This window comes from Pygocentrus nattereri, chromosome 11, assembly GCF_015220715.1.
Source record: "Pygocentrus nattereri isolate fPygNat1 chromosome 11, fPygNat1.pri, whole genome shotgun sequence".
In the NCBI taxonomy this organism is placed as follows: domain Eukaryota; kingdom Metazoa; phylum Chordata; class Actinopteri; order Characiformes; family Serrasalmidae; genus Pygocentrus; species Pygocentrus nattereri.
Genome location: NC_051221.1, coordinates 35,733,661 through 35,805,101, shown reverse-complemented (window position 1 = coordinate 35,805,101; position 71,441 = coordinate 35,733,661). Strand labels below are relative to the sequence as shown.

The 71,441-nt window shown below is 40.7% G+C and overlaps 4 protein-coding genes and 1 non-coding gene across 7 annotated transcripts; 1 reads left to right on the top strand and 4 right to left on the bottom strand.

Annotated features, from left to right (window-relative positions):
- Window positions 1-21,109: 21,109 nt before the first annotated feature.
- On the bottom strand, window positions 21,110-24,140 carry rpl18a (ribosomal protein L18a). The gene is made up of 5 exons (XM_017715716.2): window positions 24,013-24,140; window positions 22,879-23,058; window positions 22,245-22,374; window positions 21,648-21,757; window positions 21,110-21,256 (listed from the first exon to the last, which is right to left on the bottom strand). Exons 1-5 carry the CDS (start codon window positions 24,028-24,030, stop codon window positions 21,164-21,166), a joined length of 531 nt encoding a protein of 176 aa, XP_017571205.1. The 5' UTR covers window positions 24,031-24,140; the 3' UTR covers window positions 21,110-21,163.
- Window positions 21,980-22,115, bottom strand: LOC119264504. Its single transcript, XR_005131076.1, has one exon. It is a non-coding gene; the product is annotated as a small nucleolar RNA SNORA68 (small nucleolar RNA).
- A 3,507-nt stretch (window positions 24,141-27,647) lies between the features above and the next one.
- commd9 (COMM domain containing 9) lies at window positions 27,648-32,699 on the top strand. 2 transcript variants are annotated; one of them, XM_017715715.2, is made up of 7 exons: window positions 27,648-27,798; window positions 28,548-28,673; window positions 28,769-28,908; window positions 29,020-29,054; window positions 29,169-29,272; window positions 29,402-29,544; window positions 31,925-32,699. In XM_017715715.2, exons 1-6 carry the CDS (start codon window positions 27,748-27,750, stop codon window positions 29,537-29,539), a joined length of 594 nt encoding a protein of 197 aa, XP_017571204.1. In that variant the 5' UTR covers window positions 27,648-27,747; the 3' UTR covers window positions 29,540-29,544; window positions 31,925-32,699. The 2 variants fall into 2 exon arrangements, with proteins under 2 accessions (XP_017571204.1, XP_017571203.1); XM_017715714.2 differs by lacking the exon at window positions 31,925-32,699 and having other exon boundaries at window positions 29,402-30,093.
- Window positions 30,641-45,709, bottom strand: fcsk (fucose kinase). Of its 2 annotated transcripts, XM_017715713.2 has the most exons (23): window positions 45,490-45,709; window positions 43,296-43,447; window positions 43,014-43,064; window positions 42,765-42,890; window positions 42,583-42,655; window positions 42,398-42,495; window positions 42,197-42,277; window positions 40,808-40,927; window positions 40,532-40,703; window positions 40,330-40,436; window positions 40,079-40,180; window positions 38,755-38,928; window positions 38,349-38,422; window positions 37,854-38,212; window positions 36,884-37,100; window positions 36,638-36,804; window positions 36,137-36,364; window positions 34,910-35,053; window positions 34,549-34,668; window positions 33,377-33,564; window positions 33,139-33,238; window positions 32,186-32,409; window positions 30,641-31,981 (listed from the first exon to the last, which is right to left on the bottom strand). In XM_017715713.2, exons 1-23 carry the CDS (start codon window positions 45,569-45,571, stop codon window positions 31,895-31,897), a joined length of 3,246 nt encoding a protein of 1,081 aa, XP_017571202.1. In that variant the 5' UTR covers window positions 45,572-45,709; the 3' UTR covers window positions 30,641-31,894. The 2 variants fall into 2 exon arrangements, with proteins under 2 accessions (XP_017571202.1, XP_037398639.1); XM_037542742.1 differs by lacking the exon at window positions 43,296-43,447.
- A 455-nt stretch (window positions 45,710-46,164) lies between these two features.
- On the bottom strand, window positions 46,165-66,291 carry ptdss2 (phosphatidylserine synthase 2). Its single transcript, XM_017715717.2, has 12 exons — window positions 65,684-66,291; window positions 64,229-64,330; window positions 62,604-62,686; window positions 61,078-61,145; window positions 60,059-60,193; window positions 59,920-59,970; window positions 57,066-57,179; window positions 56,268-56,386; window positions 53,505-53,619; window positions 52,553-52,698; window positions 51,904-52,089; window positions 46,165-49,644 (listed from the first exon to the last, which is right to left on the bottom strand). Exons 1-12 carry the CDS (start codon window positions 65,881-65,883, stop codon window positions 49,485-49,487), a joined length of 1,479 nt encoding a protein of 492 aa, XP_017571206.1. The 5' UTR covers window positions 65,884-66,291; the 3' UTR covers window positions 46,165-49,484.
- Between the last annotated feature and the right edge of the window lie 5,150 nt (window positions 66,292-71,441).

Below are 71,441 nucleotides of genomic sequence, written 5' to 3'. Positions count from 1 at the left end.
ACCTTTGCTATATTGCTCCTCTGAAGCGCTTCTCTGAGATCAGATGTTTTTTTAACAGTAAGTCTGTATGATTTTAACCTTAGATGTAAATGTCTTCTTTACGTTTGCATTGCAGCTGTCAGGCTAATGTTAACAAACAAGGGAAACTTAAACCTTATGAATTCTTAGCATTATGCAAACTGCCCAAATCATCACTTCCTTTCCCCTTTGAGGTGTCAAGTCATTTTTAATAGACTTGTTTAGATGGTTTCTAACACTGTCTGATATACTTTTATACTACAGTCTTAAACGGGGTTCTTTAGTAAAGAAAATGGTTCTATATAGAACCATGAACCCTTTGCATGATTAAACGGTCCTTTGCATTGGGAAAGGGTTCTTCACAATGTGCTGTATATTGTTCTGTGTAGAACCTTTTTGAAAAAGGTTCGATATAGCACCAATAAGGGTTCTTCTGTTGTCATGATGTCAAGCTTGTAACAGTAGAATAACTATATGAAGCCCTTTTTAAACAGGTTCTATGTAGAACCATCAACAGCACATACTCTATCAGTCTGAAGAAGCCTTTCACAATGCAAAGAATCCTTTCATCATGGAAATCAAGGAAAGGGTCTTTTGAGAGTTCATGGTTCTGTATAGAACAATTATTTTACTAAAGAACCCTTGAAGAACCATTATTTTTAAATGTAAGGGTTAAAGTGACCTATCCATGATGAGCTGGTCTTTGTTGTTGTACCTCATGCAACATCAAGCAGTTTTGCAAGGTCATTTCTATTGTTCCCACCTGTCCAGGGTGTATCCTGCCTTCCGCCCGATGACCGCTGGGATAGGCTCCAGCACCCCCCACCGTGACCCTGAGGGAGAAGCGGCTTAGAAAATGGATGGAATGGATTTCTATGTTCCCAATTTCCAGGGTCCTTTATTTTCTAATTTAAATTTCTAGGAAACAGCTCTATATTCTTATGGCCTCATGTTTTAGTCCCATGTTGCCTTAATCATGTTTCCACAACAAGAAAATTAAGACTTATGTCTGTACCTCTGATATAAATATAGACTTCAGCAGTACTTGCAGAGAAGTCGTGGCTATTTGATGCAACGTCCCTTTAGTTTATTATTTAATATGTCACAACTATGATATTTGATTTGCTACACCTTAGTAAATTACTCCATCTTTTATACATGTCTGCTGATGCATGTGTCTTGACAATACTTTAGAGTGAGCACAGAACCATCACCATGACCTTAAAAACCCCTTCAGAGGGTTTTTAATGTATTGTATTCAGGTATGATCTGTCATATGAAGAGGTGAGCTGGGAATATTGTTACATTTCTGTACATGGGTATTGCTTCTAAGCTATCAATAGCACACACACAGCTGCTTATACCTCTGAAAGGCAGGATACACCCTGGACAGGTTGCCAGTCCACCACAGGGAAGCTGTCAATAGCATGATTACAAAAAAAAAATCTACACCCAATCTATTAATCATGGCCAAATCTAGCATCTCAGGCCATCACAAGATGCCACCAAACCAGGAGGGTAAATGCTGGCACGTGCATTCTCCAAGATATATGAAGCTAGTCAACAAATGGGGCAGTCATGGGCAGGAGGTTAGGGAACCAGCCTCGTGACCAGAAGGTCACTGGTTCGATCCCCAGAGCTGACAGCACATGACTGAGGTATCCTTGAGCAAGACACCTAATCCCCAATTGCTCCCCGGGCGCTGTGGATTGGGCTGCCCACCGCTCTGGGCAAGTGTGCTCACTAGAGTGTATGTGGTGTTTCACTTCACGGATGGGTTTAATGTGGAGGTGAAATTTCCCCGTTGTGGGACTAATAAGGGTCTCTTAATCTAAAATATTTTTCATGGTCCTGCTATTGCTATATTCAGCTCAACGTGCTTGGAGGAGAATGCTAACTGCCAATTCTATGACGACAGCAGCTAACACATGGACATATTGGCAAACATCATGCTGAGTACGACGGTAGGGGCACTGTTGGGGGCTCTGCTGGCTATGCCATCTTCAAAGATCTGACGGCTGATCACTGACACTCATACTTGCTATTAGATGTTCTGTAAAACTTGTAACAGTTGCTATGAACACATGGGGCAGAGCTTGAATAAGTTAAACGTAAACATTTGATTTTTTGCTAAACTATCTCTTAAAGAGTTAACCTGGAGCCTGTAGATCAGCGCTACTGTTTAACAGCTTGAATGCTAAGGGAGTCAGATCTGTATGAAACGGCCTCTCTGCTTCTTCCTGTGCTCAGCTATCAGATTATAACTTGCATGATCTACACACTCTGTTCTCAAACTCGAGTGTCCTCCAGCATGAGCTTTCACGCTGTGATTTAAAACTTAGGTGTAAAACTCCCAGCGAGGCAACCATGAGGTGGAGTGGCAGAGAGGGAGCAGAGCTAGGCTGAGAAACATGCTGCAGGGCCGGGTGACGTGTTGTGCTCTGTGGGTGGTAGCTGCTGGAGATGGAGGTGGGCGGGGCCCAAGGAACAGAGGCCTCCATTCAGCCAGGGGCATTTCCACTGCTGCTCGCGGGCCTTAGAGGGGCTTAGCCCTGGAAAGGAGGGAAGCAGTTAGTCAAACGCCGAGTTCCCTTCGATGACAGTCCCGGTGGTTCTCCAGCATGCGGTTGCCTTGTCACCCTCTCAGGTTGCGCTGAAAAGTCCCAGCATGCCGTTGGACTGAGACCTCCGTCAGGCTTTGGCTCGGTGGCTTCCTGACTGAAAGAAATGGAAGTAGAAAAACAACCACATTTGTTTCACTCGTAAATTCAATGGACTTTTTTGTGCAGGCTCAGTTACATTCTGTTACCACTTTTCATATCCATGCATTACACCTCACTTGGATGTTATTATTGTATACCAATTGCTTCACATAAGCCTTATAAGAAGAAAAATAGCTAGGAAATCAGACTTGGATGCTCTTGTGTTGAAATGGCCTCTGCATTGCCGAGACCAGACAGGTTGCCCCACCTACACTAAATCTCAAAATGGCAACAAAAACATACTATTTCAGTAGGTACACTAAGAAAACGAATGATAATAACTATAACCACAAAATAAACATATAATGTCATGCATGAAGGAATAAATTCATTGATGAGTCTTATATGCCCACCATTCCCACGATCCTGAATTTTGGTTGGGAGGGATTTGCCAGAGCAGGAAAAGTGGATCTAAAGAAAAGTTCTTTGTAACATTATATGTAATCACTGTCAGTATAGGCTTTACAAAACGGATGAGGATGATGAAGATTTTAGGCGTGTGCTGTACTAGTGCCTGGCTCACTAAAACAAATTCCCTAAATATTCCCGTGCTCCCGAGATGAGAATGCTCTCAAAACTTTCTTAATCATAATCTAAGCAGGGGCCTTAAAGTGCAGCCCAGAATAGTGCTTGTAGAATGTAATGGTTAGGCAATCTTGGACCTTTGTAAAAAACAGTGGTAAACCAAGGACTAAACAACTTTAGAAGTTTAATATGAATAAAAATAACCTCCAACTGCAGATCTTTTTCTTTATTTTTCAGACATTTCTTTGCTTTCTTTGAAAACAGCTTTTCTGGATGTGTAGGAAAATGAGTTTGATGGATGCATGTTTCAGGAAGTACAAATTACTGCTTACACTGATAATGAAAGTTTCTTGCTTGCTTATGCTTTGTGCAAGTCTTCTTGTGCGAGTATCTCACAGTTTCATCCTACAGTTACAGACTTAGAGAAAAGGTGATGTAGAGTGGTGATGCGGTAATGCACAGTGCGCTCTCAGAAAAAAAGGTACGACTGTCACTGGGGCAGTACCCTTCTTGTCACTGTGGTGGCACCCTCAGGGGTACATCTCAGCACCTTTACTCATGGAACATAACTGTACCATAGTCCACTGAAGTAATATTTTCCAAGATGTATCGACTCCACACACCCAGTCTCATCGCCAGGCTTTTTATTAAATTCCTCCATACAGAACCTCTCCAGATCCTTCAGATTCTTAGGTCCACACTGTGGACTCTCCTTATCAGCTCATCCCATACATTTTCTATGGGGTTTAGGTCAGGGGACTGGAGTGGCCATGGCAAAACCTTAACTGTCACTGTCCTGCTGGAAGATCCAAACTATGACCTATATACTTGATGGAGTCTGATGGAGTCTGATGACCTATATACTTGATGGAACCTGTGATACCATGTATTTGAATTAAGAACAACAGTCCCACAACATTGCAGGTCTGTCAACATACATTACAGCAGGGATGAGGTACTTTTTTTTGCAAGTCTGTCTTTGTAAGTGTTTGATTTTATTAGTGCTTGTGAGGCTTTCTTCTGGCAACCCCCCAAAACAACTTGTGGTTATATAGGTGGTGTTTGATTGTAGTTTGGGAGACGATCTGTCTCCAAGACCTAACTAATGTATGCAATTCCCAATCTGTGATCCTGAGATTCTTTGGCCTGTGTTTCATCTCATATATATTCCCCAGTTAGAATGTGCTGTTTGTTAAGAATAACTCAAGTCTGTCAGTTCTTGACATCCTCTATTGAATCACTCCTAACAGAGTAGCAAACATCAGCACAATAACTGTGAGTTTATTAAGCTTCATGAAATGGGCTTTAACCCATTGCACTCTTGCGCACATATCTTGCACATAAGACCACTACACACTATGCCAAGCATCAAGTGGTGTAAAGCCATTAGACTCTAGAACAGTGTAAAAGTGTCGCATAGAGTGATGAATCAGGTTTTATTATCTGATGGATGGGTGATTCTGGGTTTGGTGGATGTCAGGAGAACACTGCCTACTTAAATGCACTGTGCCAACAGTAAAGTTTGGTGGAGGAGGGATAATGGTCTGGGGCTGTTTTTCAGGGTTTGTGCTCAATCCCTTAGTTCCAGTGAAGAGTAATGTTAATGCTACAGCATACAAAGACATTTAGACATTTACATGCTTGCAGCCTTGTGGAAACAGTTTGGGGAAGCCCTTTACTCTTCCAGCACGATTGTGACCCTGTGCACAAAGTAAGGTCCACAAATACATGGTTTGACAAGTCTGGTGTGGAGTAACTCCAGTGGCCTGGACAGAGCCCTGACCTCAACCCCAATGAACACCACTGGGATGAATTGAAAGCTGATTAATTGATTGTGAGCTAGGACTTCTTGTTTACAAGAACATTGCAGATGCTCTTAACCAGAGTGACGTAAAAGAAGTGCTTTGTCTATCTAGAGGAGGTATTTTTGCTAGTTACCAATAGATTAGAGAGAAAGACAGTCCTGAGCACAGGTACTGCTAGAAACATACTGCTAGAAGTCATTGTTGATACCCAGAAAAAAGGAACAGAGTTGAACACAATACAATGCAATACAATGCAATACAATACAATACAATACAATACAATACAGTAAACTACAATACACAGTGCAATACAATAAAATATAATATATAAGTGCAGCACAATATATTGCAAGCAATACTTAATTCAATGCTCATTTAAGTGCTGTGTATAGAGATGTGTCTTCTGTCTGCATTTTGAAGACAGCAAGAGACTCAACCAGTGGGAGTTCATTCCACCACTTGGGTGCCAGTACGGAGAACATTCTCGACGCTTGTCTTCCTCATGCCTTGAAGGATGGAGAGTAAAGCCGAGCTGTACTCGAAGCTCAAAGGGTGGTACAGTTCGAGACATGAGTGCCTGATATCACAAATTCTCCTTAGACTGAACGGGCACAAATTTAAAGATGAAACATTTGTTTCAACATTTTAAGGAAGAATTTTAGAATGAATGAAAGAGCACTATGTAAAAATTTGGGCACCCCTGGAGATTTGAGCTCTTTTACCAAGTCTCAGACCTTAATTAGCTCGTTAGGGCTATGGTTTGTTCACAGTAATTTTAGCAAAGGCCAAGTGATGCCAGGTTCTTAAATGTCTTTCTTTTTTCTCTGATTGCTCAAACCTAGCCATTGGATCCTCTAAATTAAAATAACTAATGCCCACAAAGCAGGAGAACATTACAAAAAGATAGCAAAGGGCTTTTAGGTAGCTGTTTCATCAAGTTCGTAATGTAATTAAGAAGTAGCACTTAAAAAGACCGGTGGAGGACAAGTTGAGGCCTGAAAGACCAAGAAAACATGCTGAGGGACCTGCTCATAGGATTGCAAGAAAGCCAAATCAAAACCCCCATCTCACTGCAAAAGACCTTCAGGAAGATTAAGCAGACTCTGGAGCAGAGTTCTGTTCTACATACTGTTCTACTTGCGCAAATGCAACCTTCATGGAAGAGTCTTCAGAAGATAATCTTTCCTGCATCATCACCACATTTTGGAGAGATAGGTCCTGTGGACTGATGAAGTGAAAATAAAACTTTTTGGTATGTTTGGAGAAAAAAGGTGCAAAATGTCATGGAAAAACACCCCTTCAACTGCTAAGCACAGGGGTGAGGGCTTGGGCTTATGTTGCACAAGAAACATTTCAGTGATAGAAAGAATGGATTCAATGAAATACCAGCAAATTCTGAAAGGAAACATTGCACCATTTGTAAAAAAGCTGAGAATGAAAATAGTATGGCTTTTATAACAGGATAGTGATCCTAAACACACCTCAAAATTCAAAATGGACTACCTCAAGAGGCGCAAGCTGAAGTTTTTGCCATGGCCCTCACATAATCAACCTAAATATCATCAAAAATCTGTGGATAGACCTTAAAAGTAGTGCAGGATGGCCCATATATCTCACAGAACTAGAAGCGGGAGGGGGGGTGGGGTGTGGTTGGTGGCACGCTCCAGGATGTAAAAGGAAGCCCACAGTCCCCATGGAGGCAAAGGTCAAGAGCCCACCTCAGGCAGCCTCCAAGGAGCTTAAACAGCTTAAACCCATAACTTCCCTACAAACCACAGCACTGTAGGTAAAACCAGAGTGACAGCCATCAACGCTATTACTGATTACTGTCTCTCTGTTATTCTCTCTCTCTCTCTCTCTCTCTCCCTCTCTCTCTCTCTCTCTCTCTCTCTCTCTTTTCTATGCAGTAATTTTTAAATGAAAACACTGAGGACACTGAGTTCATTCTACACTCTTGCCTTGTTCCAATGTACTGATCCAACAAAAACTTTGGTTTGGTTTAAACTCTTAACGAAATCTTACATGACATTTATAAAATATGCAAATGAATATACATAACCATGCAAATGCATGCACATATACATAATGTTGTCATATAAGAAAATGAGAGAAAATAATTTGTTTAGTTCATTTTGTATAAGCGTCAAATTTCTGAAATTCACAACATATAGCATTTCTGCTTTTTTATTTAGAAAAATATTCTTGTGTATATATTTGTAAACTTATATTTTCCAGTTTTTTTTTGCCAGCTTATCACTGAAACCTTAAACACACAACTTTCGCTGGGTTTTGCTTATTTTAGTTTTTGTTTTACCAAACTGTAAAACGTACTTTACGGACTGCAAAATGTTCCAGTCCACTCTGGATGTTTTGTGTTTTCCTGCTCTACAGCAGGTCCACTTGCTGTTATAGTAACAGAGTTATTAGATGAGTGCAGAGTCAATTAGGCTCTAACTCAGGAAGAGAGGCCATGCTATTTCCAGTGGAAGTGCAGTGTTATGAGTGCAAATGTGAACGGTTTCCACCACTTCTCTCTTATTCCTCATTAATATCAGCCTGGGTAAAGTATAAACTGCTGTTCAGGGAGATGTGAGTTTAACAGGGTGCAAAGCTTTAAACACACACCATTTCACACTGTATTTTTTGTATGATTTAACCAGGCTTCATTTATACAACTTAAGAGGGAACTGTGGATTCCTTTTGGGAGAACTTTTCCCCTGATTGTCTAGTTTATTTTTGCTTTGCCTGTTTCTGCTCCTCAAATTAGAATTCAAAACGAGGTCATGTCTCTCTCTCTTCTCCACAGGAAATGTCCTCCACAAATTAGCTATCCAAACATCATTCTCAAAATGGACAAATTGAATAATTTTCCCCAATTCCCTAGGCAAACACACACTTTCACGCATGCTGATAGGATTAACAGCCTGCACTGAGGTGTGGGTAGATTTTTCAAGCCAAGATTTTAAGATCTTTAAGCCAACATCCTGGTTTTCCGGCTGGCCGTCCATGCCACTATGATTAACTCATAACCACCACATTATGGCCACCTACCCCTCTGAGTCCAAGCACCTCCACCACACAGCATGAGAGAGAGAGAGAGAGAGAGAGAGAGAGAGAGAGAGGAAGGAACCCTGGAGAACCCTTGTTTCTAATGTCATGAAAAAGATTTCCTTAAATAATTTATTCTCTTTTGGACACTAAACATGCAGTTGCCATTACACTGACTAAATCCTCCTGTCCTAATAGGTCAATAGCTCTTTCAATGTGGTCAATTAGAAACCCACATGATAAACAGGCTTAAAATAACCGTCTTCTTATCTTATCCCTTTCACTTTTACATACTCAGATATTGCTGCACGTTAACTCTGCCCTAGATGTCAGTCTGTCCCACAGAGAGTGTCATTTGTGCCTGAGGCCATCAGGTTCATCAGTAATCATTCACATTGAGCTATGAGCTTTTTCTTTAGTTGTCTGTAGAGGTCGCTATGTTATATGTTTGTGTGATGTGTTTATATGCTCAGTTATAAAATTGCTCCCAGGGGACAAATAAAATGTATTCAATTCAATTAAAGAGATCATTATGCACTGATATACTGAGGTTGTTTTTTGTGATTTAGGACACTACTCTGCATGTTTATGGAGGGATGTCCATTTTAATAACACCTGATCTAAAATAGTGGTGCAAATTATACAACAGTTAGTTTTGGTTGAGAAGCGTTCTACCTGTGCTGTTATTCATAATTACAGTATGTTTGTTCCACAATAACTGTATCATTGTGCTGAGCACCAGTCGCAAGTAAATGATTAAATGATTCGCTTTATGTTGCAGCTGACCATTACTAATTTCTTCAGCACATTCAATAACAGAAAATGGATACATTAGGTAACACCTGTAAGATAGGCTGCAGGTCATATACTGTTTGTTCACATTCTGAAGAAGTGAGACAGCAGACCTACATCAACCTGTCGACAGCCCCCAAGCAAGATTTTCGACAGCTATGACTGAACAACTGAACAAACTGGAATTAACTAGACATGAACAGGATATGATGTTCAGTTTCATCTGGCAAGTATAAAAAAACTGAGCTGAACCTGATATTGCCCCAATCTGTGATGCAAAAGGCTTCTACTCTTATGCAGAAAGACACATTTGATTCAATGTTCAGGGCTGTAATGATTCACCATAACTGAATCACAGCCATGGTGTTGTTTGTTGATTAATTAAATCACAAAGAACAACTATTTCTGTTTATTTGCTGAGTTAAACATACTGGAAAAAAATATATAAAATGTGTCATATTTGCAGAGGCCACACTGAATGTTTTATTATTTTGAATATGTGAAATTCAGCAAATAATTAGTAATTGTGCATTAAAATGTGCAGACATGTGTTCACTACAGAGGACATGTAACACTTATTTAGAAAATCATTAAAACCTGTCATTTAACTGGGATGCCCAAACCTTTGCACAGGACTATAACAGTTATGAAATTTGGTTGTTTTTCATTGCACGATTTGCACATTTCAGAATGTACAGAATGTATGCAAATCTGAAATTACTTTGATCACCACTGTGGATCATTTTCTAAAGAGAATGCAGTAAAACCAGATGGTCATGTGCATTTTGCTCCAAAACTTGCAGAGTGTCTTTTAATGATTTTGCACTTCCACCTTCATTTTGCACTTCACTTCATCATTTGTGCACTGAACATCCAGATTTTCGGCACACAGCTGAGAAATGTGAAAAACAAACTATGGTGTGTGTAGGTGGTCCTCATAAGGGTGTTTTTTCCTCAAAATGCAGATTTTGCTTGAAAAAAAAAAAATTCAGTCATTATTAGTTAAAGATGAGGGCTGAGATTGGCTGTAGAGGTACAGCACTTTCATTTGAAGGTCAGTGGGAAAACTCTGACAATGCATGTGCGATGTGTGTGGGTGGTCAGCACTGATACTGATGGTCAGTGTCCAGTGCATTCCTGTGCTGCCGACCTGTGCTGTGTCCTGTCTCTCCTTAAAGTTGCCAGAGCACCTAGGTAGACGTCCGCTTGGATCACGGCCCCCAGTAACACAATACAGCACTAACTTTAATCGCATATGCAGGAATTGCTTGCTTCATTCTGCAGGCTCTGGAGTTCATGCTGTATAAAGAGATTTTGTGCTTTCATGGCGTAGACTTTTCAAGTACGTTTTTTAGGTCATGATTGCCTTTTAACTTCAGGTTAAAATATTATACCTGAAGCCATTTATCTGGGCAGTAAACCATTATTTGTCTGGACTCATTACAATAACTACAAGTAACGTTAATACGGCGCAGAGTTTTTATGTGTGTGATTTTGTTAGCTTAACAGCTTCCCAAGCTCGCCTCAAGGAAGTCCAGTATTTAAGGTTACCATCCAATACCTGCTACAGCTAATCAATCCTTCATTAAATTAAATCAGGTGTGCTGCTGATGGAATTAAACCGTCCGTGCGATGACTAGAGTGGCAATGTGCTACTTTATTATTGTATTAATGTTCATTTGGATTTATTCGAATGTTACATAGTGGTTTTACATGCAGAAGCATACTTGCTGCCAGGATAAGATAAATAGTTATAAATCATTTTCTTGACATACATTAGGAACATTGTGTTGCAGTACTGATCTGGGAAGAAAAAGGGACTCATGTGGTCTTGCTGTTGGTGAAAAGCTCAGAGAGGGACCATAAGTATTCTGATCTATTATCTGACCATGCAGATTCCTGTGCTTCAGCACATGGAAGACAGTACTGTTTTTTTCTCTTTATGCACATCACCATGGTATTTATTTTTGCCTGACAAGAAGCCAGAGGTTGGTAGAGCAGCCTAAAAGCATCCTCAAATAAAAGTACTCTTACTTCAGTAAAGTAAAAGTTACCGTGCAAAATACTGACCCTTTAGTAAGAGTGATAAAGTATCCCTCAGCCAATGAGTGCTCTATGAATCTATGAGTACAAGAAATGAAGCTTGTTTTGAGCTATTTTTCATAATTAGTGATTCCTTTGGTTTAAAGTAAAATGCTAAAGTTCTAAAATAATAGATGTGAGCAACAGCAAATGTGCTCAGTAGATGAACATTTACATTTACATTTACAGCATTTAGCAGGCGCTCTTATCCAGAGCGACTTACAAGAAGTGCTTTGTCTATCTAGAGAAAGTATCTTTGCTAGTTACCAATAGCTTAGAGAAAAACACAGTCCTGAGCTCAGATACTGCTAGAAACAAAAAGTCACAGTAGATACAGAGAGAAAAAGGAACAGAGTTTAACACAGAACTCTTTGCCATTCAATGCAATGCAATACAATAAAATACAATACAATATACTACAATACACAGTGCAATTCAATAAAATAAGTGCAGCTTATAGTTCAATGCTCATTTAAGTGCTGTGTAAAGAGATGAGTCTTCAGTCTGCGTTTGAAGACAGCAAGAGACTCTGCTGTTCGGACGGCCAGTGGGAGTTCATTCCACCACCTGGGTGCCAGTACAGAGAACATTCTCGACGCTTGTCTTCCACGCGCCTTGAAGGATGGCGGGTCAAGCCGAGGTAAGTTCGAAGTCAAGTACTCGAAGTTCGAAGGGCTCACGATTTCACCATTGCCATCAAGTAGGAACCTACAGAACAGAATTAAACCCAAACAGGGAACTTGAATATATATGACTGAAATGGAGCCGAGTAAATGTTGCCCACAAATGTACTTGAACATTTAAATGCATCATTTCTGGCAAACAAAAAAAAAAGCAATAATCTATCCAAAATTGACTTAAAACGGCATTCCGTCCCAAAACTAGCATTTAATGTAGTTTGTCATGTTAGAACAGCGTTACACCCCTCAGCCTCATGCAGCCTCAGCATCATGATAGAATTTAGGATTTTGTAACATTTTCATGTTTCATCCATCATTGATCTCTCACTACAATTCCCAGCATGCAATATGCAAATACAATCACAATTACTGGGAATTCCTATGGTGCTAAGCAAATCCTGTAAGCAAAGCTTACAGTAACCGATCTACACACAAATAGATACATATACTGGCAGCATTAATGACACAGCACTAACCTCAACTGGTCATCAAATGTTTTGTTTTTTTTAGTGTTAATGGGATAATTCAGCTAGCTAACAAAAACTATTTTAACAGCATCCACCTGAAAGTAGTTCTAATCTTTCAGAAATTACTTCAACCTTGAAGACGCATCATCAGAAGAGTGTTTTCATAGACTTCAAACCAGGAAATCTTACTTTAGAGACCACTGTAGGGTGGGAGATGCCATGTTTACAGCAGGTGTAGCAATTTTTACATTGTCCATTTGGCCAGAGTGTCCCTATAAGTACAAGTCCCTATTTGGAACGGATTAAATGTGAACCAAGTGAACCAACCTCTAAAAGTGAGCAACATTTTCATTGATCTTTTGATCTTTCGCTGGTCTTGTTGGTTCAGTGAATGTTCTAGAATTTACATTATATGTTGGGGTCTGCGTGTAGCTGGTTATTTGTTTGCATTGTATTATGTATAGACAGTGTGTCAATGTCCATACACGGCTCACTAAGATACTCCTCATGCTTTCGCACTATGGAAAATGAAATAAAACAGCATTATTAGTTTTAAAAAGTCATGCAGAGGGGTTTTCATCAAACCATACATCTATATTTCACCAGGTCTGCTTTTCTTTCTCTACTGTTATTAAGGAAAATGAAAGCTTAAGCAATTAATCAATTTCATTGTTTTGTTTTTTTTTTCAGTTAATTGCAAAAGTGTAGAAAATGAGAAATTGAAACCATTTCAGTGCATCAGTCATTTCAAACTTTGAGGTAACGTGGTTAAAAAAGAGTGTGAAAATGTGTAGTAATTAAAACAATGAATAGTGAAGTGATTAAACCTCAGTTAACATATTTCCGTTGTGTGACACCTCTGGTTTTATAGCATTTGCTGATAGTCCAGAGATGTGCGCTAGCAAAAAAATGTTCTGAAAACGCTTGCCTTGCACTTTCGACATCTAGAACATTAAAATAAGCTACAGTGTGCTCTGTTGCGCTTTCTTTCCCTCCCGCTTGTCTGTGGAAATCAGGAGGCAGATATATTTTAGCTGCGCTTTGGCGCAAGGATCCGGAGAGGCTGACTTTCCCTCTGTTCATCCTGTGGTCGCCCTTGGCAACACATCCCAGAATTCCCCTGCTGTCAACCTGAAAGGCAGGGCCTCCTTTCTCTCCTCTTTTTTTTTTTCTTAATGGATCAAAAATCCATTTGTGGAAAGACTGCTGGATCTTTGGAGGAAAAAAGGGTCAATTTGAACTCAATGAACATACAGAAACTACTGTATTCAGCTCCCTCACCACCCAGTAGGCCGAGAGCTAGGCTCCTGATAATGGTTGCTTTATTTGAGAGTGTAAGGGGGGGGGGTTTGGCCAGAAACTTGCAGAGAGTCCCTTTTATGCACTCTCCAACACTGGAACGAAATGAGACATTTTAAGGACACATGAGCATTGGTAATAAATGTGGCTATGGTAAAATACTCGCCCATTATCACATACTGTTGGCGCCCAAGTGCCTGTGTTCATGCTGAAAATGCATGCCAGTGTTATAGCGCACTGACCTTAACCCAGAGTTAGACTGGAGAAAGAGTACTAATGAAGGAGAGAAAGGAATGGGCCGTGGTAGACCTTGTGCTAAAAATAGGAATATGTTCTAACTGTATTTTCCTCTCTTACCTATAATCATTCTTCTCATGTTCATCCAAAACCACTGAGCATCACAGTGCTAAACTCAAGCCATGTCAAGTGCAACAAACACTGATAGAGTCCCAGAGGATAAATGTATTGCTCAAATGTTGATGGCTCAGGGGACTATTCCCCTAAAATTAAGACAAAAACGAGACCTGAGATACTGGAGAGATAGAAGGGGAGATGAGCGTTTAATTGAAGGCGAAGGTTGATTTTCTTGACTCAGGATCACTTACTCTGAAGTAAAGTGTTAAGTAAAGTATTGACGGATTCTCACAAAGGAACAGAATCTACTTTTTCACTATTTGTATCCATTTCCTAATTACTTTTTAAATTTATTTTCATTCTGTTCTGTCAGTTCGTTAACTAGACTGCTTTGTTCACGTCGCTGTCTTTTGAGCTTTAACATTTAATTACAGGTTTAAAATTATTTTTGGTATTTTAGCTTTTACAGTGAGTGACTTTTTTGAGATCGCTACAGAAAGTCAAGGGGGACATTTCAGATTACTGGGGTCTTTTGCGCAAGAGAAATATATAAGCAGCAGAAGACTTGAGCGCAAGCCTCCTTCGTATTCCATCTGATTTCATTTTTGGAGAAAATAGGAGAAACTATGTTATTATGTTAATATCCTTTTTTCATTTTTGCTTTCCATGGTGTGTAGTATTACTGACCAAATGGACTTCACAATCCCTCAAATCCTTCACAATCCCATCAAAATGCCTTGAATTTTTATGGGGACTGTTGATGATGATAAAACTTTTGATTATCTTTCAGGTGAAAACTTTATCTCAAAACTCCTGCAAAACAATGGCTCAAGTAGCAGGCAGTGTATTCCTAACCACTTCATGTAATATCTTTTTTTTTAGACTCAACATTTTACATTTTAATGATTCGATTAATCGGTAGAGTGCCCCTTTATGCTAGGCTTATTTTGAGCTAGCATGTATTCCAGCAGGCCTCTCTTTCCATAAAATATCACATGAATGCCCAAAAGTTGTGGTAGCCTAATGCTTAATAGAAATAGAAATATACTATATGCTATAGTCAGAGGTGGGTTGAAACTTGTTAATTATGCATGCTCAGTTTTGCACACGCAAGTGTGAATAGATTATTATTAAAGGAAGAACCTACTTTCTTTTACTTTTCGTTTTACTGCAGTCCATGTTAGACCATAAGTATCTAAAATAACATGCTAGATGTTTACTTGAAGTAAAAATTCATCTATGGCTCCATCTCTGCAGTTCTTTTCTAATCCAGCACTAAAACCACTAACAAGGTGCAATATGCCATTCCATTAGAATAGCATTGAATCAGCACTGAATGTTTATTGCTTTTAGTGCAGTTTTATTCTTTGAAAGCTCTTTTGTCCCACTGATCTTTTGAAGAGGCCTTGAAGAAGTCCCCAGTGAAAGTCTAGCACTCCATTCCACCGTTGCAAATTAGTTGTAAGTTTCTGGAAATGGATGGCATGAACAATTTTCAAGATTTACCCAACCCAAGTTAAACAGGTAACAGTCTACTTACAGAAATCTGTGAAGAGTTTGGCTATTTTAAGGCCCCTTGGTCTTTACATACCAGCTTTTACTTTCCCATGTTGATTTTCTCTCTCTGGTCTTGGATTGGTGTGAGATATTGGCTCCAGTGCAGTGATTCATGGGAGGTTTTTAAGTAAAAGGCCTAAAAACAGCAAAGTTAGGCAAAGTGTTTGCTTGGAACACGTGTTAAACAAATACCACAGTGAGAGTCCTAAGACTAAGGCCTGTGCTTTTTTTTTTCATTCTGCGAGACACACTCCTGAAAACTGGGCAACTTAAAATCCAATCAATCAAATTGGCTGCCGTGGGCCGAAAGCCGCTGGCTAAGCAGGATCTTACTCAGGTAGTGTGTGGGAAAGACGCTTGGCGCTGCCATGCTGCTGATAGTTCCATTTGCTCTTGGCCTGGGTGCTTTCCGCTGACCAAGACGGACATTTTTGTGTCAAAATAAAGTCGTTTTTTATATTTCAGATTCTCTGAAAATGCTTTCTGGATTGGTTACAGCAGAAAGAGGTCACAAAAGTTTCAAACATGTTTCTCAAAGTCAACTGTATGATTACAGACCCAGTACCTCTGAACCCTGGGGTCTCTTTGAATCTTCATTCCAATCTTTCTTCAGCATATCATGTTACAGGATGCCAAGGTGACATGCCACTCAGGCAGATACTTATGCCTTCTGCTAGGTGCCATATTTTCTACGTCCACAGAAGAGATACCAGCCTTCCTTGCCCAAGCAGCTGATCATTTACGGCATATGGCTGACGCTCTTATCCAGAGCGACTTACAATTGGATCATTTTACACAGGTAGGCCAAGGTGGTGTTAGGAGTCTTGCCCAAGGACTCTTATTGGTATAGTGTAGGGTGTTTGCCCAGGTGGGGATTGAACCCTAGTCTACAAGGCAGAGGTGTTAACCACTACACTATACCAACCAGTAACATCAGTAAGAGCTAATCCACTAATCCACAAATTCTATCTTCTTCCAATTACAGTGTCTAAATTATAAACTGGCCCCATCATAATCTATTACACAATAGACACTATTCACCCTCCTTGGTCCCCTGTGGTGCATAGACCATCAAATACCTCTTCCTACATTTCCTTTATGATCTCTCATTTGTAGCTGATTAATATGGCAGAGAGATTCTATCAGAGCTTTCTACACTTTCGTTCAGTAAGTAGATTTAAAAAAATATTTTCAGAATAGATTAATCTTTGTGCGCACATCCTTTGAATCTGTTGTGATATTTTTGTGGTCAAACTGGAAAAGTTAAACGGCCAGACTTGGACCTGTTCACACAGAATGTGAACTGAATGTCAAAGTAACTCATGATGTAATCTATGTAAGTAAAGGGGGATTTCACCTTTCTTCAAAGATTTTGCATAAATACATAATAAAGTCGACATTTGAAGCATTTAATGCCTCTAAAAGCTCCAAAAAGTTATTACATGAAGTGGGTGTTAGCATGCTGCCTGACGCCTGAAACCCCAATAGGTTTTTTAAATACATTTATGGTAAAGAAAAATAGTACTAATAGTTACCACTATTTTAACATCATCAACATTACATATGAAACACAGACGTGTAGCTTCACTGATCAATTTGAGTAGTGAATTAATTTGTGTTGTAGACATCGGTTGTGAACAATTCTGACTCAGTTTCACTAGAATGGCACATTTCACATTAAACCGCCTTCACCGATTTCGTTTGTCTCGCCTGTTGAATTATACAGGATTTTTTAAAAATTGGTGAGAATTACCCTTGAATTATGTAATTATGTTATGGCACATAGAAAATTATCCAAGATAAATGGAATTTAAAGCAAAACTACAATAATAGCTCCCCTCTTATGCCTTTAAAAGGCAAGAATAACAATAATAACTCCTTCTAAAGTCCTAAAATCTTTCTCTATATCATGTAGCATCTGATGTTCAGTGCCCTGTTTTCTGTCCACTCTGGTCCCCAGTGCGTAGGACTTGATTACCTGCTCCTTACCCCAACCATCACCCAATAAACACACACCAAATCAAACAGCCATCATGCTCCGCTCTTCCAGCCAGCCAGCTATCTAAACTAAGAGCCTTTATGTGCTGTGGATTCTGTGGCTTTGGGGCTCAGGCTCGTGCCCCATGCCCTGCGAAGATTCCTGGAAAGCACGGTGCCCACAGGGTTTTCACACACACACACACTGCACCCCACTGGTGCCCACAAAGAAACCTGCCACCCACCCTGACCAGACAGTGGTCAGAAAGAGCTCATACTCCCCAGCAATTACAAACCAAACCTTCAACCTGCAGCGCTGCTGGGGACCAACTTAACATACTTACTTAAATAGACTTAACAAGTTGTTTCGCTCCTCTAATTATTATTGTTCCAAGTCTAGAGCTACTAACTCGGTGCGGACTGAAGGCGCCTTCAGCAGACAATCTGTTTAAGGAAAGACGCGATTTCTGAGTCTCTGAGGCCAAAAGTTTAAAGTGATGGTTTGGCCAGTATCAGATTATCGGTTTTCCTCTTCCCTCAAATGTAATCAGTCAGCCAAAACATGACTGGTGTCCACAGACATTGACTACAATTGGGGCAAAGAGAAAATCTGTTTTTGGGCTGAACTATTATTTTAAGAACTGCCAGTTTTACCTCCCAAGGAATGTGTGAACCTAGAACAAGTTTGTCTAAGAAAGTGGAAAGAAAGTGATTGAATGATCTACATAGCTCAATTCCAAAAACGATGGGACAGTTTGAAATGCAAATACGAACAGAAGGTTAGGTATGAATCCACCTTGACCTGGATTTATATGAAAACAACATCATTGTTTTTGTAATATAGCCTTGATGCCAGCAACACGATCCTAAAAAGATGGGATTGGGCAATTTAAGACAAGGACCATTAGGAAATGTTCAAAAACCTTTTAAACAGAAAAGAGAACATTATTATCATTATTATTATTATTATTATTACTAAATGCTGTCATGTCGTTTTTGACTGCTGGATGGTTGGTGGCTGTAAAAGGAGCATCCAGTAAAGATCTAGGATTGTAGAAGCAAGCATAGGTTGTAGAAAAACCTTTGAGAAAAACGTGAGTCAGTGAATATTTCATCAGTTTAAGAACATCAGCAATATCAGATTGAATCTGGAGAAATCTCTGTGCATAAGGAACAAGGCCGAAAACCACAAAAACACAAAATTACTGTGACCTTGAATCTCTTGTGGTCTGACAAGTAAAATTTTAATATTGTTTATGGAAATAATAGACATTGTGTTTTCCAGGCCAAAGAAGAAAAGGACCCCCCCCCCACAGATTGTTACCAGTGTAAGGTCTAAAATCCAGGGTCTGTTATGGAATAGGTGAACTGACACATTTGCAAAGATATATGCAGAGCAATATATGCAGCCTTACCAACATCTTTTTCTGGACATGCATATTTATTTCAACATTCTGCATGGTACAATAGCATGGCTGCATAATCACAGAGTGTGGGTGCTAGACTGGCCTGCCTGCAGGTCTCCCCATTGAAAACGTGGCATATTATGAAACGCAAAAGAAGACGAGAGCCCCATACGGTTGCACAGTTGAAGACTTGGGTGACAGAAGGTTGGCAAAAAAAATCTGCTTTTAAAACTGGACCAGCGTCTTCAGTCTCCTAACAATTACTGGCATTGTTAAAGGACAGGTGATGTAACACGGTAAACATGCTCCTGTCCCAACTTTCTTAGAATGTTTCAGGTATCCCATTTTTTTGATACCTGCATTTCACATACTGTCCTAACATTCTGGAATTCAGGTTTGCATGGTAGTCTTAAGTGTAGGTCCATATTTTCCATCTCAGTGGAATGGTTTATGCTTCTCAATGAAAGACTTCATAAAGCAAGCCCATTTTGATCACTGTCATAAAATGCACTATGAATCAGCAATGTCACAAATATCTGCAGTGAAAGTGCATGCCGTGAGATCTGTCAAAAGTAGCCGATAAAATTTTAGTACCTTCATCCTGTATAGTTAATGTGATCTCTGCCAATCAATAAATGGTGAAAATATTTTCTATAATGACAATGCCAGACTGACATAAAATCACAGTTCTGGATGTACTAGCTTACTATTTTAATAGTCTAGCATCAAATGTAGACGCTTACTTCTATAGTACATTTATCTGTCTGTAATTGCTTGTTTCTCAATTTCTGTGAATGTTCTTTTTTTCCTACTTCTGTGGCTGTAGTGCTCCTGATAAAGGTCACTGCAATGTGAATCACATATGAACTTCACTTGTACACTGTATGTAGGGTGTGTGTAGTGAACTTCCCACAGCACACCAGTGAGCTGAGTGGAGAAAATCTATTTGGACTGAATTACAGAAATATGCTCCTTGGCTGTTCTTTGGTTATTAATTTCTGTAACTGAGACTGTGCTTACAAGGCCTATTGGATCGTTTCACATATATTTCCATGACATTTTTTTTTCACAGAAAGTAGGTATTTTTAAATGAGTTTGTCTAATGTTATATTGTGCTATTTGCCAGAGTTTAGATTGGACGTTCAACATATCCTCCAAGTCATAGGCTAGTTGTTATATGCAGTCAAACACTGCCATCTTGTGGTGCTACTGTATTTTTAAACTAAGAGGACTCATTGAGAATACTTTTCTCCACTGATGTATGGGACTGGTGGAGTGACTTCCGTGCTAAAGGACAGTCTCAGACGGCTCACTTATTAGAGGGTAAAGAATCTTGCACATCATGACTACGGTTAGAAAAGCAGAGACCAGTTTTCATAATCCTATCAAAATATTCTCTACAAACATGAAAGTGAATCACCTTTTAACAACGTATTCAAAAATTGAGAGCACAAAATTTAGATTCCCCATCCACCAATTAACAGAGGTTCCTTTATTTCATTACGTCTGTTCAAAGTCTACTAGACTATTGATTTAAGATACTTTTGTAGACACTTTCACTTCTTAAATTAATTTTCTATTCACTATTTGTTAAGTATTTTAGCAGGCAGGCTATAACAGTAGAAGGCACATTTTAAAGGTGTCATTTATTCCTAGTTTAGCTGAAAATGTTCTCCGTCTGTATTCGACTACTGAAGACCCTATTAATTCACTATGCAGTTAAAGGCCCTTTGTTAGCTGCCGTTATTTATGTGACCTTACAGCATTGCCCTACTTCATACTAAAAGCATTTGGGCTAAATTTTAAATCCCTCAGCCACCGCTTGAATAGGACAAAAGGAATGAGGCACTAAATTTATGTATTGACCCATGTACACAGACCACTTCATCCATGTATGCAGGCTGGCTTTTTATACCAAGTCTGCACCACGAACATAAATGAATTATACTTTTACACTTCAAATTATCCAGTTTGAAGGGAAAAAAATAAAAATACACCATGTAACTCTATACTTAAATCAAGAGAAAGCCACTATTCACACAATGAAATGACCTAGGTCATCATATTGCCTCAGTCTTTAAAACCCTCAAAAGCAGGGAAGTAATATTTATTTTAGAAATAAGTAACTCTACAGTTCTGACAGTTTTTGCATCGTCTTCAGCCTGGCCTATACACAGTCTTAGAAAACTCCTGGAATTTTTGTTTTGTCTAAACACACACACACACACACACACTTGCTTCAGAGCATATACCTGACCCATCAAACGTTCTAACTTTTATGCAAGTTCAACTGACCAAACTTTAAACAAAAACTAAAAAAAAAAAAAGCAGGCAAGACTTTGTGAATTTGTTTTTATTACCCAGAAAACTTTAACAGCATAAACATACAATTTAGAAGAATGTTTTTGGTCTCCTGGTGGTGAAGCGAGGCTTGTGCTGCTGGCGCAGAACCCTGTGGGGCAGGGGGAACCTGATCTTGGAGTCCTGTAGAAAACAGACAAGAGCCATGTTAAACAAAGCGTTATGGTAATCTAAAGGCTACTAATCCTCGTGACAGGATGTTGCCAGTTTTGAAGCCGCCAGATTTGAAGACTGTAAACTTAATCTGGAAGAGGTATCTGGCAGCGTATTCTTGCAGGCTTTTAACCAGAACTGGCCACAGGACCATTCCAGTGAGAGACCTGCTATTTATCTGTACTTAACTCATTCAGACTGTTAAACACTGCCACAAGACTTCACAGCTCAATATCAGGGCCCGGTGTCTACGCAAGTACTAAACATCAGTTTTGTTTTACTTGTTCACTACACACAGGCTCTGCAAAGCAGGACACATGATTAAACTTGAATGAAGTGATTCAAGTTGATTAAAACTTACATGGAACTGCTTGATGGCAGGTCTGCGGCACTTGTTGGCTGCGATCACCTGCACCTTCATGATCTGAATAGCATGAGCGCGTGCACGATGACGAGCTCCCATGTCCCGGTCTGAATACAATCGACAGAAGAGGGGAAGAAAAAAGTTCTTAGATCAGGTAACACCTTGTAGAACCAACAACATTACAGCAAATGAATTCAGAGCAATCACCTACAAGGCTTTTTAATACATTTTAAAAATTTATTTTAATCATTTTGAATGTTGATGTCCCTAAATTAATGATTGCGGTGGAGATTTAACAAGAAACTTGCATGAGCAAACGCAGCAGTTTGCCGTGTTGAACCTTGAATTCACTTCCATTGGCACATAACAGCGTATGAAAGGCGACAAGGTCCTTTGACTTTCCTTTGCGCACACATAGCAAGAACATTATACATTGAAATAATGACCTTTGGGTTTGTGTGCAGATTACTTCGAGAACGCTGTTTTAGACCAGCATTGTTGCGCTGAAATCTTACAACTTCCACCAGTGGCATTTGTTGGATTCCACACCAGAACTAAGGATGTGGCAGTGATGTCATGTGTGCTGGTACTCACAACACTGGGTGACTGCTCCAGAGGTGGTCAGGTCTCTGTACTCGCGGTACATGTTGTGGGTGCCACTGCGGGAGTCATAGCGCAGCCAGATGCCAAAGTTCTTTACCTTCAGGGGAGACTTCTCATGAACCTGGGGACAACGGAAGAAAACTCAGATCTGTGAATCCATGTTTTAGTTTTGACTTCAGAACCAGCTGAAAAATCACAGGACCAACTGCAAGGCAAACTAAAAGCCTTTACATTTCTACAGCAATTTATTAATCCATTCTCATTAGTAAATGGCAGCAATTGCTCTAAGAGCATAAGCTGTCAAAATTGTCTCTTCCACAGTGCCATTTAAACACCTCACACTCAGGTGTGTACCTATTACTGTAGTACAAAGCTATTTATCATCTCAGCTTTCCTAGAGCAAGTCATTAAGCCCACTGACCATTGGTCCAGCCCTAAAGAACCTACAGGTTAATTTTCTTAGTTTATACATCGAAGTCATTCACAACTTTCGCTGTTTACAAAATAAGAACAGTGAAGTATGAAGAAAGGCTGACTTGTTCAATGATCTGGCCCTTCAGATGTACCGTCTGGACATCCCTGACCCACATTTTCACTCTTACCAACACGAAAAATGTGCTCTTACCAGGCCACAGTACACAATCTCTCCAGAAGCCTTTTTCATCTTCCTCAGCTGAGAGACGAAGTACCAGAAGCGAGACTTGGCCACCACATGGTTGGGGGCGAAGATCCTCATGCGATACAGAGGAGGAGCTGGGTTCTTGACAGAGGGCAACAGACGCCCAACAACTTTGTACTCCCTAAGCTAAAAGGAGAAGAAGAAAAAAAACATTAACAGCATTCAATGACTACTACACTTAAAGCAAGTAACAGAGTTATCAAGAACAAGGTGCCAAGAGTTAAGAAGGGTGTGTTAAACACTTTGAAGGTTGAGCTCAGCACGAACCTGCCCTGGCATCAATCTTCCCTTTCTATAGAAATGAACAGATCTTACTGGAGCTCTGCTGCAAAACCAGCAGGCACAAACCTTCAGAGTCTTCAGGACTTCAGCCCTAACAGTACACGACCATAACAGCTGCGATAGGTGTCTGTTTTGTAGAAAGAAGTAATTCACAGGGGGGCGAAAGGACTTCTCAAAGGTTTCTAAAACCGCTCCGTTCAGCCTGACAGGACGGACAGCTGCGCTTTAGCTGAGCAGCTAACGTTACTTTCAGCCTGATGTCGAGACGGCGAGGGGAGCTCACCCACCTCTACACGCTAGAAAATAAGAGCGCTCATCCGTATGAGCTTCTAATCGCATCCCGGCTCCACAAACCGCTGCTAGTATCAACATTATGCTCCTGGACGTTAAGCCGCTGATGTTTTGCCAGCGTGCTAACAGGTTAGCTGAGCTAGCGCCGCCGCTCACGCGCGTTACCGTTAACAGGTCGCCAGACCCCGCGTCTGCTCTGTCCTACCGTCATTCAACGCCTTAAAGAGCCTTAAGACGGGATACTGTGCCTTATTTGACGCTAAGCCGCCATTCCCACTCAGCTGGCGGGACAAAGCTGCCGGGCCGCATGGTTTCAACGCTCACGGACGGACGCCATGTTGCAACCCTGGACGGTCCCATTAAAACCGAACAAATTTAACGCTTTTACACCAAACACGAGCGGTAAGGGCGCCTCTCTACCGACGGGTCGGTGTCTTACGGAACTGTAGAGTACGCAAACGAGGGTCTGCGGCGAGAATTGAGCGTTTAAAAGTGTTTTTTACGTACTGTGCCAGACGCCTTCATGGTGTCTCTCTGACTGCCACTGTGGAAAAGGAAGGAGCAGCGCGCAAGAGCTCCGCCTCAGACCTCCGCCTCTTCTTCCCCTCTCACACACGGCTCAGCCTGCTCAGCCTCGCCCTCTGCTGCTCGGGGCACACCACACACACTGTAAATGATGAATCTGATGAAATTCAGAACATAATCGCGTTAGTTTCGAGCTGCTGCGCTGAAAGACAGCACCGCCAATAAATCACAGAGCTGGACGGAGTACACAAACCATGTACTGGAGTTAAAGGTAAAATATCACTCCAGGAAAAGTACTGAAGTATTTGCCCTCAAATGTACTTAAGTATAAAGTAAAAGTACTAAAAGAGTAATTCTGGCTCTGATGTCCTGTTATCATTTTTATAACAAGACTCGCTTCATGAACTCATTTCAGGTGAAAGTCCTCCAGCGTCTCTCTTGGTAAACCAGTCTTTTAATAGAACGTCATTAATTAGTGACGCTGACGTCTATTAAAATGATCATAAGCACAAAACACTGAAGGTAAACAGTTTCCATCAGGGAGAACCGAGTGGCTCTGAAATCACTTTTACAAACAAGCGAAGTTTCAGTTTAAGATTTATTTGTAAATTAATTACAAGTTGAATAAAAACTGGCTTTAAACTCAGGATCTCAAATAAGCTTCCTTTACTGTGTTGATCTGTAGGCCTCTGTTCATAAACATAAACTAACCCAAACTAATTTACTATAAAAATGAAAGTGTTTGTATGAATTCAGAAAAAAATCAGACTGCATATGTGGACATATTTCTATATTGTGGTCTATTTACATAAAGTTAGGTTAGTTCATCATTTAGGTGACGTATGTGCTCCCAAAGTTTTACACTTTACTGGGTTGGTATGACCAACAGGTCAAAACCAGCTCTAAACAAAGTGACCGCTGTGCCCTGATTGGTGCTCTTGCTTTGCACTTCTTATGTTTTGACATGTTACGTTTTTATACACACAGAAACGAAAAGGAATGACAGATTTCTCAAAATGTAGTGGAGTAAAAAGTCAGATATTAGACTCTGAAATGTAGTGGAGTGAAAGTAAAAGGTCGCCCAGAATGGAAAAACTTAAGTAAAGTACAGATATACGAAAAAAATACATTTACTTAGTTACTGTCCACCACTGACCGTTAGTAACAAGCCACAAAAACATCTGACTGCCCCATCGACCCCACCCCACCCCAGACACTCACCACTTCCAGTCACATCGTTGACAGACTCGTTGCCCTCTGTGATAAACACTAAGCCCTTGTATAGCACGTATGAGGCCACATGACAAAAAATCTGTATTGTTTATACTGTCTCGCTATTTTATTTATACTGTTTTACATTGAAATTATATTGGTAATGCTGAAGACATACTTAGAACTAATGCCATAGCAACATTCAAATGACTTTAATATACCAACACTGAGGACAAGTTGATACCTTAATATAATAGAAAAAAAATGACATAACGTTGACATACCAAAATTGAAGACCAGCTCAAAACTTGTCATAATAACATTGAAATTATGGTGATACGTTGGATTGTCTGTGCACTGGCCTCTGTGTACTGCCCGTTCAAATTTATTAAGGGCCCACTAAGGGCTACGTGATATAACCCGTGCCAGGTTATATGTGGACTAGCCCAAGAGTACTGCCCAGCAAATTCCAATAAGGGCCCACAGTGGGTTAACTGATGTGGGTCCAGCGTGGGATGATCCACCATGGGTCATGTAGGGTTATCTGTGACCCACAGTTGGCCTGGGTTAGAATATCCGTTGGTGGGCCCAGTGGCGTATTGCCCATGCTATACAAGTCCATTCAGATGACCTAATGCTAAGCTAACACTGGTGCCATTCAGTGCTGTGGAGAATCCACCAACATGTTCGCAAGGTTTTTATCAAACTTTAATGTAACAACAGAAATGATGACATGAGTATGAGTACATTCATTTTGACTTCACACAGATCTCTGCAGTAACCTTTTCAGATAGCTAGACGATAGCGGGCCTCTGTTGGCCCGCTAACGGCAAAGCTCAGCACTTTTCCTGTTGCCCCACTGGTGAAAGCAATCATTCATTTTCCAGTTACAGTTCATCCACCCATCCATTTTCTAAGCCACTTCTCCCTCAGGGTCACAGGGGGGTGCTGGAGCCTATCCCAGCGGTCATCAGGCGGCAGGCAGGATAAACCCTGGACAGGTCGCCAGTCCAGTTACAGTCCAATTTACTTAGCTTAATTTCTTTCTTTCATTATCCTTTGTAAATTAGTTAAGTAAATAATTTTAATCCAGCAAAGTATCACCAGCAACATTTTCAACGAAGTCATTTTATATGACACACACACACACACACACACACCCCTTCTGGGTCACGGGAGTGCTGGAGCCTGTCCAGAAGGCAGGACAGGTTGATAGTCCATCCCAGGGCAGACAGACAGATTCACACCTAGGGGAAATTTACCATGTCCAATTGGCCTGTGGGGGGGGGAACCCACGCAGACACGGGGAGAACATGCAAACACCACACAGAAAGGACCCTGGTCACCTGATCGGGGAATCGAACCAGGTCTTGCTCTGAGGCGACAACTACCCGCCGCCCCCTTCATTTTGTCTTAGACCTAGTAATTTTTTTCAGCAGTTTGTAATGTTTATGTTAATATTTTTTCCAAAATAAAAGGCTATATGCATTGAAAACCTGTTTGTGGAGATTAAAAGCTAGTTAGACCTTGCAGAAAATGGTCTGTTTTCGCATTTGCAGACGGACTTGTTTGGACTTTAAGCCAATCGGTTTTGGCTTAGTCTTAGCGTCTTAGCGTTTTTAGATCAGATGGACAGGAGGTTTTTTTTTATATTCAGCAAATATAAACAAAAACAGCCATATGTCAATTTCACGATTCATACATCCAAGAAACCAACAACAATAAACTAAAAACAAGAAAGCAAACAACAAGAAAAGAAAAGAGAGAGAGAAAAAAGTATATATTGGGATTCAAATAAAGTTGAAAAGCTTCAAAGTATCAATGGATTTATAAAATTTCTTATTTTTCATCTGTCGAGAATTTAGCAAGGTATGCATATAAGTATACAGATCTGAGTGAATAAATGTTTGGTATGACGGTATATTTTTAGCCAATTTCATTTTGTGTATATAATATTTACCTAAAATTATAATTCCATTTATTATAAATGTTCCTTTAGGGTTAAATAAGGGGTCATTAAAATATATATAATATATATTGGCCTTTGAAATGAATTTCCTTACCAAATCTTCTCTCTTCGAATCTAAAAATAGATCAATCCAAAAAAAATAATAATAATAAAATAAAAAATAAAAATAAGCTCCTTTACAGAAGGACAGGACTTTTATACAACAGGGAAACACGGTGTTGCGTTTGAACTACTGCTCATTCCAGCGGACGCTTAATTAATGCTGAAAATCGCTCAGGTAGAGACAATATCTAAATAATCCATGAATAAACAGGATGAACGTGGGTCTGCGCTAGGAAAACGGTCTAAATCATACCGCACACTGCGGCTGAGAAACTCACATTAAACATGGATCTGATCATCGGGAAACTTTTAACTCATCGTTTTCCTGCGTGATCTACAGCTCATGTCCGCGGTGACTTTAACCCGGGGGATGGTGTGAAGATCAGCGAGCTCTGCTCCGGCTCTGGAGATCATGTGATAGCGGTCGGTTCAAGATGTCTCTTCTCGCAGAGGAACACTTCAGCTCCTTGCAGCTGTTGCTAAAGGTATGAATAAAAGTGGGTTGGTTTTGTTTGTTGTTTGGAAATACCGGTTAGATATTCCTCACAGTCGACTTGTCAGGTACCTGCCTGGGTTGTGCGGACCAGCTGCCTGTTTAACGCCCACAGAACGCAGCTCGCTATTTGTGCCTGTTTGAAGGCTGGTCGTGTAAATGTAGGTTAGCTAGTTGTGCTTAATTCATACCCAGCAGTATAAACTGCACACTTTAAATATGTAACGTGTTTGTGCACGCTGTTTTTATCCGAGGGCTGACTTTGCTGTCGGTTTGTGTTGATGTCTGCACACTTTATTACGCCAAAAGATGTGCAGTGCTGTTTAAAGTATTACAATATTAAATTAATACGTATTTAACGTTAGCAAACACAACACAAGTGCATACAGACAAGCAGGGGTCGTGGCACAGATTTCATTCATCCAACGAGCACATAGCCTTCAATGATTTCCCCCTCTTAGAAAAACCTAATACAGTGAGTATTTGTAAACAGAGCTGTTGTGAAAACCTTTTAAAACTGGGATAAAAGCTGTTCCTTGCTTCATGAATGTAATATTCACCTAGCGTGAAAACTAAATCAGCTATGCATATTTTTTGAGGGGATATTATATCTGTAAGGGTTTCTTTTTTCAGCTTGTAGGGAGTGAATTTGGCCCGTTTTCCAATCAGAGATTTAATCTAGTGAAATCTGTACTCACTGAACAACAGTAAATAACAATAGGCCTGACCGATTTGTTATAGGCTCCATCCAAAGACGTAGTGCGACAGCTATGTACGGACAGTTTCCCGTCCAGGGCACATGAGTCCCGGGCTCTAATAGACAACACTGCACAGATCCTGTCAGTGTCCAGTGCTGAAGCGATGCAGGTAATCCCACGTGGTTTAATTTGCATGGGTAATTTTATAATCATGTTAATTTATTAGCACCGAAGACATTTGATTTAAGTCTTTTTTTTTTTTAGGTGCTGACAGCGCTTCATATGCTCTCACATCATGTTGTGTACCACAATTTAGCAGCACCGGAACAAATCCTGTCCATTTTTCCTGACACTTTTCATCCAAACCTCAAGAATCTGCTTACGAAGATCCTCCTGGAACAAAGGTAGATTGAATACACTAATTATTTATTACTTAACTGATTGTCACTAAGCCGGAGGAAATGTTCTGTGTTACTCTGAATGTTGTGAAAGATGAATGTTCTTTATTTCTTTAGCACAACATGGAGAAATGAATCTTTGGCCAATCAGAGTAAGTGTGAGCAAAGCAACAGTGTTCATTTCATTGGGAACTTTGACTTGTTTTATCGCATCCCATTAATACACCCTTGTTCTATAACTGTTCTTCTGTGTGCGCTTGCTGTAGTCTCTTTACCACAGCTTGTAGATATGGAGTGGAGGGTGGACATGAAGACCGCCTCAGATTCAGTGAGCCGCATGGCTGTGCCTACCTGTATTTTGCACATGAAGGTATGATGGATAATTCCAACAAAACTGCTTTATGATTCGACTCTAGTGAACGACACATTAGCTCTGCGTAGTGCAGTGAACTATGCCGACATTGAGCGTGTTCTCTGTGGATTTGTGGGAATCTTCCAGATTCAGGACTCCCCCCATGTGAGCGGCAGTTCTTGTGACTCTTCAGTGACTGTGGAGCTGAGCAAAGAAACTCTGGACACCATGTTGGACGGCCTGGGCCGCATCAGAGACCAGCTGTCCGCTGTGGCTGGAAAATAGACCTGGTCTGTAACACATTGGAGAACACTCTTCCTTTTCCCTCAGCTTAGTTAATTCATGGTATAGCATATCTGTCTCCACCCTCTCGGGTACATAAAGCCTTTGCATCTTTTTGGACCATCAGACAAACTGTTGAGCATCTGTAGTACATGGATAACAGTGCTCAGACTAGGAAAGGACTAATTGTTTTTGGGTGCATCGCCAAAACATGAGTATGCAAACTGACTGGCATACGGCGTAGAAAAGAAATACCCAGCCGTCTGTTTCTTACAATGAGAATGTAACCGATTGCATTTCAAGGACATCATACATGGCAGATGAGACAAACTGGGCTTCAAGCAAGAAGTTAAAAAAAGAGAACAGCCTGGTCATTTTTATGTAAAGGTTTAGTAAATTTCTGCTCTGCTGCTGAAAAATAACATTTGTGTTAACTGTGTAACGTTGATAATGTAATGTATGTTATTGATTTATGTAAATACCATGGCAGCACTGAGTGTGATTAAAAAAAACAGACAAAAAAACCTACATATATTAAAACAAATTCATCATCCAAATGTCTTTTTTTTTGTTTTTTCCTACTACATGAAGGTTACAGTAATCATAATAATTACATCTATATATAGTGAAAAGGATTTAGCATAAAATGTACATTAACATTGAATAAAATCATAAAATCGCATTCAATCATAATGGGAGTTTCATCCTACTGGAGGTGTTTGCATGGCTGGGTGCAAGAGGGTTCCTGAATGCCTACTGAGTTTTGCCAACTCTGTGATGCCCTGACGACAAATACGTGTGTTAAGACTTCCTTGGTCTGATGGAGACTTGCCTGATTTTAAGCTGGGTCACACTCTGGCCTATTCTCAGTTTTCAGGATGCTGTCTTGGTCGAAGGCTTAGCACCTTTAGCACTTGCTAAAGCAAGTTTCATCAGAACAGTATACACCCACTCTGTGAAAAGAACAGGGTATTCTCCTGTCCTATGCCTCAGCCTCAGAAATAGCCATCAGGTTGAGCAAAGATCATTGGTTCACATAGGGGCATGATCAGAAACGCATACGCAAACTGGTGTAGACTATGGCCCAGCATGAAAACACTGTCATTTTTAAGCAAACTGATGTTTATTGTAACATTTTATTTTACTCCATTAAGGCAATTCCATTGTACAGTGAGTATTGATGAAAATGTATTACATCATTATGTAAAAAACACATTCAAAATATTCCAGAAATATTCATCCAGTTGTAAAATTGTATACTGCAGTAGTTCTAGAATAGCCCTGCCCCGGATATATCTGGTGTTTTCCAGTCTCTAACATGCATGATCCATCTACTCGGCTAATTACGAAGCCATTCTAAATTATGAATGTGTTAGAGCAGGAAAAGCAGTAAATATGCAGGACAGGGCCACACTAGAACCAGCACTATTAATCACTGCTATCCTGTAAAGGGATTTTATACATTTAACATACAATTTCATATTTATGTTATACAAGGTATGTTTAGCAATACACTGTAAATGAATCCACACTAGTAGTAAAATATACACAGAATAATGAGAAAAGTCCCTTCACAGATAAGAACACCTCGTTTGTATTACTCAAAAACAAAGTGAACATTTTTCCTTTCTTGATTTCTACTTTCATAAATCAATCATTGCATTATTCATCAGCTATATTTATGGAACTTTGGTCGTGCAGCCACAATACTTGGGGGGAAAAAACTGAGTGTATACCTTTGCATAGACACTTGTAGGTGTTTTAGCAGATGTAATATGCCTTAGTGTGTATTAATAACATTTAATTACATTTCACCTTAATACAGAGGTCAGGATTGTGTGCAACATGTTTTGCTTTTGGTCACAATCATGTGTAAAGACCCAATAAAACCCAAATAACTTTTATACTTTTATACTCTGGGCGGGGGTGGGGGGTGGGGGGGCGGACTACGAAGCAACGTTTAAAAAAAGATCACAGGCCAAAGCCACAATCAGGCATAGGCCTCTGAACTTTATTTACTTATTTATAATTTTAATTCTTAAAAAGACAGATATTCTTAATAATATGTGTTTACAACTGAGTCTCTCTTCATATGTGTCATGGCCTTTGATGAGGCCTGCTTGGCACTCACAATCTAAGGATCAACAGGCACAGAGAGTGATCCATACAGCATAACGTGTTTAGTCATGATTAGATCATCTGTTATGTTAGTACACTGAAAAACATCTTTCACATTCTTCAAAAGTCTCCCTCAACACAATGTCAGTGTTTGGCAGAGGTTGATCATACAGGCCTCATCCAACCGTCACACTTTGCTTTTCTATTCTTGGTGCTGATTGCTTGATTTATGAGTGTGTTTCACTGAGCATGTTCTCTGCTTTTCTGCAGGACTGTGATCCCATCCATGTCCAGCTCCACTGAGTGCACAGTGAAATCTCCAAGGCCCTGTTGAAAAACATCCAACTCAACTAAATTCAACAAATTACTAATATTACTAAATATTATATATTGTATAATCTATTACTGATTTGAAAGGCTAATGTCTTTAACCCCTTAAACCTCAGGCCTATTATTCATCATCAACAGCTTCAGATTTACCGAAGTGCCAACTTTCACAAACTTGTCCTTTAATGCACATCTCTTTCTTACCTGTGTGGTGCTGAGGATCTGTCGCACATTCTCCTCCTGCTGTGCGTGGCGTGTCAGTATGAAGAGGAAGCCCCCACCTCCTGCCCCCGCTAGACTTTGCCCTAATGTCAGTGGTTGAAGAGCATTCATCATGGTTCTCACCGCAGCTGGTTCACAGCCTGGAGCCATTGCCTTCTTCTGCTGCCAGTACCGCTCTATGCAGGCGCCCACTCCAGAGAGGGACCCTGAAAGTGTGAATGAGAGTGTGAGTGAGTGTGTGAGTGCATATGAGAGAGAGAGAGAGCTTTCCAGTCAGCCCTTTCTATTAACTAGCACAGCACATCTCAATGTGCATGCATTACGCAAGGACATTTAAGCAAGGAAGTCTGCAGTGTGGCCTCTACATTGACCTTTTCTCAAAGGCAATCAAAGAACTAAAACTGCTAGGTGAATTAGAGTCTTAAAGAAATGGCCAAGTCAGTCAGTTCAAGCAGGAACAATTTTCATGCAAATAAAAAAAAACATGTCAAAAGCACGATTCCATCTTTCTCTCTCTTCCTCTATAGTTGTGCTCAACTATAAACAGCCATTAGGCAGCGTAAACGATTAGCTGACTAATGCTCGACATCCTAACATCAAACTGCCTACTTCCTATAATGAGGCACTGCAGAAGAGAGACAGCATGCAGTGGAGATCGGCTCCAGCAGGCTACAGGGAGCGGTAAGATTCCATAGCAGCATACTTGGAAAATCATTAATGTAGTCTTAAGTAGAAAATTAACCAGAACTAAACCATCTAAACTATATCTTAAAATAGTTGTCACTCTGGGATAGTTGAAAGTGGTTTTGTTCCTGGTTTCCATTACATTTTGTGAAAAAAAAAAAAAACTTTTCATTTTTTATTAAGTTTTTAATCCCTGATGCAATATGTACTGAGGGCTGACCCAAATATGAGCTTTGTGTGTGCACTCTCACCCTCAGAGCAAGCACGAGCACAGTCCTCAGCATTGCTCACCAGCTGCTCTGCGTTTTGCACAATCGCAGGTAGACGACTGTACCAATTCCGCACCACATCCTAAAAACACATGCACACGCATGGTTAACACTAAACTGAAACAGACTATAATATAATGCATAGTCCTAGAAGGGAGTACGCACTCAGGCTGATTGGGTGTCAGTGAGTGGAAAAAAAAACAATAATGTTCATTCAGACCTGTAAAAGGTTGCGGGCCAGACGAGTCTTTCCAGTGTAGATCAGCAGGAGGCGCTGTTGCAGTGCAGACAGGAAGTCCTGGGGAAGAGAGAGCTGCTCCACGTCCACTCTGAGTGGCAGAGTGGCATGCGACCGTGCCACCTTTACCCCTCCTACCAGCCCCCCCACCTGGTCCTGCCACCCCCCACCTAAAGCACATCAGCAGAGGGAAAAATATATGTAAGATATGAGAAATGTGGGACACTTGCTCTCTTGAGAAGCCTGAATACACGATGCTTAAATGTTGACTTGGGATTAATTTTGAGAAAACACTATGCACTGATCTCTCACGCATTAACAAAGTGCAAAGAAACACATTTTATGCATTTTAGCAAGTTTATGTTTCATGTTTTATAGAGAAAGATCAGTGATTTGTGTAGTGACCATCATATCAAACTACATAAATTATCACTATGAATTGATTGAGACTGTACAGACACACAAATCACTTAAAACAGATCACTTATCATATTGTTTCAGCATATCAATCCCTTAGTTTTTGACCCACATATGGTAATATTCAATAATAGCAGAATTTCTCATGTGCAATTAATAAGGATAATGTAATGTTCTTGTTTACTTGCCATTGTTGTCTCAAACAAGTTGATTCTTTCAAGGTGTACCAGTCCACCGACTAGTATCTAACTACTATTGAATTTATCTAAATGTTTATGATAGACTATCTATTTGGATTTCAATAGTGATACTTCATATTAAGCTGTATGACATATTACTGGTTAAATAAGGCCACATAAATTCCTGAGAACTCACTGTAACATACATATTTGATAAAATACATATTTTGATGTACTATTTGAATTTAATTATTCTGACCTTTTAAGATTTTAGAGTTATATATAACAGTTATGTCATGCTGCAGGTTGCGAAAAATCTTGTGAAACATAACGATTTTAGGGGCCCTCCTCTCCCCTGCACCGTGGATTCCCAGTGCAATTGTCTGCATCCCATCACCAGAGTAGTTTCCTCACAGCTAATGGGCATTCACCTCTGGATGAATGTACACAGAGGTACCATAAAGGGACTAGTCTACATGGTTTTATAGACTGAAAATAAGAAAAGGCATAAAAAATAAATATTGAGAGTCAATATTTGAAAGGTCCTGCCCCGCTCACCTGTGGTGAGTATCTGCTCCAGATACAGTACAGCGTGGATGAGAGAACTGGTGTCATAGCTCCGCCCAGTGCATCTGTACACACCTGCCAGGACAGCACCCGCAAGGATACTGCTCGTACCTTCACATGCGCGCACACACACATGAACACACACAAAATTATATAGCAAAGAAATTCCGTTAGGGATTCAAAGATGCAAACCACTTTAGCAAAATCAAAAGCAGAAACTCATCATTTTAATCTCCTTGAAATATTAAAAATGTCCTACTAATAACACTCTCATTCATAATACTGTCTTCCTCCATTTATGTCCCAACACACAATGCTCACACACACACACACAGTTTAAGTGTGGACTCACCCAGGCCGGAGCCATGAGGCAGCAAAGACCAGGTGTGCACTTCCAGTCCTCCTCCCCAGCGCTCCAGCAACTGCTGCTCCAGAGACAGAGACGAGGAAACAAACACCACATCACTGCAAACACACACGGCCTTTAACAGGGCACCTGCAACACACATATACACAGACACACACAAATGCTCAAATGTATTTTCAGCATTATAATCATATTAATGAATGAGAAAAACACAAATGCATCTGCTACATACAGTATGTGATACATCCTCACTGTCAAAAAATAAATGTTTTACATGTATCCCCATTTGTCTTGCTTCTTATTTTTCTATACCATTTGGACATGGTGGCTTTCCACTGTTAAAATTTCATGATGAACTGGTAGGTAACCATTTTAGAGATAGTTGTTTTTCTTCTTCAATTTCAATTGGTTTTTTGACCAGTCAAAATTCTGTAATCCTGAAGTTCTTGCTAAGCATTTCTGACCTCGGCATCAGCACCACAGCATATGGACTGTAAGCATAGGAACACTGACTACTCATATCAGAGAAACAGCCAAGAACAGAATCAGAAAGCAGAGAAGCCAGAGTAATGGGGACATATTGCGAGCATATTATAGCTGTATTATGCATATTATATCTTCTTCAGGCAGAGCAACAGGTACAAACTTAATTCTTTTTTCTGTTAGTTCCTAGTATTTGAGACTGTTTTTTTCTAGTGCCTAGCTTGATGTTATTACTACTAATCAGTTGCAGCCCCCCCCCCCCAATAGGAGAGAAATTCAAGGTTTGACCATACCCGCTAATCTGTTCTGCCCATCCAAAACAGCACCCCTGGTGCTGCTACCGACCCTATTTTATTCTCAAAATCTATAAGAAGTCATTAACAATAAAAAATGGGTAATCTTTTTGGATTTGTAGATGCTTTATAGATGCTTAACTTTTTTTTTGTCGTAATTCTACACTCAACACTCACTTTAACCTTAACCTCAACTCAAAACCTAAACCTTACCCCAGTCCTAACCATAAACCTGGTTCTTAAGTTCAAACCTAGGGCTGTTTAGAATCAACTTTGAGCTTTACCAAATAATCTATAAGAATATGAACAGCTGTAGATAATCTATACAATTATCCAAATAAAGTGCAACTTTAATCTGTGTCATTCATTTGTTACTGAAAATGCTAATTATTAAAAATATTTTGATCTGTGTATCGAGTATCATGACAGGCCTGACCAGGAGCATGTGGCTGGCAGTAGTCCTCCAGATCAGCGAGCACCTCACACACTGTTTCTGTCGTCACACTGCAGTCTGGGGGCCCACTGGTGCTCACCAGCACCAAATGAGGTTTTGGAATGCGGCGGACTCTGGCTCCAATTGGCCGTTTTCCATCCACCCTCACTGCCACGTTCACCACCACACCTCCATGCTCGAACGCAATGGGAGGGGTATCACTCCAGCCACCTGCACGGTGAGAAATTCAAAACATAATAGAGCTATACAAGTTAAGGCTGTTTCATTTCAGCTATGAAGAGGTCAACAGAAAGACAGACGAACACAAAGGTCACTGTTAAATATTACATGAGGAGCAAACAGACAGTCCTAAACCAAAGGCTATTTGGAGCAACCTCTGCTTCACACAAGGACAACATAAACTACTGTGGATAATTTCAGAGCACTGAAATTTGTTTGTGTGTTTGTTTGTTTAAGACTTAGCCTTATAAGAGTGCAACTCACCAGAGAGGTCCAGTCTGGCAGGACACTCCACTTCTTGCCACTCTCCCATTGGTGGCATCTCACTCTGACCAATAAACATGAACTCATGTGTAGACATCACTGCCTTCCTCAGAAGTATCTGCCCACCCCCCTCATAGTGTCTGGCAGCACGGACTAGCAGATCTGGCCTGAGGGATGCAACAACATAAATCAGAAATCAGTCACATAATCACACCTGATCAGATTCTCATCTCTCTGGATTCTCACCTATTAAGCCAGAGGACTCTCTGTTTGGCCAGTTCCTGGACGCCAGCCACCAGTTTGCCTTGCTCCAGCAAACTGAAGGCAGAGGCCCAAGAGGGGTTGGCAGCAGGCCCACTCCTCAGACCTCCTCGGCCCTCCCCTGCCAGACAGCCCAGTACATCAGCAATACATGCAAGACTGCGTGCAGCTATGCCCAGGTCACTACTGCTGCCCGACGCCACTAACAGAGTACAGATCAGGTGACAGACAGACAACAAAATGATATGCATTTTAAACTTAGATGATTGAATGAGAATCATTCAAGTCACTGAGATGTCAGTCAACAACATTATTTTTGCAATGAGATGAGGGGTTGGGCAAGAAGACAATATTTCATAATGTCATAACATGATATTCTTAGTACATTATAGATCCTGTCAGTACTTCTAGAACACTGACCAACTGCATGTTGTATTACAAAGACAGCATTATTAATCTTTTTTAACTGGATTTACTGCAAGGCAGTGAGTGTAATATTGAATTAAAATGGCTGTATTTCACCATCTGGTGAAATTATAACATCACAATACATACATACATATATACATATATATATATATATATATTTTTTTTTTATATTAAATAATTAAATGAATATTTAAAATATTTATTTTTTGTCTTTTTTAAACAATGAATATAAGCAATGTTAAAACATTAATACAGTACATACACAAATGCACTTTTTTAAAATTAAGAAAACAAAACTGATGTACAGACAAATACAGTGACAGAATGGCAAAAGAGCCTGCCAACACTATCTGCACTTTTAATAAATTTTAAAACTTTAAAAGTGTAAAACATGCCATGGCTGCTGGCAGTAAAGTTCTACACAGGGGAGCAAACAACTCCAATGAAAGTGAATGGGCAAAGCCTTTTTGCCATGATAGCGTAAATGCTTAGGAGAGACAGGATGAGATTCCATGTTATGTCTCACCAGAGTCCAGTGTTTGCAGTAGCTCCCCCTGCTGACCACCCAACACTGCAGCTCTGATAGAAGGCAGCAGGTTGTGGTCAGTGTGGCCCTTCAGAGTGTCTTCAGCTCTCCTTCGCCCTGCACTGAAGAACAGCTCCTCTCTCCAGTGCAGCTCTCCCTGCTGGTCAGTCAGAGAGAGAACCTCTCTGAGCGACAGTCTCCAGGCTGCTCTCCAGCTTTCTGCACTTCCAGATCCACCCAGAAGAAAGCTCACTCCCTCCATCCCCACTGGCCCTCCCTTTGGCATGAACACTGGAAACAAGCGGGCATCCAGCAGACTGCGACACAGTCCGCTATCTGCTGCCCACAACTCCTCAGGCCTGTCACACACAAATAAATACAAAGAAAAACCAAATAAAGTGCTTCTTTGTATACTGGAATTAACACTGGCCATGTTTATTCACATATATTCTCAAATAGTGATGTGGAATCTATGGACTATTCTGTGTCCCTTACTTAATTCCAGTGCGACTATAAAATTGACTCCATGTTTGGTTGAGGAATGAACCAGCAGCCTCATCATTGAGAGCCTGCATAGGAGAGAATCATAAAACACAATGTCATAACGATACATCACGATACATCACTCTTTGTTGTTCATTCTAGACATTCTCCTTCAAAATGGCCTGGAGGATGGGTTACCATGCATAGCATAGTCATAAGGCATAAAGATCAAGCTTAGCAGTCTAATGTTGAGCAGGCTTGTATCTCAGCCGTTGAAGAGTTGGTATATGTTTCAAATCTATCAAAGTAGATGTAACAAGACACATAAAGTGAGGTTTAACTGGGGTATATATACACAAACATCATACAAACACAACATAACATACAGAGATACAGTGAACACTACAACATTCCATACCTCCAAACTGTCATAAGCACCCAACACTGTGAAGACTGTTAACTTCAGTTCTCCCAGCTGTACCCGGTGCCCCTGCAGGATGATGTCACTGGTCAGAGGCATGTGCTGTAAGTAAGTTGATGAGTTCAGATCCAGACCTGACAGGAGGCACCCAGGCTGTACTTGAATTGGACCCTAGAAATAAAAACACACAATTTGATCACCAGCAAATGGCCCTGAAACCATAAACTCCCTCCAACTGGCTAAACTTTATCCTAAAAATACACACAATAAACATCCACTGAAGCATAACTTCAAACAGACATGTAATTTGAATGTAAATTCTCTTTTGGCCACTAAACATTTTTAAGCTGTGACTTTTTTCTTTGCTCTCCTGCACTGGTTAGTGTAGGCACATTCAAACAGCCAGAGCAGCAGCAGATCAACAGTGGAAATGTCTGCTTGCAACTAATTCAAGTCAAGAAGTCAGCAAAAGCAGACTGGTTGCTACCTCAACATGTTCATTCATAGAAGCACTGTACAGTTGTATAGTTAACCGTAGCTCTAATCTGTTATTTAATTTGTTTATATTTTAAAACTTTTCTATTTTATATTTTAACTTTCTATTTCTATTGCACCAAGAGGGGAGGGGGGGGCTGTAAACCAATTTCGTTGCGCAAATGTACAAGTACAATGTGTAATGACAATAAAGGTTCATTTCATTTCATTTCACTATTGGAGACATGTATTCTGACTTGGTCCTGCTTCTGCTAAATATAGACTCACTGATTCCACTGTTCTGGCACAATGTGCTGAAGTAATACTGTCATCTGGAATATGAGGCTTGGTATGTGTTTGGCTAGGACTTTGGACAGTCACAACTCTCAAGAGAATTCAATGGTTTTTAATATATTTAAGGCTACAAAAAATACACTTTCCAAGGCAAAACAATACACACTGACCTAAATGACAAGTATGATTTTTTTAATGTTTTGTCTTTGAATCAAATACAGAGAAGCATGCTGTTCATCACGATAACAACATTTATCACAATAATGACAAAGCTCATCTTATTGCCCATCTCTAGTTGGCTGGATATTTTTGGTTAGCAGACTGAAGTACTTTTCAACTTGGTCTTTAGGCATCAGAGACATTTTATGACCTTAAACATTTTAAATTTATTTTAACAGTTTAAAGAGGATCCATGGAAATCTGTCTGACTGCTTTACCAGGCACAATAAAGTTCAGAGAAGGTATTTATTATGAGTATGAATGTTCCCTGGGAACACATCACACTCACACCGCAAGCATCTCATTCTGTCAGTTGAGCTACAGGAACACTGACCTGTAAGCGGCAGTGTTGCACTACTGCCCCTGCTGCAACACGCACACTGCCTTCCAGCACCGTGTTAATCACCCTACTGCCCTCACTCACACACTGCATCTCCTGCAAAAACGGAGATGAAGATGGAATGAATTATGATGCTTGAATTATGCACATAAGTTAATTGAACCGGAGACAAAACAAGATTTGAGCTCCAACTAATATAGAGAAAGACCGACTTGAGATTCACTCTAACCCTCGGTGGGCATCACCTGTATGTGGGAAAGAATCTGCCTTTCTGTCCCTGTGTCTGTCAGACGTACAACATGTTCTCTACCTGACATTGTCAGATAGTCATAGCGTCCATCTGGAATGTACACTGTAACGACATGCACACATACCATTGCATAAATGAAACACTTGAAGTCAGAAAACACTACGAAACCGGGAAAAGAAGAAGTGTGAGCAAAGCACCCAGAGAAAGCGGAACTCCTCTTAAAGTTTTCCACAGCACAGAACGAGCACTCTTCACTGCTGCCCCCTGTGGACCCAGAGGTGAACTGCAGCCTGTTCTCTCTCCATTCACAAACTCTGTTTCAGTCATTTCTGAACAAAGGCACATCAGAACATCCAGAAAGAGAGAGATCTGCAGAATGGAAAACCAACAAGGCATGCGGTAGATATTAAGAGGAATATGCCATTTTTGAGACAGAGATTTGTGTGTTCATTCGAGTAAGTGTGTATGTTTACCTGTAGAGGTGGAGCGCCCGAGTCCATGCCCAGGTAAGTGCAGCCATCCAGTGGCGGCGTAACATGAGTCTGTAATAACCTTTCAGAAACCGATCTGGAGAAGAACACCGGACCGGACACCTGGAACCCATCATATATACACAGCATAAACATAATGATGCAACAAAAAACATTAACTCAACAGAATATAAACATAAACAGTTAAGCTGGCACAAATAAGTAGCATACCCAAGAATATTAGTTTGTTATGTTTGTCTGTTTAGTATTCGGAAAGTATTTCTTGGTCCTTTTTCCAAGTCACAAAAACGTTACCCTAAACTACAACGCCAAAATTTTAACCGCAAAGATCAGTTCTTATCAAAATATGAAAAACGTTTTAAAACTAATTCAATTCTAGCTGTTTCAGCTGAACACATCCTAAAATTGTGGTTCAGATGGCTGAAGCGAAAACAGCAAAGATAAGTGAGAGCACTTTAAATTATACATTAAGGAAAAAATACTCATTTAAAAATAGACACCAGGGAGGAATGAGACGTTTGACAAATCATCTGTTTGGATACCACTTGCTCAAGGTGCTGCCAAGCCTGTTTCTTATGGTGAATTCCTGCAGTAAATGAGGAGCTAAAGCTATTCTGCTGCAATGATGGTCACTCACAGGCAGGGAGTGAATGGGGTGAAGTTCTTGCTAGCTAGCAAGGCTTCAGGCTGTGGACCGAAAACCACATTCCACAGTGTAAATGATCACAGTTTCAGCAGTTCAGCATTTCCTTTACGCCTGTTAAAGGTTCCAGGAGGACAGGATGCACCTGCCGAGCAGGATACCCCCCGAGCCTTCTAGCAAGGTCCACCTCACGTTCAGGTGGGCTTGTAGCTCTAAAAGCTCCTCAGTCCTCTGCTCCACTCTCAGTATCTTAGAGAGCTTGGCCTGCGTGTCACCCTCACTGCTGCTTTATGATAAAAACAACAGTGAACTAGCCAAGTACAATAACTCAGTATAAATGAAATTAAAACTATGAGCGTGGTAAACAAAACAGTAATTCTAATTAGCATTTACAAGACTCATACAAGCTGTATTTGAACGAGAAGGTTACAACAGAGGCGTCTATCACAGCAGCACACAAGCAAGCAGCTGGGATTCAGCCTGACTATCAATACATTATTGTCGTCTTGTCTGGTATTGTCTGGATATACAGTGGTATTCTGGTATAAACAACTATTCCAGCCAACCCTAATAAAGAGAGCACCATACCTCATACATAATCACACCTAAATACTGTTTTGATAGTGAGATATAAAAGAAGGCATATTAACATTCAATAATTCAATTCAAATGAACTTTTCATGTTAAAGTTATGATGAATGTTGTTTAAATAGAAACAAAAGTGATACCAGAGGCACTTTCCCATCAGGCAAAACAGCTGAGCGGATCCGTTTCTCAGAACCCCGATAAACGATATCACGCACTCCTCCCTGTGAACACAGAACTCAACATTATTGCTTTGTTGTGTTGAGTTTAGCGCACCTCTCATGGCAGCGCTGCACCCAATAAATGTTTTACTTTCAGTGAGCACTACATTAACCAATACGCACCTCTGTATCAGTGAGGTAGACTCCATGGTTAGCAGCGAAGGAAACGTCACCAGGCAAGGACATGACCCGCACTCCAGAGAAGCCTTCCCATGATATCTCTGCGGAGTAATTTTAAATTCAAGAATGCAAGCATGTATGTGTGCCTGTACAAGGGTGTGCTGAAACAATATAGTGTGTAACCTCACTCTGAGCAGTGGGTAAAATCAGGATCATATCAGTACTACACACCCAGACACCTGGTGGAGAGCCAACACACACCTGAAATATAAGATTTATTTATATAGCACACCAAATACACCAAAACATGCAGGATGAATCATGTTTCCCAGTGTGAAATACATTATGTTAGAATTTACAATTTTCTGACCTTGGTGGAAAGGCAATCTAGTAACATATCTAAGCAGCAAACTGGTCCTTCAACACTCTGCTCAGTTGCCGCAATAGGCATCCAGCAGAATGCCCTGCTGCAGCCATCCCAAGGGAAATCCCTTCCCTGCCACACATTCATACAAAATAAAATATGAGGAAAATCGAATGGCAGTGAAGAACTATGAGAACTTTTTTTTTACCTGATTCCTTAGCAATGTGATTACAGACATGGAATTTTTTCACTCACTGTGTGCAGAATGAGAATGTGGGCATCATCCAGAACGTCTGCAGTCACCACCTACAAGCAATATAAGAGTCAAAACATACAAACTAGTCAAAATGTTTTATTCACTGCACTTACGACTTGAAAACACAAGAAAGCACATATCACCATTATCACCCAGCAACAATCTGTCATGGTAATAATCTGAAAGGCAATCATCAGTGGGAAAGTTTTACTGAGCTGTGCTTCTGCCCTTTGGATGTAAAACGAATGTAAGAGCTGAGGCTTTTGTTTGCTGTCACTCACGGTATATCCTGCTCTGGCACTGAGGTGCTCTGCAGCCACCAGCAGCGCATTGAGTGTGGCTCCTCCACTGCCCAGACGCTCCTGTGGGTCAGACACAGTGAGCAGCAGTGCTCTGGGGGACAATGACCCACGCTGCTGCCGTATCTCCAACTCTGGAACATACAGCAGGGGTGCAATGAACAAATGCATTTAGCTTTATTCTGCTTATTATTAGTCTAGGCAGCATAACAGCCTAACAGCATGGCAACTGATAGCTTAATAACAGCTGGAACAAGGAAACTGTGCAGATGATTTTGCTGCCATTACGACTGCTGTAGCAGAACTTTGTGGGACCTGCTGGCCCATGGGGGTACCTATAACTAATGTAGCTATGGTGCCTTGTACTACATCCAGAAGCTTACAGAAGCTTACTATTCATCAAGAAGCAAGAAGCTAAAGGTTCATTCTCGCTGCAGCCTAATTTGGAACGGATCGTGCTTGACTGTACAGTGCACGACTGTATCCATACAACTACACTTACCAGACCAAAGAGAAGAGGGAAGTTGCATTTCAAAAGAAGCGTGTAGCTTAAAGTGGAATCCCGTCTTTTTTCTCAGAAATGTATACACAATCCAATCAATGAGGAGGAAACTACATTCAGTTCAGAGAAGCCATGACGTACTTATAATTTTCTGGACTGTTATCTTGATATCACAACTTAATCATCTTCATCTTGTGATTTTGAGATCATGACTTTATTATCTTGTGATCTCAAGATAACAAACATTGTTTTCTCAAGATCACAACTTATTTGCCTGGTGATCTTGAGGAAGCAACTTTTGTTATCTTAAGATCACAAGATAATAAAGTCATGATCTCAAAATAACAGTAAAGAAAATCGTAACTACCACATGGCCTCTCTGGACTTCCATACGAAACAAAGTCATTCAGGGTGCTGTGATGTGAAATAAGTCGTGGTGCTGTATTAAAGAGCTGTAGTTGGCCACAGCCACACCGTAAACAAAGATAACAGGCCCTTTTCACATTTCCATGTTCTTGCAGCCAGAAGGACTCGTTGGAGGGTAAGGCCACTTCCGCTAAAGCAACAACAATAACAACGATGATGAGTAGAGTGTGTACTGCATACTCAAGGGTTTGAGCAGGAAGCAAAACAGCCTTATCTGCTTTGCCCAGACCAGTGGGCTGGAGGTTAGGGAACTGGCCCTGTGACCGGAAGGTTGCCGGTTCAATCCTCAACCCCCAATTGCTCCCCGGGCGCCGTGGATAGGGCTGCCCACCGCTCTGGGCAAGTGTGCTCACTGCCCCCTAGTGTGTGCGCTCACTAGTGTGTGTATGTGGTGTTTCATTTCACGGATGGGTTAAATGCGGAGGTGAAATTTCCCAGTTTGTGGGATTAAAAAGTGTCACTTAATTATCTCAGTTGTTTGTTGGCTGACGATGAAAAGAGGAATAACGGGTTTGTGCAAAGGACCAAACTTTGTCATATGAAGGGAAAGAACTACTGTGTAGACATTTCTCTGCTGCTGACTAACGCTGCACTGAATGCAGGTCGTGATTTAAAGTCGGTGCTACAGCCACTTTCAGAGGAACAGTTTTCATTTCATTCCCATTTCATTCCCATTTCATTCGAGAGCTCGCCAAAGAATAAATGTTCCTTCACTGGAGTTTTGGTGGAAAATGCAGCTCATTGGCTGCTGGCGCTCCATGACGTCATTAAGGCACACGGGATTTTAAACTCCTCTAAGTGTTAAAAAACGCTCAAAAAAATAACAGCGGTGTTGAACTTTATGCTGTTTTGTGCTGAGGGAATAAATGTGTTTCATATTAAAAATATTTAAGCATTTATAAGCGATGACTTTTGCTCTTTTAACCCGCTATTCCGGACTCGCTCGGGAGCGCCATCTAGCGTTTGAGACGCCCGGAAGACATTGCGGTGTGGTGACTGTCCGTTCAGCAGGTTCTCTGGTCAGACGGCAGCAAAACACACCTCACATACTTCAGGCTTACGTTGGCTTCTTCGATTTCCCCGTTCTGCCTTAAACTCCGCACGCACGAGAACGTAACGGCTGCATCACTTAAGGTGGAACGGAAAATTCGAACAAGAAGTTGGCGAATAAGAAGCTGAGACTCCGCTTTGTGCAGAGTAGCGGCTTTATCACTCCTCCTGAGGTTTAATCCCTTCTTTCATGCTTACCTCTCTGGAAGGCATAGACGCTGTCTTTGTGTTGACAAGTCAGCACCACGACAGTCCAGTCGAACAGCCCCCTGAAAGTCATAGCGAGGTGGACGCGTCGTGTATCGCACTCACTGACAAGTCAGCAGATCCGACTGGAGAACTGAGCTCAGTTCCAAAAGACTCCCTGTTGGACGTCTAGTGCACTATTTAGAGGCCGAAGCCTTAGTTTAATCACCTACGTAGTGCACTATGTAGGGAGTAGGGCACCATTTACGACAGAGCCTCTGAGAACACCTGTTTGTCGGCGGCTTCCTGGTGTACACTGGGTAATGTAGTTTTACTCCGAAAAGCTGTTCGTCTGGATTACTTTTAGGATTCCTCGATTTAGCCACTTTGTTATTCATTTGTATGACTATTGACATTTCTGTTAGATTTTCTCTATTTTCTTTTGTTGTTTCATAATTGTTACTCCTAGCTTAAAGGGGGATTCCACCAAATTTCCAAACTTTGTTAAGGCGTAAACAAAGTAATTCCAAGAGGTTTATTGCGAAATCGTGACAATTCTGACTTGGTAAGCATCTCCTTTGACACTTTTATGAAGCTGTATTACACTTTTCATTTATCACAAAATATTTATTAAATCATCAACTTCCTGCAAGTGTAATACAAAAAAAAACAAAGAAAGACACTGTGTTGTCGTTTATTTGAATTTATTCTCTTTATAAAACATGACTCACATCCACTTTCTCTTTTATTGTTTAGACTACTATGAGATATTCTCACATAACCCAATCTAGTAGAAATGACTCGGCATTCTTTACCCAGAACAAATCCCAGACCCACACATACACACAGTATTTCTTGTCTTTTTTATATTAATATCTTTATCATGCAAGACACCCATGTTGGAGTCAGGGCAGGCCTGCAGACTCATGGCATCTGGAGTAAGAGTATTTAACCTCTTTTAAGCCTCCAACACAAACCGGCTAAGCCGGTGAGTTCACTGCTCAGTCTAAATGAGGAAATTTTGAGAACATACTCCGATGTACACACCTTCTATTCTCCTCTGCAAGCACACCTTCAAGTCGGGGGTGATGGGTAGAAGAGGAATAGGTTAAAGACCCGGAGCACTGTAGGATTAAGTGCCTTGCTCAAAGGCACAGTGACAGTGCTCAGAGGACAGGAGCCTCAGAGATGCCTGAGCCTGTAGCAAAGTCACAAGGCATGATCTCATGATGGAAAACTCCAGTTATCAATGACCTTTTAGTAATCTACTCCCCACTCCCTGACAACAGACATCAATCATACATCTTCATGGACAGTAACAGAATTCATCAGACCAGTTAACCAAAAATAAAAGATAAATGTGTAAAAAGAAGAAAAATAATACAGAACAATGACTTTGATAAGAATGTCATGTTTTTGCCACTAAATTACATCAAGAAAAAAAAAAAAAAACAAATACACCTAGCATAATACATAAATTCAGTTCATATGCAGTAAAATTTTGCATTGAGGGCTCCAACAGCCCCATTCTGCAAACATCTAGGTCATCAGTTTACATTCACAGTAAGAGTATAATGGCATCAGCGTGTTCTACGTCACTTGAGGCAGTTCTGGACAGTTTGTACATTTCTCCTAATCTTTAAAATACACATGAACACGAACACAAACACACTGGCACAGCAGACTAGAGGGGAAAACCAAAATTATACAAACTTCTCAAAATTGTATAAGCCCCTCCCCCTTGGAACACATACAGTCTGATTCCAAATCACCTCGGCCTTTGAGGTGAAAACATCTGACACAGCAGGTAGAACCCTACTTACCCTGTCACCCAATAGGTCTTTCAAACCTTTCACCACTCAAAGTGGAAGAAAACAGCCTCACACTGGAATATATCTGACTGCTTCTGGCATCGCTGGACAGATTTCTTTTTTAGATTACGCAACAACTAGCACCATCCTGGAAACAATGGTCCGCTGATTTCGCACAGCACTTTGCAGTTGTGTGATTAGCTAGAACAAAACACGAGTGTGGAATATTCTCTTACCCATTTAAAGTGAGGCTATTTAACACTCAGCTGAGAACAAGAGCTGATGAGTTTTGATCACACAGATCACAGGTGCAAGCAGACATCAATGGCATAAATGTGTAAAAAACGCTTTAACATTAATGACTTACAGGAGGGGTAGAGAGGTCACCCTGAGCACAGGGATTGGCTGTAGTGAACGGATAGCACACCCCACCGCTCCTAAAACCCCCCCCAACTTTGGTCCAACCAGGTTGACCATCTGTCCTGTGAGTTCAGTGACTACTCCTCTCTCAGTCTGTTTGCATGCGTGTTCAGTACTGTGCAAAAAAGGCACCTAAATAAAACTGTTTAAACATTTATCTGGGCACTATGTATTTTTTTAACTGTAAAACATGGTGAAACATTGGAATAAATAAACAAACAAACAATAAAGCGGTAAAAATACCAAGAAATTCCTGCTTCCAAAAAGAAAGTATGTAACAATGTATGAAAGTTTGAACACCACTGCTTATATTACATGTTGTGTATTTTTTAAAAATAAAAAATAAACATCCTCTACAGATAACAAATTTAAATATTTGCATATGCATATATGCATACATTTAACCTTTGTATTTGCCACATTTTGTGTTGTATTATTTCGCCCAATATGTTAATTTCAACAAATATATGGTCATTGTGTGTTAAAATGTACAAAAGTGTGTTCTCTGTAGAGGATGAGTAAACTACTTTCCAGTTAGAAAATCAATGAAACTTGTCACTTGGATCCAGCTCTTGAGCGCTTTGTGTGAGGAACAAACTTTGGCTCCTAACTCCTCCCTGATGCCCTCAGCCATTATATGGATTTGTTAAATTCCATCATTAGCACTGATTTAATTTTTACGAAGCATTGTTTAACCAAGCCAGGTAAAGACTGGTAACCACAAATCATACCGGGTTGTCAAGAGAGGTTTGTCGCATATTGACATACATAAAGTCAATACTTATTGTCTTAAAATTATTTGTATATACTCTTGGTGTCTAAGTGAATAAACGCCCAGTTAAATAGCTTTTTAAATATAACCTTCTCAAGCAAGGCCTCTGCACAGTACTGGACATATGCATGTGTGTGAATGAAGGTTCATATAAGTTAAATGTAGTTGGTGTCTACAGTCTTGTCAGTTTAGCAGATTAAAACCCCAGTGAAATAAATGCTACGCTGCTGAAGCACACACTACCTCACTTTCTCTGGAGGATAACAACCTAACCAACATCAGAAGAGTGACTTTTCTCCTAAGAGAACATTCTTCCCTGTTTAATGCAAAAAAAGATCAATGTTCATGTGTGTTCCAGCATGTTAATCTGTGTAACAGCAGTTCTCCAGCACAGAGATCTTTAGAGTTAAAGCCTAATGAACTACAACATGTGTAGAGGCAAATTGTACTCTAGTGTCTTATTGCATAGCAGCAAAAAGAACAAATAAAAAAAAAAACCCTTCCTATGCCCATGGCATTGGAGTCACATTTACAAGCATACGTGAATAGTCTGGTCAGAACGCACTATAAGGCAACCTCAGAAATGGAGTGTCCATATAATGCACACTCCTCCTCCTCCTCCCTTCACTCCCCCTCTCACTCTCTCTCTCACACACACCTTTTCAGAGTAGTCAGTCATGCTGTGTATGTGCAGGGGCAGCTTACAGCATATGACAGCTTTAACTAAAATACATGCAAAAATGATTAACGTAACAATAATATCAAGCACATTTTTCCTGATACAAAATGCAAGAAGTCTCCCCGTCATGTAATAAATGATTGGCACCCATCACCACCAGTCTGCGTGTGTTGAACAGCGTTGGAATGGTTCAGACAGTCAAGGGAAGTCAGACATAGACATAGACACACACACACACACACACACACACACACACATTCACACATTCACACAGTGTGTGTGTGTGTGTGTCACAGCTGCGCAGTGTTAAACCACACCCCTTTCCTCAAGACTTCCGGTGCCGTACGGTGTCCGTGTTGCCGTTCAGTTTGCTGCGGCCGGAGACGGTCACAGGATTGCTGTTACTGTTGCCAGGGGGCCTCTCCCGCTCCGCTGAATTCTCCTGTTTACGCCTTCGTGTCTCTTTGTAACGGAGTGTGATGTCACTGTAAACACAAGAGATGCTGTCATTCATGTGTATATATACACACACACAGTACTGGGCAAAGTCAAAGATCACCTCTTAAAGCATTTTATTTCCAATCAAAATAACCAATTATTTACATTTTTTATTGGCAGGAAAAAAAAAAAAGCAGAAAACATGTTTAACAGAAAATTACAGTCTTGATATCTACATATTTTTTCAGTATTTAGTCTGTCCACTCTTCACAGCTTCCATTCTTTTTGGAAGACTTTGTTTTTCAAGCTCAGTCTTAGAAGCTGGTTAAATTTTCTCTATTTGATGATCAAAGTAATCTCAAGCACATTCAGTGGTGTTGAGGTTTGAAAACTTTCTTCTCTTTTTGTCCATTTTCTTTTCTCAGTAACAGCTTCCTTACCACTACACATCCTTTCAGACTCAGTGTTGAGTTGTGTTCTCACAGTTGAAGGAAGAACAGTAATGAATCTGGATCTTTGTCAGATCAGAAGCAAGAGTGGAGCCTCTCTCTCTCTCTCTCTCTCTCTCTCTCTCTCTCGGTCTCTCTCTCTCTCTAGGATGAAAGCTTGACAACAATAACAGCAGAAGAAACTTTTTTGTGCTATATAGATCCACATTTCTATACAGACCTACATAACACAGTCTCCATCAATTTGAATAACCATACAAAGAACCTTTTAAACATTGAATGGTTCAGAACTCATAGAGCCCTTGAAGACCATCTTTAAGAGTGTACTGCTTATCTGACTGTTTTGATGGCCTTCCGGGTCTTGCATGATTGTAAGGAGTCTCATTTTTTAATTATTTTGAACAGTTTTTGAAACTCCCGTTTTGTCACTTTGCCCTTCTTTACGGATGATGTCATTTTTAATCTCCACAGACTCATCTCCTTTTGCTCTTTTAAATAGCTCTGCAGGGCAGCTAAAGTGTGTTTGGTTAGGTGCTTATGTTAATGGTGGTTTGTTTGATGGTGAACATTGTGTCAGTGACTCCTTTGGGAACAGTAATTTGGCTTTAAGGTTGGAAGGATGAAAGTTCAAGTGGCAGTAGGTGCATTAAAGTAAAGAGTGGACAAATTAAATACGGACAGATTTGGCACTGTAGTCAGGATTGGAGGTTTTTGTGTATTTTCATGTTAAATTTTTGTTTTCAGCTATTTTCTAATACAGGCAAATTAATAACTTGTAATTAATGGCTGTTTTGTCTGAAAATTAAACAAACAAAAGAGTAATCTTTGACTTTGCACAGTATTTTACAAGGTCTGTAACAATCCCCCAGCCATGTTGCCATTTCTGTCAAAGGCCTCATCGTCATGGTAACAAAGCCATGGCCATGGGGAGTAAATGGGGTTGTGCCATATAGTGCAGGCTGGGTGGGACTTTAATTTAAGTGGCTGTCAGACTCGCAAGAAGAAGGTACCAGCCTGACCGGTAGGTAGAGGGAGTGGCAACTGTTTTTTTTTTCAAACAAGTGCATGACATACTGCCATTTTCACTAAGGAAAAGACATGAGACAGAGAAAGAAAGAAAGAAAGAAAGAAAGAAAGAAAGAAAGAAAGAAAGAAAGCAGTGGGAGTGTAAAGACAGGAGTAGTGATCACATGCAGGAGGAGCAGCAGCGCAGTGAGAATGACAGATGAAGGTGATGTCAGCACAGCAATCAGCTCTCACTCTACACCTACCTCTCTCTCACTGCACATGGACATTACCGCTGACACACACAGGGGAGAGAGACACACTATCAGCTCAGCACACGCGCCGCAGTGCACACAACAGCAGCACAGTGCATGAAAACACGCGAAGAAAATCAAAACACACAAACAAGCGCCAACACCGACAAAGACCCATATCTCCATACAAACACAGGGCAACTAAAGAGTCATCCAAACACGTATTTGTATGCATGTACGTACATCTGTATGTATGCATGCACACACATTTTGCAATAGCTTCGTTGTTGGCAGATATTTATGTAAAAAAAATACATGAATACATAAATAACAAAAATCTGCACAGAAAACATGTTTAGGCTTGATGATATTCCTAAGTGATATTTCATGATATATATATATTTTTTTATATGTTTATATAACCGAAACTGCATGTTGTTGAGAGGTTTAAACAGCCTTTGTGTGTGTATGTTGCTGTGTTTCTCTGGTCATGTGCATTTAACCAGAACATCACAGGAGAGGTCAGAGTCTCTACTCTACGGGACTCTACTGCATTACCCCTCTTCTGCCTTTGTGCCTCACTTCTTTTATCACTTACCGGATGAAGAAGCGCCACAGTGTCCAGGTGAAGATGAGCAGGATGCCTAGGATCCAGCACTGCGTGATGAAGAAGGGGATTGGGAGCATAATGGTGTTGGGGTCATACTTCACCACAATCAGGAACTCGGTCACTGTGATGGCCGCAACCAGCCATGCCTGCTGACCCAGCTTCTTATGGAACTTCCTAAAACATGATTACAAATATAGTATCAGACCTTTTATGAAAAGGGCACCAGGTTTGTGTAGTCAAGACTATGGGCAGACAAGCTGCCAAGCAACAGACTTCATAAATTTAGGGCATATACATAATATATTTTTACAACAAACATGACTAAACAAACCACAGGCAACATCCTTTTGCACAGAATGTAAACTATAAACAGAAAGGACACAGCCCAGTGAGTGCTCACACAGGATAGACAACTCTGCTCGTGAAGGGCTGCAGTCCAGGACAGTTTGATGATTTTCATGCTCCTGATTTAACTAAGTAATAACCAGGTTTTCCAGGTATGAGCAGAAAAACGACCAAATTGTACAAGACACTGGCCGTCTATGGTCACAGGTGTCTACCTCTGGTGTATAAATAATGACAAACAGATTACTACAGGCACACAGAAGAGGAAAATAATCTAGAACATGTGACTGACGGGTCATCCATGAAGTCGTAGATTTCCCTCATGGCCACTCCACCCACGTTCACAAAGAAGACCAGTCGGAGCAGCACCAGGTAATGTTCTGGAGGCATCCATAACACAAACTTCAGATAGAATGTGTTCAACTCAGCCAGCAAGAACTACAGAGAGAAATAGGACAATATATCATATACAAAACCATCATATAACTAATGATATAGCCTCATTACTCTACTAAACTCCTTAGACTAGGGCTGTGCATCACAATAACAACACTGACTTCATTAACAATTCTTGAATGATACTTTTCCGATACCTTCTTTTCAATTACAATCTGGAAGTGGGTGTGATTTAAACCAGAAATGTGTGAGGTGCAGAAAAAGGAATACTCTTTATTACTCAATTAATTAATTTGCTATTATAAAAGTATTGATTTCTGATATCCAGCCCTACCAGAGATATACTGGTTTACCACATTTTTAGTTGGGTCAGCCTTCTATTTTTTTATTAAAAGCATTCCAGCATTATCTAGCCTTTATTTGAGAAAATCCTCTGGTTTGGAATTTCACAAGAGTTTAGGCACAGCCTTTCAGAGTACTCTTGTATATGCAGATATGGACATGAGGAAAAAAGTGAGACTGGCACAAAATAAGATTATAGTGAGGTGATCTCATTCAGTGCTCTGATATGTAACTGACTGTAGAACATTTGTGTGTAAGCCAGATCATGATACTGTGCAGCAGATTCAACTGAACCACAGACAATGTGCTCGTTATGAAGGAAGAGATACTAATAGTTTATAATTTTCCTTTCTGCATTCACTGGCTCAAACTAAAATAGACAGAGCTGGTGGAAACCCTATATATTACTAACAGATGTGATGTGTTGAGTTTATATCTAGATTACATGATTCATGAGCAAGACACCAGTTTATGGCAAACCACATCCTTTCTTGGCACACACTCACCATAAATATGATGCCCAGCACTGCCAGCCACCGACGAAGGTTAGATGCTGGTCGCCACTCAAACTTTACCCAGCTGTAAGGAGTGAACTGGAATGCAATGCGCTTTATCTTCCCCCTGTCAAACACAGCCAGACACCAAATCAGGTGTGAAGATATTTCAATGATTCAGATACATGCCATTAAATCCATCCATCCATCCACCCATCTATGTGCACAATGATATTAGAATCATATTGGTAAAATTGGTATAGGAAGATATGTTATTACAAAAATTAGTATCAGTTGGTTAGATTTGACAAATTTCAATCAAATATTTGATCATTTACTTTGTTTACTGTACTTTGGAATAGCAGAGCATTTAGGTGATGCTGGGCTCCTTTCCTAAAATGTTGCTATTTTACTCATTTTATTGCATTTGTAGAAATCTATGTTATATTTGTAGGTAAAGCTAACATAGGTACATGTTGTCCTATATTTGACATTTCATAAATGTTTATGTATTTGCATCAGCAGGTATGTCCATGATATATACTGGATATCATTATCTGCCCACAGTTACATTGGTGAATTTCTAATATTAATTTTATATATCCCATTTATTTTATGTCGATAGCTTTAAGTAACTGATTCTGAATGGCCAATATGCATTCAAATAGTTTTTTCATTTTAAACTAATTTTTATTTTTTCCTGCAGGTGGAATCCACACTTCTTGTAACAATATCTGCTCCATACAGCTTGTACATGCTGCAGTGGACAAATTATCTATAGGGCTTAAATCTGGACCAAAATTGTTTAAAAAAAAATTAAATAAATAAAAAAAAAAAAATAGTATTTTGGGCTTTGGGAGCCATGTTTTTTTGCAAGTAAGTGTACATATCTGGGAAGCAGTGAGGGCAGCAGCCAATAGGAGACGCAGGGTGGTCCACCGCTTTAAGGGAGGGCAATGCCAAGACGACTCAGGTCATACCCAAAATCAACCAAAACATTAGAATAATCATGCAAACGTCTCTGATAATTCCCAATTGAACAAATACTGAGTGAGAGACTCACTTAATGGACTTCCACAGACAAAAGACAGTCCAGTGCCCATAAGGTCAAACTCCATCAAAACTGAACCCACAATTTTGCAGGGTTTTTGGAAAAGGGTGTAATTCCCCTGACCTATTTCACTGAAAGAAACTGAAAGCTGAATGGTTCAACTGAGGCTGCTGCACATATGATCAAAGCTGGACTGGTTTTGCACAGACCAAGGCTTACCTGTTGGCATTCATCACAGCCACACAAAACATAAAGGAGCTCATATTGTGCACACAGGGGCAAACAAAAGCACTGCTTTAAAAGAGATTTTAGCTCTGTAGTCTTCAGTAGATGAAAGGTGAGTTGGAAGAGACTCATCCATCTACCTACAGTGGAAGACTACTGACTGCTTCATTACATATCACAGTATAGTGTTTTTAATGTATGTTTTCTTTTCACATAAAATATTTTGCTTAAGTGCTTAAGTAAACCATTTTTGTAGATAAACAATGGAGTATTATTGTGGATGTTCCTTCACTTTTAATAAACATATTTAACAAATGAAGAAAATATATTTTTATTGGGCAAAATAGCAAAAACAGAAATGAACAATATATGACAGATGTCAATCCCGCTGTCAAACCCTAATAAGATAAAGATGACTGTACATAAAGCCAGCAGCAGCTCCTCTGAGCATGGCAAAAACGGTGCTGAATGTGTGGCTCTTACACTCAAGCTAATCGATGACCATCCAGATGCTACTGAGTTTTAGTAAATGTTACAAGACATCTGCACTATCACTTTTAGCTGCAGAGCTTATCAGCTTGTAGGCCAAGACCGTGGCATCACCTGAAGCAGCTGGCTGAATGAGGAGCAATGCAGGCGGTGCACACAGAAAGCCGGCTAGTCTCCATTCTAGGATAAAGTATAACAACTAACCCCAAGAGACTGGCTTTTCCTTCCACTCTCTTTTCACCCCATGAACTCATTACAATCGGATGTCTGTTCCTATGACAACAAACTGGACTATCTGTGTACATTGTGTTGTCTGCATTTATTTGCTTACTGGTATAATGGCAATGGCAAAGAATTTCAACCAGTATACTGGATGAACAGATATATCACCGACTATTAATCTTTCCCATCCTTGAAACACCAAGTGATGACCTTTTTTGACACCTGGGACACGACACCTGGGAAATGAGTACAGTTTGTAATGCCAAGAACAGTTGTTCATTTCTGGACTTGCAAAGCCCTACTAGACACTCTGGGAACATCCTGGAACACCTAACATTCCAGCTATATGGTACATCTGACAGCACAATATCATGACAAATGTACTGCAGTTTGAACAAGCAAGTACACAACTTCTGGAGCAATTTTCAGGATTTGGCACACCTTAAATGCACACATTAAATCATCAAAGAACTACGTATGTAACAATGCAATGTATTGCACTGTATCAACCTGTATCACAGCATATCATATTGTATCATGACTAGTACATTAGCTTGTGATTAGAGCATAAGATCACCATCACTTCAAAGCACAGCCTTTGTTTTCAAATATTGCACATTCATAATGTTAAATGTTCTAATAAACTAAATATGGAAACATGAACATAACACATTTTCAGCCCCTTGTCTTTCCTGTATTTCATAAATGAATAAAGTCCTGAAATCTGTGAATCGTTACACCCTTATACAGCACAGAGACAGGGTCATAAATAAAGCCTCAATTCTTACTTGTATGTAGGAATGTTCCATAGGCCCTGCCACTGATACGGCTTCATAGAAAGCCAGCCGAGGGTCTTCATGCCACAGTATATGCCCAATCCATTGCACACCAGTACATCCATAATCCACTGAAAAAGAGAGAGAGAGTGTTAGAGAATGAGAGAGAGAGAATGAGAGAGAATGAGAGAGAGAGAGAGAGAGAGAGAGAGAGAGAGAGAGAGAGAGAGAGAGAGAGAGAGAGAGAGAGAGAGAGAGAGAGAGAGAGAGAGAATATGAGTGAGTGACTAGAGAATGAGAGTGAGAGAGAGAGAGAATATGAGTGAGTGACTAGAGAATGAGAGTGAGTGAGAGGAAATGACAGCGAGAAAGAGAATGAGACAATGAGAATGAGAGAGAGAGAGAGAATGTAAGTGAGAGAGAGAGAGAGAGAGAGAGAGAGAGAGAGAGAGAGAGAGAGAGAGAATGAGAGTGAGTGAGAGAGGGAATGAGAGTGAGTGAGAGAGAGAGGGAATGAGAGTGAGTGAGAGAGAGAGGGAATGAGAGTGAGTGAGAGAGAGAAGGAATGAGAGTGAGTGAGAGAGAGAGGGAATGAGAGTGAGTGAGAGAGAGAGGGAATGAGAGTGAGTGAGAGAGAGAGGGAATGAGAGTGAGAGAGAATGAGTGAGAGAGAATGAGTGAGAGAGAAATAGAGAAGGGTTATAGAACAGTACAGAACAACACAACACATTTTAGTGCTTTCCCTGCTTTAACACACTCACTGCATACAGCATGATTAAGCATAGACAAAAGCGAGCAAGAAAGACTCACATGGTCCCACCAGCACTCTGAGAAGTTTGGAAGCTGGTGCTCCAGACTGTACTCCAAAAACTCAAACATTACACTAATGATCATACACATCCACCAGTCTCTGATCATCAATGTCTGTGTGTGAGAGAGAGAGAGAGAGAGAGAGAGAGAGAGAGAGAGAGAGAGAGAGAGAGAGAGAGAGAGAGAGACACAAGCATAAGTTCTGAAATAATTGCTTTATATTGATAGCCCACTGTAAATTATTTGCAGAGACTTACAAGTAACTAATTATCTATTCAATTTATGTTCATTTTCACTTTCTACGTTGTATTCCTGACCATATTTATAACCCTGGACCAAATCATAATCCTAACACTATTGAGAAGCACTGTGATAGTTTGTTAAAGGGCCCATATCTCACATTTATTTTGTATTTTACAAAATGTATGCGGTTTAAAGTACCAAAAAATGGTAAATGTTCTTTTTACATAACCATTTTCTGACCTTTTTACATTTCTTACGATTAAACAGGTTGTTTTTGTTACTGTGCCTTTAACACTGATGTAAGATAAGTGGTCCCTCGATTGTGTCTCATTCAAAAAGCACTCAGAGCTGAAATACTTTCTTTAAAAGGGATCTATTATGCTCATTTTCAGTGTTCATAATTTTATTGTTGGGGTCTACTGTGATAGACTTACATGCTTCAAAGTTCCAAAAGCACATTATTTCTCTCATACTGTATATCTCTATTCACTCTGTCTGACAGAGCTCCTGATGAGCCCTCCTGATGAGCCCAGAGTGCTTCGTTTCGTCAACTTGGCCACTCTATTCCGAATGACTGACCATCACGATTCACCCCCTACAGCGTTGTGGCTATTCTTATTATGGCATTGGTTCTGCAATTTCAGTTGAAGCCAGAGTCTGATCCTAAAAGTCAGGCAGAAAAAGCTGATGGATCCAATCCACCTTTGCAAACTATACTCAAACAAGACATTTCAGAGTGGCAAGTTTTTACTTTATAGCTCTCTTGTGTGAGGACCTGTTAAGCCCGCATGTAGGCAGGCATAAAAGATTGTGTGGGCTGGAGGACTGGAATTTCAACAAGGCATTTCAGGCAGCTGAGGAAAGAGGTTTCTGTGGGAGAGAGTTATTTTCTCTAGCAAGAACTTTGGTCATTGTGACTTGGCAGACTGTTTACATGCACAAAAAGCTATATAACACTAAAGGAATGGGACAAAGTGAAAAACAATAATAGGTCCCCTTTAACTTCACTATGAATGGGTGGGGCTAAACTGCTGCAGGCTTAATAGGTGGATACATGTAAATGAGCTGAGTTTTGTGACGTCACAGAAAGAGTGAATTCAAATTGGGAAATTTGATTGTCCCTGCTAATGTACAGGGGTGTCACCCAAATAAAGTGAATCGAAAAATACTCCATTTCATGTACTACCATGAGAGTGTGCTGTGGCCCTTTTAAGTACTTTCTTACAGAACTTCTAAACCCCCCAAACCTCATGAGAAATAGCTAAACTACCCAGAACTTACATACTACTACTACATATGGATACTGTGTGTGTGCAGGGTGGGAACCGCACATTTAGAAACAGAGTTCTCTTTAATTAACTTCCTATGTTTGCCTTCTACAGTGCCATATTTGAATGCTCTCATGGGCCACTCAAGCCTTAAACTTTGCATTAAGCTTAAGAGACAGTTTGACTCAACTTTTAAATTAAAATCGGCACAATAAACATTTAAATGTAATGGAAAGTAATTCAGATAAAGAATTCATTATAACGAATTCTTCGACCATGAATCATAGTGAAAGTTTTACAGTGCCACATCCAACAAACATTTCGGTAAGCTCAAAGTCTGGCAATTCTGGTCTGATAAAACGCTTCACTTCCCCTCCATTGCTTTGCATTTAGAACATTTTCTGTTAAAACCAGTCAGTTAAGTCTGTTGTGATGTGCCTTATAGAACAAAACTGGCTAACAGCACTCGCCAGCAGACGGTGTTCTTACATACTGTGCACAGATTCTGGCAAATGCTTCAGAGACAAATTTGAACAAATGATCACTCTAAAGATCTCATGTTGATCTCAGTTAATGTTAGCTAGCTCAGAAGTTATAATGCTACTGCTATTTTTTTCGTGGTGTTTTTAGAAGTCCATTTTGCTTAACTTTACATGTGATTCTGAACAACCTGTAGCCAGACAAAATAACTTGAGTATGACAGATGTTACCATGGTAATAAAAGTCTTTTATTTAGATCTGGCTGGAAAGCTAGCTAAATCTGTTTTGCATAAACATGACATAGGAGTATATACACCATGTCAGAATAATGAAAGGATCAAATCCATAGAGAATGCAGATTTATCTGCTACTTTTCCTTTAGCACCACAGGGTGAAATTAGCACAGCAACGTGCCTCAAACACCATAACTATCATAAGAGCCCTGTACCTTTTCACTGTTTAAGTAAGGTAACATCATATTTACATAAACAATTAGTGAACATTATACTTTTATTATTACTATTTGTAGTAAGAAGAAGAAAAAAAGAAGAAGAAAAATACAGTTACTGTTATTATTAGGAGTAGTAAAAAAAAAATTGTGACAGTTTGCCATGCCACGCAGTTAATGGTGATCCAGCAAGACTAGGCAAGCCTACTCTTGCGTTTCTATGGATTTATGTACACACAATTTTAGATACTTTATCAGCTCACCTTCTCTTGAATTCACAGTAACCTCTAGAGGAACAATACACTAAAGATTGGCTAAGTACACTAGAGACTCATGTGAGGCAACAAACACTATTTCACCTTGGAGCAGAACCCCAACTCAAAACACAATGGCAATTAAAGAGAAGCTCACTGACCTTAATGTACCAGCCAAGAAAATGAGCAGGAACAAAGCCATCCATCTTGTCCTGCAAGAAAACAACAATACCTACTTAGCACAATGGACCACTTGTACATATGGGCACATCAGTGTGTGTTTGTGAGGGTGATTTATACCCAGATGTTATGGAAGGGGTCAGTGGTGTTTCCGGGATCATAAATGAGACAGTTTCCTCCATAGTCTCTCTCGGGCAGAGGTACACCCAGCTTTGGGTCAATGTACTTCATAAATAGTCGCCCATCCTGCACAGTCTGCAACATATCGCATGACAACTGTATTATAATATGCATATTATGATGCATCACAAGCACAAGTTATAAAGGCTGTATGATAAAAATAAAAACCTTATTGCAATTATGACACTACATATTGTGATTGCAGTATGTCTTGCAATATATGTAAGAAGCACTGGTGAACTCCTGACCTGGTTAATTTTCAAACGAAAGCCTTAAGGCATCAAATTACCAACAGTATCTGTAACACCTGAGATTTGTTCAGGAGGCTCACCTTCAATGCTTATTAATACTTTGTACAATGCTTATTAAGACTTCAAAAATGAATGTTAACATTTCCACTGCAAAACAATACAAGCACACTCAAATACAGCATGTATTTATGGGTATTTTATTCAAGGTCTATTAGGGACTAAACCTAGTCTTGGACTACTGAGCATTCTGAATGAAGACTCTCAATGTGAAGCAAAATGTTGTTGCTTAATTATTATCCATCAAACATGGCCTAAACATAACTGGCTGAAAATCAAACATGGATATACCATTTTAGTTATATGCCTAAAAGGTCAGTCACTACCCTTCTAATCAATTTCCCCGTTTTCGCAGTGAATTTGATTTTTTTTTTTTAACAGTTCTGTTGTCCTCTGCCCCTTTATGAATGGTTCATTTCTGACTACAGGACCACTGTCTGCTGAAAATTCTTCGGGTTGGTGGATTGTTTTTAATTAGTTTTACACCCAATGACTTGTTAGCCCAGTCTTTGGGCATCATTTTTGACATAAAAAATTAAAAACCTATTTTAAGACTGCCTAAGAACTCTGTTATAGTATGAAATTATTTAACAGTTTTGGATATTAAATATGATTTGAATGTTGTGTGCAAACAAGTGTCTTCAGACCTACTTGGAAAAGGATGAAGATGAGAAAGAGCTCATAAACAACGGTAACACAGAGCCAGAAGCGCCAATAGGCTGGAAAATGAGAGAGGGCACACGTTAGCAACCTGTAAACAATCCTACTCACGTACACAATGGGGGTAACAAACACAAAGACACTTATAATAACGAATCATGTGATTACTTAGGGACACATACTGGGCCTTATTCATGACAGTTTTCTAAAGGTGTCATGAATAAGTAAATGGCTGCACACAAATGCAGAAAAACATTCATAAACTCAAACATGAATCCTTATTTGCATTAAAGATGCAGATACTTAAAACAGAAAAACCCTGAATGCGCACTGCCTATTGAGATTATACTATGTATGTTTTGCTTTATGCCATACTCTAATAACCCCTTTTCTCTAAGGCTGAATATATGTCTCCTCTTTCCTCCTGAGTTGGTCTTTCCTCCCAGGCTGCTCTGTTGCCATGTTACTCATTTCAACTCAAAATAAAGTAAGCCCTTATTTTGGCCCAAGGGGCCCACAGTTTCACTCTTCACCCACCACCACCCAGGAGCTCCCTGGCAGGAAAAACGACATCTTGGGCTATACTGGATCTCCTTAGTCATGTTAATACTGGGAACAGGTACTTTAAGCAGCCTCCCTCACTCCCTGTTAGCCCAGTAAAACAATGGGGCTGACCAGAAAACAGATGCATCACCCTGGAGTAACTAGTCCTTCAAGAATTTCAAATAACATGTATTAAAAGTTAGAAGATATGCAGTGTGGCAGCAGAACAGACTCGTCCGACGGGCTAAGTGAGTCTGTCATTACTGACATGCTCACTGACATTAATGACATGACGTACGATTTAGAGCACTAAACAATAAAGAATTGAACACAGCAAAACAGCATTAAAAGTACACAAATTTACATCTGAGCAACTTATCAATCAGCATTAGTCAGACCCACCAGCGGAAACAGCTCCAGCTAACTGGCTATGTAAAAATCACCATCAGTGTCCACAGTGCAACATGTACATTTTTCAGCAATGTAAACATCAGATTGGATGAAAAAGAGATCAACAGGGTAACAGACGCTCTATTGTACGCTCTATATGCTCAGAAACAATGATAAACCTCTATGAAAATGTGGGGAATTCTAGCAATGTCTCAGCATGGCTCCCTCTCTGCCATGTCACTCTCAACCCCAGCCTCCCTCCCTCTCTCCCTCCCTCTTCAGAGATTCCCTTCCTCTCTACAAGGAAACGTGTGCAAATGGCCCAGTTACTGTAGTTAACCACCGTCTCAAATTAACTTGGGTGAAACAGCAGTATTTATAGCATAATAGTCTAGAGGCACATCTATATTTGTGTGTTCTGGGTCTTATTGATTCCCGTGCTTGTTACGATTACACTGACAGCTCCAGTCTGTCTGTACATCTGCTCCCACAGCACAACCATCAGGCTCAACTGAAACTGCAACTACTATAGCACCTAGAACAGTTTGTCAATAGTGGCCTTAATTGTCTTACACAGCTCTCACCTGGATGTGGACGTGAGAAAGGACCATCTTTGGCTTGTGTTACTCCAAAGCACAGGAACACCAGAATACTCGCCACAATCCCTCTGAAACACAAATATACATTTACATAGACACATGTAATATCATGTAATATGTAAGGGATATACAATGAAGCTGCATTCATGGGCAATCTTCTGTATGTGTCCCATATAAGGTAAGATAAACACGCCTCCTGTTATTTTGAGATCATGTGGTATTTGAGGTTTAGTTTTTTCCCCCCCTACTATTTTTAGTATCTAGATCTAGAGTACACAATAAGAATTCTGTTTTTCCTCATTACTTATTACCAGTCTTCTCCTAACTCTGAAGTCTAAACACCGTATAGCATACAGAATTTTTTTCTGTGCATTCTGATCTCATTTTTTCTATGAACAGCTAAAGTTACCCCCACACAAATTAACAATACAATGTTCCTCTAAGGCCTGTCACAATTAATACATAATCACCTGACTGCAGTTACTTGAGCTGACAGCAATTGTGTTCCACTTTTGTTAGCTTTCATAATTATATGTTTGCATCGTAACTAAGAGAACGTGATATGGGTGCATTTTTATTGTAAGTTGGGCTGAGGTAAAAACGCACTTACAGAGACAATACAAGGGCCTTTTAACTTCTGTCGAGTGCAATATGACAGAGCTGGGCGATACAGCGAAAATGTTACAGCACAATATTTCATAATAAACATCATGTCACAATATTTATTCTTTCTAACATCTGATAAGTAGTGGCTCATTTAGAAAAATACTATCAAAACCATGAAATCCAATGATTTGCATTCAAAAACATACATACTGTGTTGCAGCACATGCCCCTAAACAGGGCTAATTATGACCTCTTTGTAATCAAACATGCAGCTTTGTGTTTGTAAGTACTGACTATATAAACAATATGCTTATAAGCATACTGTGATGTAATTTGTCATGATAAATACGGTCATACTGTCCAGCCCTACTGACCAGCCAATTCAGTCACTTTAGGCTTGTACCTTAATATTAAAATATATTTTATTAGAAGAAAGAAGAAAGAATGGACAAAAAAAAATGACTGCTATAATTGTTTAGCCTTATTTTTAAATGGTAATTAATCATCACCCTAAATCTCATTATCAGGACAGGCCTAGTTCCATCACTACAGATGCTAGCACATGAGGCTGGTCTGATAGCACACTCCTCTGAACTCTGTAATCTATAGCAGACGTTGACTACAGATAATCCCGTTAAGCAGCAGCCACTTTCTGATGAGAACACCCGCCCAATCCCACATGCTCACCCTATTTCTAGCCACTCCACTTGCAGCTCCGCCTACAGTAAAGGGCAGCATTCAGCAAACGACATGGAGGGGAACAACGTGGAGGGTGCAAGTGGCTGTCTCATGTATTCTGCTATCTAAGGTTCAGAGAAGAGCATTTAGTATAATCAGACCGATGCAACTATGTCCTCCAGGTCCGGGTTAGGCTGACATCACGGCGTGTTTGGATTTACACAATTATGCCCTCTAACAGGGTTAGTGTTTACTTACACACACACACACCACACACACTTTGTTTCGTGATGTAAAACCCGTCCTGGTGAAACACACAGACTTACCTCTTAGTGTTGTAGGCTGTGTCTTGAGGCGTCTCCTCTAGCAGGGTCACATAAACCAAAGCACACGTCAGTATGAACAACACAGTCAGGGTATGTGCTCTCCTGCAGAGAGAAGAAGAGAGAGACAGAGACAGATTGTTGACTTTGCTGTGATTTGCAGAAATCTCATCATTGCTTATTTTATAGCAGTGCAGAGGTGCCGTTTTAATCTGCTATAGTGCAGTACAGTGTGCAGAGGACTGTAAACCTCACCTATTCACACTCTTTGCACAGGTGTACCGCCTGGATGCCACAACAGTGGCACCAGACCAAGCTGTTTTTTCTCACCTCACAACCTGTTAGGCTGGTCAAGGCCTTAGAAGCACTGACTGACTGACTCACATAGAGTCTCACATAGAGTCTCTCTCCCCAAGCCTTGTTTTCACACATCTATCGGAAAAAGGCAACTCACCACACAAAGATGTTTCACAAACGTACTGGTACAGTCACAAGAAAAGAATGCCTTTCCAACATTGCTGCAAGTTATTTTGCCACTTGAGCATGACACTGCTTTAAAAAACCTCTATACGAACGGACTCTGGCAGTTTATAGCATGTTCATGATTACACTGGCCTCATTCCCTGCCCCCCACTTTCTACGCTACATCTGTCCAGCTTAAAGTCTTTAATGGATCGGAGCTTGCTCTTTCTGCTGAGGAGACAGGACAGTAGAAAAGCTAAAGCAAAGCCGGCACGCTCTAATGCTCCCAGAGGCAGACTTGGATACTCCATCGGCTTACAGCCTCCCATCTACTCCCTTACATTAGCCTCCCATTCCTCCCATCACAGGACTGTAAGAGCAAATTCAGCCCGGGATATTGTGCTCAGCGTAAGGCTCATTAAATACCCGCCTTCAGATATGTACTAGCGTTTAGTTCGTTCAGAATCATATATTATAAATGACTCTTGAATAAACCACCAGAGGTGCAGTTGCTCAATAAGATTTCTGTGAATAGTGACGGAGGACAAGAGCCGCTGACCTGCAGATTTGACCTGCATTCTGTGAACTCAGTCTGACTGTGAATTCCAACAGGTTTAAGCCAGAAAGTTAAAAATATCCTCACGGAAACAACAGTCACATGGAATTGGTACCATTTTAATAAAAAAAGTTTATATCGTTATGATTTCGCTAATACTGTGACACTTCTGGGGGGGTTCAGGAGTCAGTAATACAGGGGAATACTCTGTCCTGGGGACCCCAAAATATTCTCATTTCTGTGCTGTCCTCTCATCTAGCATACCTCACCGACTCATTGCAGAAGCGGGGCCAGGCGTGTTAGTTCAGGGAAACCGCAGAAATTAACACTTTCTCCCTCACCGCCTCAGACTAGCTGCTCTAACCCACCTCCTGTCTGCTGTCCCCGCGCTGCTGGAGCCGACTGACCGGGCTCAGACAGCCCTGCTAACGATAACTTACCAGAAGAACGTGTTGGTGCCGTCGTCGTACACTTCGCTCTCGGTGCTCCGGCGGCTTGTGGCCTCTCTTGTGGTGGAGGCTTTGGCAGCCCTGACGCCGGGCACAGGCAGCTCGGCCGCGCCGTTCACCTGCTCGTCTGCGCCGGATTTACCGGCGACCAGCAGTGCCGCGCCGCTCCGCTTCGACTCCGCTTTGGCCATGGCGCTCAAACCGAAACACTGCTCTCTGTTTCAACCGTCTCAGCCCCCCGGCGCAGCAGAGAGCCCACCACAGCCGAGCTAGAGATCAATCTCGACAGAGGTGTTAACGATTCACCAGACTGACTGACTGACTGACAGGAGGAGCCGAAACGATGTCACCACAAACACCCACACACACCCACACACACACAAATGAACCGACAGCTCGGTGTTCAAACCGAGTGGTAAACTACGGATATTGTGAACGTCTAACAGACTCGGAGCTCAGATGTGAAGCAGCGTTAGCGCTGCTGCTCCGCACAGCAGCCGCCGCTCACAGTCCCGCTGGAGCTGGGCTCTCTTCCCCGTCTCTCTCACTGTGTCTCTCTCCCCCGGCTCTCTCACTGTGTCTCTCTCCCCACGCTCCCTCACTGCCTCTCTCTCCCCACGCTCCCTCACTGTGTCTCTCTCTCCCCACGCTCCCTCACTGTGTCTCTCTCTCCCCACGCTCCCTCACTGTGTCTCTCTCTCCCCACGCTCCCTCAGTGTCTCTCTCTCTCTCTCTCTCTCTCTCCCCACGCTCCCTCACTGTGTCTCTCTCTCCCCACGGCCCCTCACTGTGTCTCTCTCTCCCCACACTCCCTCACTGTGTCTCTCTCTCCCCACGCTCCCTCACTGTCTCTCTCTCTCTCCCCCCACGCTCCCTCACTGTGTCTCTCTCTCTCCCCACGCTCCCTCACTGTGTCTCTCTCTCCCCACACTCCCTCACTGTGTCTCTCTCTCCCCACGCTCCCTCACTGTCTCTCTCTCTCTCTCCCCACGCTCCCTCACTGTGTCTCTCTCTCTCCCCACGCTCCCTCACTGGGTCTCTCTCTCTCCCCACGCTCCCTCACTGGGTCTCTCTCTCTCTCCCCATACTCCCTCACTGTCTCTCTCTCCCCACGCTCCCTCACTGTCTCTCTCTCCCCACGCTCCCTCACTCTCTCTCTTTCTCTCTCCCCACGCTCCCTCACTCTCTCTCTTTCCCCACGCTCCCTCACTCTCTCTCTCTCTCTCCCCACGCTCCCTCACTCTCTCTCTCTCTCTCTCTCTCTCTCTCTCTCCCCACGCTCCCTCACTCTCTCTCTCTCTCCCCACGTTCCCTCACTCTCTCTCTCTCTCTCTATCTCTCTCCCCACGCTCCCTCACTGTCTCTCTCTCTCTCCCTAAAGGTTACAGCAGCTCTCTGATGCTGTAACGTGCAGCTGCTGTAGTGTTGGGACACACAACAAGCCTCGGATCTGGGTTTACACTCCACACACACACACACACACACACATACATACAGTCACACTCACTCTCTCACTCTCTCACCCACTCACTCCGCTCGTCAGGAGCACGCGTGCCTTTGATTTCTGGGAAAAAAACATGCATATACACACCGAGGTCGCGCGGTTTAACGTCACTTCCCCTAATGCGCACGAGCAGGGAGAGTTAAAGCAGAGCAGAGTGCGCTACAATAACGCAGACTGGGCGCAGACCGAGCGCAGACCGGCTTTAACACAGGGAGAACCGGTTCCGCCTTTAAATCCACAAAGTCTCCGTCTCAGAAATTCGAGTAGAACCGTGAATCTGACAGATGAGTCGAAGCAGAGCCGATATAATATCGATGAGGGACTTTAGCGGTATTTATTAGATGTTAATTACATTTTCAATTACATTATATTTTGGCACTTTGGAAATTAAAGTGCCGAAGTTATTTTAATAGTATTAAGAAAAATGAATTGACGCCAGTATTTGTAACATTTTTGAAGATTTTGTGTATTACAGGATAAAATGGCTTTACACAGCTGTAGCTCTCAAGACATGCAGTGGACAGTTGTGAGAAAACCTTGCTAATCATTTTGGTTTGTCTGTGTGGTCGAAAAAGTGATAAATAAACCTGCTAGAAAAACCAACGTAACCAGCCTACTGTGCTGTCCGAAGAAAAACAGATATCTCAATTTTAATTTTTAAAAATGTATTTATCTTCACATTATATAAACGCAGCAGCCGCCCCTTACATTTTGAGAAAATTTTATGATGATTGGACCAAACCATTGGATTTCAAACCCAGTACATTTACTTATATTCAGAGTAAAGTAAGTTTTTTGCTGCCTTCTGTAAAATTTCCAACTTGGTTTACTTTGGACAGCGACGACCTGTTGCGTTTTGGACGCTTCTGTGCTGGTCAGCAGCAATGGAAGTTACAACCCCAATTCCAATGAAGTTGGGACGTTGTGTAAAACATAAATGAAAACAGAATACGATGATTTGCAAATCCTTTTCAACCTATATTCAATTGAATACACTACAAAGACAAGATATTTAATGTTCAAACAGATAAACTTTACCCCGGACTGTTGAACAACCGAAGTTGTACATCAAGCAAGAATGGGAAAAAATTCCACCTACAAAGCTTCAACAATTAGTGTCCTCAGTTCCCAAACGTTATGTTTTACACAACATCCCAACTTCATTGGAATTGGGGTTGTAATTTGATGCTGACCAGCAAAACCAGCATATGTTGTGTTTGTGGGTGCTGATAAACAAGCACTAGACCAGCATAAACTTACATAGAGCAGCATGGACTGCATGCTATTGCGGGTTACATTTTCATTAGGGAAGACCATCTAATTAAAAACAACAACAACACACAATACATTTCCATATTGTCACTGAACAATAATATGACACATTCCTCAGTACCCAGCACTTCAACCCATCTATAGTTTCGGGATGTCTTCCTCAAACAGCTTGCTTCAGATGACACACTTTTTCAGTGAGATTAAGAGAGACTGCCTTTCTGAAATATGGACCTTCTTTGGTTTGAGCCACTCTTTCGCTGATTTACTCCTGTCATGTTCCACAACCCTCCTTCTTTTGACTTTTAGCTCGTAGGCAGATGCTCTGATATTCTGTTGTACAGTCAGCTGATACAACATGAAACACAAGGGTGCCTTAATGACTGCAACTTGTTCAAAGCCCTGAGGCAGCAAACTAGCTTCACCATGCTTTACAGCTAGGGTGAGGTTTTGTTGGCAGTATGCAGTGTAGTATAAATAACACTCTATACATTTACCAGAAAATTTTGTATCGTCTGTCTGCAGAACGTGGACATGGGTGCTGTGGAACAGCTGTCATCTGAGAGTTCTTTATTGGTTGTTTGAGGAGTGTACAACAAGCACCTGCACTAATGGTAGTAACCCGCACACGCTGTCTTCCAGCTCCACTGAATTTCCTTCATTTGTGATCTCTGTGCCTGAGTCTTTGGATGCCTGTGTAGTCCTTTTACAGTTTTTCTGAAATGGACTAATGCCACATTCATATCATGAGTTGTCTGCTGCACCAAGTCTTTATTTATCATTTAGATGACTATTCAAAGTAGCTTTATTAGCTTCGTTATTAACCGCAAAATCATTATATATTGAAATGTATCATTTTCTTAAAACAAAGATTGTCCGTTGTCAACTTAGTCATTGAAAAAGGTTTCTGCTATTAAAAAAACATGAAAAACAAACAGGCAGAGGCAGAGAACTGGATTACTAGAGTAATGTAATTGAATATTTGACCTGGAAATTAAAATATATAGGTTTAAAACATGTCTGCCGGTGGTGGAAGGCACAGAATGTATAATTTTTTGGAATATGCCGATGTCATGTGAATAAGGGTAAGTGGGTTTGCACCTGTGTGCTTTGTGCTTGCCTGAGCCATATTTCCACACAATTTCCAGGGCACAGGTGCACATACACACTCCATCAAGACACACTAAAATTCTTAACTTAATTAATGATTTTCTGAGTAAGGTGGCAGCCTACAAGCAAACCGAGCCCAAAGAGTGCATAAGTAGCCACATACAGTGGTGCTTGAACGTTTGTGAAATGGGATTGTACCTGAGATCAAGAGGAGATCTCATTTAGAATATTTCTTTCCTCTGCAAAGTGATTATAAATGAATACAGTGGTGCTTGAATGTTTGTGAACCTTTTAGAGTTTTCTATATTTCTGCATAAATGTGACCTTTTCGGGTCATTTGTTTAACTGGGTTCTCTTTATCTACTTTTAGGACTTAAATCTGATGATGTTTTAGGTCATATTTATGCAGAAATATAGAAAACTCTAAAAGGTTCACAAACGTTCAAGCGCCACTGTATTCATTTATAATCACTTTACAGAGGAAAGAAATATTCTAAATGAGATCTCCTCTTGATCTCAGGTACAATCCCATTTCCAAAAAAGTTGAGACGCTGTGCAAATGTAAATAGAAACAGAAGCAATGATGTGCAAATCGTTTAAGCCCTATACTACCTTGAAAATAGTGTAAAGACAACATATCAAATGTTAAAACTGAGAAATTTTGCTGTTTTTTGAAAAATATATGCCCATTTTGAATTTGATGCCAGCAACATGTTTCAAAAAGTTGGGACAGGAACAAAAGTCTGATGAAGTTGTGTAATGGAAAAACATCTTATAACTAAGTAGGTTAGTTGGCAACAGGCAGGTAACATAACTGGGCATAAAAAGAGCGTCCTAGAGAGACCGAAAAGATGATGAGGGGTTCATCATCAAGGGTTTTACTCTGTGAAAGGCAAACAGTGCAACAATTCAAGAATGATGTTTAAACATAAAATAGCAAAGAACTTGGGGATTTCATCATTTATGCTGCAGAATATAATTTAAAGATTCAGAGAATCTGGAGAAATCTCTGTATGCAAAGAACAGAGATGAAATCCAATATTGGCCAGCCGTGATCTCCAGGCTCTTGGGTAACACTGCATAAAAACAAACACGATACTGTAGTATAAATCACTGCCCAGGCTCAGTAACACTTCCCAAAACCACTGTCTGTGAACACAGTTCATCACTGCCACAAATGCAAACTACCATGCAAAGAAGAAGCCATATATCCAGAGAGCAGTATCCAGAAACACTGTGGCCTTCCCTGAGCCTGTCCTAATTACAGATGATCTGAAGCAAATGGTCCAAATAATCAATATTTTTAATTCTTTGTGGAGATCATGGAAGCTGCATCTTCCAGGCTAAAGAGGAGAGAAACGATCCAGCTAGTTTTCAGTGAAGAGCTCAAAAGCCATCATCTGGTGCACATGGCATGGGTGACTTTCACATCTGTGAAGGCAGCATTAATGCTGAGCAATATATAAAGGGTTTTAGAACAACATATGCTGCCATCCAGGTGACGTCTTTTTCAGGGGAAAAACCACATTTGCAAAACCACATTCTGCACGCATTACAACAGCATGTCTCCATAGTAAAAGAGTCCAGATTCTAAACTGGCCTGCCTGCAGTCCAGACATGTCACCCATTGAAAATATCTGGCACATTATGAAAGAAAAAAATAATAATACGACAAAGGAGACCCTGAACAGTTGAGCAGCTGAAATGCTATATCAAGCAACAATTGTAAAAATTACAAAACTACACCAATTGATCTCCTCAGTTCCCTAATGCTTACAATGTGTTGCTAAAAGAAAAGGTGATACAACACGGCTGTAAGCATGCCGCTGTCCCAACTTTTTCCAAATGCGTTGCTGGCATCAAGTT

Excerpts from the sequence above, each read along its gene's own strand:
- rpl18a (XM_017715716.2), bottom strand. Across the intron at positions 22,375-22,878 it reads AGATTGTGTACTGTGGCCTG|GTTCATGAGAAGTCTCCCCT; the intron begins GTAAGAGCACAT and ends CGTTGTCCCCAG. Across the intron at positions 21,758-22,244 it reads TGGAGCAGTCACCCAGTGTT|ACCGGGACATGGGAGCTCGT; the intron begins GTGAGTACCAGC and ends GATTGTATTCAG.
- commd9 (XM_017715715.2), top strand. The coding sequence starts at position 27,748 with ATGTCTCTTCTCGCAGAGGAACACTTCAGCTCCTTGCAGCTGTTGCTA. Across the intron at positions 27,799-28,547 it reads CCTTGCAGCTGTTGCTAAAG|GCTCCATCCAAAGACGTAGT; the intron begins GTATGAATAAAA and ends GATTTGTTATAG. Across the intron at positions 29,055-29,168 it reads TGAATCTTTGGCCAATCAGA|TCTCTTTACCACAGCTTGTA; the intron begins GTAAGTGTGAGC and ends CGCTTGCTGTAG.
- fcsk (XM_017715713.2), bottom strand. The coding sequence starts at position 45,571 with ATGACTTTCAGGGGGCTGTTCGACTGGACTGTCGTGGTGCTGACTTGT. Across the intron at positions 42,891-43,013 it reads ACATTCTCATTCTGCACACA|GGAAGGGATTTCCCTTGGGA; the intron begins GTGAGTGAAAAA and ends AATGTGTGGCAG. Across the intron at positions 38,423-38,754 it reads GTGCTTATGACAGTTTGGAG|GCTCTCAATGATGAGGCTGC; the intron begins GTATGGAATGTT and ends TCTCCTATGCAG.
- ptdss2 (XM_017715717.2), bottom strand. The coding sequence starts at position 65,883 with ATGGCCAAAGCGGAGTCGAAGCGGAGCGGCGCGGCACTGCTGGTCGCC. Across the intron at positions 62,687-64,228 it reads ACAGCCTACAACACTAAGAG|AGGGATTGTGGCGAGTATTC; the intron begins GTAAGTCTGTGT and ends TTTGTGTTTCAG. Across the intron at positions 53,620-56,267 it reads TGGAACATTCCTACATACAA|GGGGAAGATAAAGCGCATTG; the intron begins GTAAGAATTGAG and ends TGTGTTTGACAG.